Source organism: Triplophysa rosa, linkage group LG4, assembly GCF_024868665.1.
Source record: "Triplophysa rosa linkage group LG4, Trosa_1v2, whole genome shotgun sequence".
NCBI lineage: Eukaryota > Metazoa > Chordata > Actinopteri > Cypriniformes > Nemacheilidae > Triplophysa > Triplophysa rosa.
The window spans coordinates 14,324,801-14,396,889 of record NC_079893.1 but is presented as its reverse complement, the minus strand read 5'-3'; the positions used below and the strand labels follow the sequence as shown (position 1 = coordinate 14,396,889).

Genomic DNA, 72,089 nt, shown 5'->3' with positions numbered 1-72,089 from the left:
TTTTCCGCTTGTTTGTATGAAGTGCGTTTGTCGTTGTGCTTGTTCGTGTGTGAGGTTAACTACAGTAATGGCGCACCACTATTTATTTTCCGCTTGTTTGTATGAAGTGCGTTTGTCGTTGTGCTTGTTCGTATGTGAGGTTAACTACAGTAATGGCGCACCACTATTTATTTTCCGCTTGTTTGTATGAAGTGCGTTTGTCGTTGTGCTTGTTCGTGTGTGAGGTTAACTACAGTAATGGCGCACCACTATTTATTTTCCGCTTGTTTGTATGAAGTGCGTTTGTCGTTGTGCTTGTTCGTATGTGAGGTTAACTACAGTAATGGCGCACCACTATTTATTTTCCGCTTGTTTGTATGAAGTGCGTTTGTCGTTGTGCTTGTTCGTGTGTGAGGTTAACTACAGTAATGGCGCACCACTATTTATTTTCCGCTTGTTTGTATGAAGTGCGTTTGTCGTTGTGCTTGTTCGTATGTGAGGTTAACTACAGTAATGGCGCACCACTATTTATTTTCCGCTTGTTTGTATGAAGTGCGTTTGTCGTTGTGCTTGTTCGTGTGTGAGGTTAACTACAGTAATGGCGCACCACTATTTATTTTCCGCTTGTTTGTATGAAGTGCGTTTGTCGTTGTGCTTGTTCGTATGTGAGGTTAACTACAGTAATGGCGCACCACTATTTATTTTCCGCTTGTTTGTATGAAGTGCGTTTGTCGTTGTGCTTGTTCGTGTGTGAGGTTAACTACAGTAATGGCGCACCACTATTTATTTTCCGCTTGTTTGTATGAAGTGCGTTTGTCGTTGTGCTTGTTCGTATGTGAGGTTAACTACAGTAATGGCGCACCACTATTTATTTTCCGCTTGTTTGTATGAAGTGCGTTTGTCGTTGTGCTTGTTCGTGTGTGAGGTTAACTACAGTAATGGCGCACCACTATTTATTTTCCGCTTGTTTGTATGAAGTGCGTTTGTCGTTGTGCTTGTTCGTATGTGAGGTTAACTACAGTAATGGCGCACCACTATTTATTTTCTGCTTGTTTGTATGAAGTGCGTTTGTCGTTGTGCTTGTTCGTGTGTGAGGTTAACTACAGTAATGGCGCACCACTATTTATTTTCCGCTTGTTTGTATGAAGTGCGTTTGTCATTGTGCTTGTTCGTATGTGAGGTTAACTACAGTAATGGCGCACCACTATTTATTTTCTGCTTGTTTGTATGAAGTGCGTTTGTCGTTGTGCTTGTTCGTGTGTGAGGTTAACTACAGTAATGGCGCACCACTATTTATTTTCCGCTTGTTTGTATGAAGTGCGTTTGTCATTGTGCTTGTTCGTATGTGAGGTTAACTACAGTAATGGCGCACCACTATTTATTTTCTGCTTGTTTGTATGAAGTGCGTTTGTCGTTGTGCTTGTTCGTGTGTGAGGTTAACTACAGTAATGGCGCACCACTATTTTTATTTCCTTTTTGCAATTAAATCTTGTTTTCCTGCTGCATCGAGTCCATTGATCTATAGCCCTATGATCTGCGCGATGTGGGAAAACATGGAAGGAATCACGAAAACGGAATTCTACTCTGCTTGTTCTGCGTGTCTATGAGTGAATGAGTTGCACACTTTAACATGTTACAAGCGTGACACTCTTGGATTTGTCTGCATCTTACTATACAAGGACATGAACACATGAACTTCATCCACAGAGTTTTTCTAAGTTTACTTACGAGCATTTCACTGTTTTAGTGAAGCTACTGTCAAACACACTAGCTGCATCTGAAACCGCTCCCTAGCTTCTATCTTCTCGTCTATAGTGCACTATATTGGGTGTCCGCCATTTTGTAATGGTGTCCGAAACCTGAGTGAACTACTTCATTCCCTACATTCGTTCACTCTTTTTTACCCACAATGCACTCTGATTTTGAGTGTACATCCGAAGTACACTCGCGCATTCACTATTACCCATGATACAACACGAGACGTGTTCGTTAATGCCACGAATATAGGATTATACACGCATACTGTATGTTTGTATGTTGACAGTTATTTTATACTTTTAAAGAATATGCAGATTAAATGAATTAGATAAACAGTGGTGTTTTATTTTAAATATATAAAATTATTTTATTAAACGTCATAAATAAGCATGCCTGCAAATACATGTGATGGTTATTTTGTTCTTTTTATTTTAAAATAATGCAATAAACGTGACAAAAAATTATTTTAGTATTTTGTAAAACAATCCACAAAGCCACACAGGTGTAATATAAGCTAATCGTTATGTTTATGACGTACGTCTGCGACAGTACTGTCAGACGCAGGCTATATATGTCAGTGTTCGAAATCACGCACTCATTTTCATTCAATTCTTCCCCATATAGTGGACTCAAATGTCATTCGCTATATAGGGAATAGTGAACGAGTGAACGAGGGAGTGGTTACAGACACAGCAACTGAAGCTCAAACGTCTTCGCGACCACCCGCCAAAATAAAAGTCAGCTTAATTTGAACCAGATGATAAAATAATTAACTTGCAGTAAATTTGTAAACTGTAGTAAACACTATACTATAGTACACTTTAATATTTACTATACTAATATTCAAATATACTATAGTACACAAGAATTTTACTGCCGTGTACTGTAGTAAATACTATAGTATACAGTATTTTATGGAGAAATGTATTTTCTAATGTATAGAAGAACTATAAGAAATTTTAAAAAGGTAAATAAAATAATTTAAAAATAATTTGGTAAAAAATAAAAATTATATGGCCCTAATTTATCCATTTGTATAACGTTAATGTCCTTTTCAGTTACCTGTCTATTTATGTGATGAGATGACCTGCACTTGTGTTTTTTTAAAGCTGACAACTGTTTTGCCTGTGCTACAAAACTCTGTAGAACCGGTGCTATGTGCAAAAAAGGTTAACGTACAGCCCTGATAGAGGGCATGTAGTTCTTCCCTATACCTTGATTCTGTGCCAAGTTCTTTTATGAACAATGCAATGCCTACTGTAAACTACAGCCTATACCAGCCAAACAGCAAGGGACATTTAACTTGCATTGAAGATTATCAATTAATCTTTAAAACATTATCATTGTCTTATATTATGTAACTACATAATATTCAATACACTGCCAGACAAGGGGGGCTAAAATGCAATGAGTCTTGGGTTCCAGTTGGGTTTTCTTGCCCTTCATTTAAATGTATGAACTCTGGTCCTTTTGTAAAGCCACACTGTGGGATAATGTAGTGTGTCTGGTCAAAAACACTCTGTGAACTCGCAGGTTTTAAAACTAGTGCCTCAATTACAGTCTCCAAAAATGATTTACAACATTTAATCATGGCTATCTCCTGTAGAACTACGTTCAGCGGTATGTATTGTGTCCACAACTCTCTTGGTTTCGCACCAAATCATTTGGCGCTCGAAAGCTGAATTAAACAATGCAGATGTGCGCTTGGAACAAAATGCTTATGGTGTGCCCCTGCAGAGGAGGCCAAGAAGACCCTGTCCACAGTCAAATGGAGCCCCCACTGACCCTCAAATTACATTTCTCCATTGTTATTACTGCTATAAATATCACTGCACACTTTTATGGCTCTTGTTATCATCGGTGTTATTCATTGTTCAGGACTTTTGAAATATCTTATGGTGTAAGTGCTTGTGAATGCATGGTTACAGCCCTCATATTTATTTACCCGTGTATGGTTTGTTCGAGGGCTTGTTTAATTTTACTTTTTTAATGTGCAACAAAGTGCTGGCACTGGAGTATATGTGACTCCATCCAATAAAGCTGACTGATTAAAAGCACATGTCTGTCTGCAATTACAGCTTTATTCATAAAATCTGCAGAGACAGCCAATCAGCTTGGTGCCAAACAGGCCTTTGATATCACCTGTGCTGGAACGAATGACAGCAGAATCTGGGAGGGCATATGGAGCCCAGAGGACAGCACAGAAAAGACATGAAAGACAGATTACGAGACACGAAGGGTATGTCAAAACCTGCAACTTTCGAAAGATGCTCCTGCTTGAGCCTCCGCCTATCACAAGATGTCTGAGCTTGTAAGATGGTGTGACTAAAGCTAGGAGGGAACAACAGGAACAGACACACACCTTTAAATGTGGCTGTGCTGAGTGCAGGATGAGCCAGTTCAATCAAAGACATCATGTCCTTCCAAGCAAATGGCATAAAAGAGCACTCGAGACAGAAAGACGGGGAGGTGTTACTCAAACGTGTAAAAAAAAGTGAGCAAAATGCCATGCGGAAAAACGTTTGCAAATTATGCATATTTTACTCTGACATTCAATGCTTTCAGATGATGGGCATCAAAGCTGGCCGGTGCCGCTAGTCAAGGTAACCGTCTCTCTCTCTGGGCTGTGGGCATATGAGGCTCTAATAACGGGCTTGCATGGTTAACGCATCCTTTTAGCGCATTGCGACTCAAGTGGGTGGAAGTGAGTTAAGAGCAGGAGCAGATGTGTAATTGAGTTGTAAACCTGACATATGCGTTTGAGTGACTGGTAGTGCCATGCTAACACTACGGTGACGCCAAGCTCTGGCCTTTCAGAGCATCAATAGGGCCCCGATGAACACGTTAGGAGAAAATGAGCACTCGGCATACAACACAAGAGGGCGTTGTGGGAAGGTAATATTGAAAGATATGGACAAGGGCCGATTTGTGACACTTATGTCACCTTATGTGTAAAAAAAATTCTTCAATAGACAAAGCACGATACAAAAGACGGATAGAGATTTGGAATAACAGTAATGCTCAAACTGAGCTGTTTCCACAGACATTTTAGTTGTCTGAAAAACAATTTTTGAAAAAAAGATTGTACAAACAAGACAACTGAATCTGGCCCAAGAGACCAAAGTCTTGCTTTATAACAGCATATTGTAGATTTCGGAAGATTTTGATCATTTTCAAATGTACAAAGTAATTCATGTGACAATGGGTGAATAGCCTACACTGTGTTCCCCTCAGGTTGTTGGGTACTTTCCCTATAATGCAGAACAGACAAACAATCTGACAGTGATGGTGTCCTATGTGTGTTTTTGAATGCTACAGTGAGTATGAACCTCTCCCTCCAGTGGTGTCTTTAAGAGGGGGCTGGTGCATTCCTGGTTCCTGGACCCGCTCAGGGTCACTAATCCCCTGCAGCTGTGTGTCTATGAGCAGCACAGCCCTGTGGAATAGATTTCGCACTGCCTACACACTAGTGACACTTGTAAACCAGTCCCGGATTTCTCTTCCACTAGATTCTGCAAGCTGTAAAACTTTCTCGTCATCTCTCTTCGTCCCTTAGCCTTTAAACACAGTGACTTTATAAATGATTGCATTTCTCTAGTATTACCTACGAGCTCTGAGAAGAAAAAAATCATTGATCTTTTTTCCACCAACACCACTAAGCATTCTTACTCAAGGCATGAGACTGGGAAAGGGGCAATATTTTAACTGGTAAGAACAGCAGGTTAGTGGGGGTTTCTCAGAGAAGTCTCCTGTGAAGACACAATGTGGTGAATAATGGCAGACTAGATGGAGAGCACAATTCACATTAATAAAGTGACCCGCGGCAGGAGCCCTCTGTTTTCCCTGCGCACGGGCTCAGAGCTGTATCGCAGCAGCTGGAATGTGGAAGGGCGGTGAGAACACTAACCAAAACAAACCCCACACAGGCAGCCTTTCCACTGAGGGAGCACTACAAGATCCCAAAAATACTCCACAACCTTTTGTCTTTGGCAAATTTTCGCTCCAAAGAATAGTGTTTTCGGTGCAGAGAAATTCTCTTAGTTTTGGCTGAGGTATATTACCACCTTGGCTCTGAGCAAATCGCGTTTTCCAGCAGTAAAAAAAGTTTAAAAAAGCCTACTTACTAACACCCGTTTTCAAGAACGATATATAAATCTCCCTTAGCAGACCTATCTTTCTTTCTCTCTGTTAATTTGTTAAACTTCCACACAAGAAATCACACTGGAGTTCTGAGGAATGCAAATGGAGCATTTCCTGATCTCTTCATCATGTCCTCTCCCTTTCCAGACCTTTGAAAAGGTCCCAAAGACGCTGCCTCATGCTCAATCCATGGGACTTCCCCCGCTAGACCTGCCAAGAGTTTCCAAAGTCGCGCATCCAAAGCGAGTCAGAGATATCCATCCGTGTGGACAGGTATGTCGCCCCCACACACATGTGGATCAGATGGTGCAGGACTAAGATGACTCACAGTGACTTGCTCTCTCTTTGTCTTCCAGTCTCTCTCTCTCTCTCTCTCTCTCTCTCTCTCTCTCTCTCTCTCTCTCTCATTAAGAACCGCTGAGCTTTACTGCTGATTGGTAAACATGCAGTTCTTTGCACTTCTGTCACGTAACTAATTCCCCAGAGGAACCAAAAAGCTCTCAGTGCCGGAACTGCTGGGAATGATACTGTACCATTAGCGTCTTTTAATTGACAGTACGTTGAGTTTTACTGCAGGGGATTCACAGATTTCATGGGGACATCTCTTTGATCACACAAGCTTGTACCAGAATTGAGTAGAGGAGGAAAATGCTTTCTTTTATTTTACTATGTTTTCCTCGCATAGCCTCTCACCGGCGGCCTTTAAAATCTAAGATCTATCCCATCATCCCGCCGAGCATCACAGAGGAGGCTGGGAGGGAGAATGGCGCATATAAGGTTGGCCAGTCTAACTCTGAGCTAAACCTTTGTCACACCCTGATTGTGAGAGCCCCGTGGTTTTTCCTCTAGTGTCAGCAGCTGAGGACTGTGAGACGAGCTCTCACAGTCAGCACTGACAAGGCAAAATGAAAATTCTAAGGGGTTTTGATGTTATTTGTTTTGAGACAAAGAAGAGAGGGCAAGGGCCACTATGGTATCAACGCTTGGCCCCTTCGTGAGTACATTCATGTTTCATTCGCTCCTGAAGTCGCTTCCAACGAAAGAAACACTGATCATCGTGAGAGGGAACGGTATCTTGTGTTGTGTCCAACATCTGAAACTACAAGAGTCCCTCTTAGATAAATATCGCATGTACACCCGCTCCAACACACACATTCCAGTACAGTCTTTCATATGTGTTGCAACACAACAGCTTCTATACTCGGCGGCTTTTTGCCTCCTAATAGCTTAGCACACCCGCACTAAGGGTTCACAGCGTAACACTTTTTTGGCTTTTCCTTACCATTTGAGGCCCCTGTTGCATTCTCCCACCACAGACAATCATCTTTCCTTTGGCAGTGGCCTACAAAGCCTCTTCCAACTGGGACACCACTGTTATTCCTCACTTCTTAACATATGGGGCCAGGACAGAAGAAAAAGTGTGACTAAACAGGCTCATGTCTCACTCCGACCCCCACACCACCTACGCTAGCACTACCACCGCTCCCCACGTCCAGATGTATCAGAGCTACGCAGGCCTCTTATCAGCGCAATGTGTTTCTACTTTTCTAATCTACATAATTTATTAAGGTCAAAAAGAAAGACTGGGGAACAAAGCCATGTACAATATTATGTCTTGGCTTTATGAGTGTTGTTGAAATGAACACCATTGCCCCGAACATATCACACGCAGCTCTCCCCGACCACGAAACTGTACAGTGGTACAGAAGGAAAACAGGGGGGAGTGATGGATTGGTGGAAAGGCACAGAGGTGGGGAGTGGGGGGTGGGGGGTGGGGGGGTGGCTCATAGACTCTGTGTTAGTAGCTTTTAAGCCTGACTGCAGAAGTGCACTATGGGACAGTGGAACCGCATGAGACTTAAAGGCCATTTACAAAACAATGTTTTTAAAACAAATGGAACACTTTTATGGGTTTTGGCTGCACTTGAAAATGCAAACTTTTGAAAATGATACCGTTATCATTTTTGTGTAAACAACAAAAAAGCATATCTGGGAAAACAGATGTGCAATACGCATGCTCTTGTCTGCATGTTCAGTCTATAGACATGCGCAAGTACATGCAAAACAACAATGGTGTAATACAGGATTGTTTGTACTGCTCAAATTACATTTCTCCAGCAAAGTGTGGATCGACTGCACCACTACAACCAGCAGAGACATGTGATTTACATTCAACAAATTCTAAATGGTCATACACCAACATAGGGGTATGAAAATAGAGGAGACCTGGAAGGAATTCGTCCAGTGTCACGGTCCTGCCTTCTTGTTCATTATTTTCTAGTCGTGTGGCAGGATCGTGACAGTTCCCTTATGTTTTGTGTGGGAAGCCATGGGGTATTTATCTTTTGATATTCCATGTGCCTTCTCGTGTCTTGTCATTGGCCCCGCCCCTCTCTTTTCCTGTATTGTTTCCCGGCCCTGTTTCATTACCCTCACCTGCCCTGTGTGATCATCCCTCGTTTGTCTTTCCTATTTAATGCCCTCATGTTTCATTGTTCTGTGCTCTTTCGTTGTGTTTGTAATGTTCCAGTGTTTCTGTCCCGTGCCTTGTCCATGGACAAGTTTATGGTTTACCCTGCCGTGTTTTGTTGTAACACGTTTAGTTTAGTTTAGTTTAGTTTAGTTTAGTTTAGTTTAGTTTAGTTTAGTTTAGTTTAGTTTTTCTTGTTTTTGTTTTGTCCCATCGAGGGAAGTATTTATTTTCTGCTTTTGTTTAGTTTCTATTGTCGGTTTTGCCCCATCGTGGGTTTTTTTTGTTTATTTTCTGTTTATTATAAAGTTGTGTTAACCCCTTCACTGCCTGCCTGCATCTGGGTTCTTCCCCGCGAGACTCCTGACAGTCCAGTTCAACTAGTCGAATGTGGTTTGAGTTATAGGATGCTTGAAAAAAGTAAACTTGTACTTGGTGCCTAACCTTCTTGACTATTAAATCAGTTCATTTAGCTGTTCATCAGTTTGTTCCATCAGTGTCTGCATACTTAAAGAATTCAGAGGAAGCAGTAGAGCAGTAGGATGAAGACATAAATGATACTTTTGCATAGTTGATGTTTGCTATCAAAGAGCCCTTAAAGGCATGACACAAACGTATATATTTTTCCTTTTCACACATGCTAGTAAAGGCTTGGAACTGTGTGCATGCTTCTGGTGCCATCAGCCTTTCACTGTTGGCCAGGGTAATTAGTCACATGCCATTTATACCTCAGGTGATTGGTTAAAAACAACCTGGCTTGGACATCCCTGGCAGCCGAGCAGGAGGCCATTAAGATGAAATGGAATGCTAATGTATTGCTTTCTCCAGGTATAGACCTCATTAGGCCTACACAGGCAACAACAAAAGCACCACATAACACATAGCAGTTGATTTTGGGGTCGTTAACTTTTTATGTGTTTTGGCTGTTCGTTTACAATAAAACTGCATTTTGGGGGACTGAAAATGCAAATGTTTGAAAACGGGTTACAGAGTGCAAGTTTTTGTAAACGACACGGTTGTGATATCTGTATAAAATCTGAAAAAAAAGGTGAAAATGCTGATGTCATGCATATAACGTTTTCAGTCTGTAGGCATACACGAGTATTGTCAATACAATGGCAGCCTCCAGTACCGTGTGCTTGTACTGTGCTACATATTAACCTTTATTTACATACATCAAACTCTAAACACAAATATACGACGACAAAGGGTTTTAAAAAGTGTTTTTAGCTTTTTCATCATGTAATCATGGCTTTAGACTACATCTACACTAATCCTGATACATTTAAAATGGACATTTCATTTAAAAACACTTTTTTTGTCAGCTTTTTCTAGAAGTTGCTCATCCACACTAAAACATCTGAAAATCCTTACACACCTCTACTGTGCATTAGTAAAAAATAAGATGCTTAAACATTCGTGATTTCTGTCAGACGTTTATTTACTTACTTTATTTACTTTGAAAAGTCATGGCAATGTATAGGAAAGGCTCCAGATTATTTGAAATAGAATGAGATGGAGTTGTTGCTGCGGCTAACACAAAACTAACACCCTATCTTCACCGGACACGACGTGACGTGATATGACAAAAGACAAAAGAAGCCATTAGAATCCATTATAATTTTAAATTTGTCCTCATGGGATGCAGCGCGACGTGACACGACAAACCAACACGACAAGAACAAGGCATTTGTTGTGTCGTGCCTGGTGTAGACAGGGAGTAAGTTGCTAAAGTTGTTCCGCCACAGAACAACAAATGCAAGTAGAGTAAACAGCAAGTTTCATCTCGTTTTAAGAAACACTGTCTCAGTGTAAAAAGAACACTGTCTCTGTGTGGACGGAAGGCAAAAACAGATGCGTTTTTAAACTAAAACGTATAACTGTGAACAGGGCCTTAGCCAACTACACCTGGCCATGACAACATAGAGCGGACTTCACCAAAGACTTTAAAGCCATGCTTAGACCTACTGGCAGTCACCCAGCTACTTCATGTTACAAAAACAATCATTTTGGTTAAATATCGTAGGTATCAGTTGTTTTTTACAGTAACAGCGTACCTGTTTATGAACAATAAGGATCTCCAAGTAAAAAAAATCGCTATAGCAGGATTTATTTTAACATTCTGAGTGTATAATTCAAGACAGATGATGAGCTGTGCGGTTGCTTGTGTAGAAACCATAACACATGCTTCTGTGATTTCAATTGTGTTGAATTTCCCGTGAACATTTCCTGTATTCCTAAACTGAGATTCACCACATTGTCACTGTGGAGACACATCACTCCCAATGCTTCATCACTGCATTAGTAGTTCACTCAGTTGTTAGGACACGATCACACTTAACTGTTTCTAATTTTCAAATACTATTCTGCCTCAGTACAAATGCTGTGATTCATAGGAGCTACGCAGTTTGTTTGATTCAGAGTTTAAAATTCTTTATTGATTGATGTTTTTGAATGCCTATGGAGTAAATGAATGGGGAGAATACTTCCGGAAACCAAGGCAGCTGGAAAAAGGTGGGCGGATGCTGTTGCACTCTTCCAAGAGCAGAAAATCTTGATTCATGGTCATGGTTGCATGTAGCCAGTTAGGAATTCCCCACATCATTGAAACAAATCTTCTCCTTTCTAATATTAATGCATACATCAACATTACATGGAGCTATAATGAAAATTGCTGTTATCCCTTATATACCCTAAATTATCCCGTTTAAAATGTATTATTATAAGTTTAAGTTAGAAACATACTTTAGCCATTATCCACACCCATAAATGTAGATTTACATCACAGAAGTAAGAAAAACACATGTTGCTCTAAATGTAATGTAAATGTTAAGATTTTATATAGCGCACATACCATTTCTATCAGAGCAGAACAAACGTTATTGTTATGTTAAAAGGAAAAAAAAGCTTTTTTACTGAACAGCAGAGGAAAACATTTTCTTCTACACATTCGCGTGGAGTTGTGTGTCCTGCAAATGGCAAAATAAATGTTCCCTTGCACTGGTAAAAGCAATCCAAGATAAAATAACTCGCGCACTCTCGTGCTCAAAAACAAGCCACTGAATATCTGAAAATTACTCTGCTTGTTGTGGACTCCAGCCAATCAAAGGTATGCACTGAATGGACAACATCTGCAGGAACACATTTTCAGAAGGCGAGCGTTTCGGGGGAGGAGGGCTGGGAGGGGGGTTTCATCCAAGAGCACGGTGGACGAGGTGGGAGAGCTGGACATTCCTGCCTGATGACAGCCATCACAGTCACACACACAGGCACAAGAATGTTCAGGGGGAGAGGCCGGGACCTGAAATGTGCAGATGGATAAGAAAAAAGAGACAACAAAGAGAAAAAGAGGGAGAAAGCGATAAGAAGAGCGAGAAATAAAGACGAAAATGTCACTGCCGCGCTTCGTTATGGCTCAGGGAACGGGACAGGACATACAGTGATTTACGTTGTACCCTGTAGCCTGATCCGCGAACCCTCTTGAAGCAATTTCTGTCACACAACTGGTGGGAGAAGATCGCCATAACAACCTCTGAAATGATCTCATGGAATGTGTCTAGTGGCACTGGAATAACCTGAATATGCGCTCCAGATGTGTTGGCTGTCACGGCAAAAGTAAACACATCTGATGGACAACGAATGACTGGATGGCCTCTCGGTCCACCCTGAGGATTAGACACAGGAGGGCTGTTATGAAGGAGAAATACTGCGAGCGTGAAGAAGAAAGAGAAAACGAGATGGGGCATTACATAGGGCTGAGGGCGGAAAAAAGGCACCGGGCACCCTGAGGACCCGAGCAGCCTTACAGGCTGCAGGAGAGGCAGGAGCACTGGGCTTGATTGTTCCCGGCCTGTCCCTCCTCTGTGTGGCCTCCGAGGGGCTCCTGCAGCCTCAGCGAATTTCCGTCTGGCACAGACCTGCGAGCTCCTGGGAGCAAACTGAAATATGAACTGCAGGAAGGAAAGAGTGAAAAAGAGAGAAGAGGGGTCTGGGATGTGTTCAGGGGCGTCCAGATGGTGGTGGCAACCTTAAACATGCTTTTATAACACAGCCATTAACTAGCGAAAACACTGATTTTAAGTGTGCCCACTAAAAAAGTATAAAAGCATATTGCTGCATTCAAATTCATAATTATGAGAAAACATCAGTTTAATTCATTCACGACTTGGACTTGGTGGCCAATCCTGGCATAGGCGATATAGGCATTCGGGTGTCGCGTTAATCCGCCTCTCTATACATTGGGATGTCCACTTAAACTCCTCTCGCTCAACTGGAGCATTTTCCCTTCTTGTGTATAATCTCGCTGGGTTCCTTTCTGAAAATGAATTTTGACTTCCAGGTCAATGCCATAAAACGGTTCCTAAAATGTATACAGTCGAGATTTTAGTTGAGAACTTTATCGCTGATTACTGTCATTCTCATGTACCACATTGTGTATGATGTCTTTGACAATTTTATAGCTTGAAGTTAACCATTTTAAAGGGGTGCCTCATGTCTGATCTCTTCTACAGCACCGTGTGATCCAGGAACGCTACTACTTGGACCCTGGGTATGTGCTTTAACTCTCTGTCTGTTGGTTTAGTAGCAGAAGTGTTGTAACTTCTGCTAATGTCTATGGCAGATGATTGGTCTATATACTTGCTATGTGATACTTCCTCGTAACCTTATAGGACAGCGTTGTAAGTGTGCAGAGGATAAAAGAACCACACACACAGAAAAAGGGAGAAGGGGGCTACTCAAGCAGACTGGTTCAGCTCTGGCGCTGCGGTAGATCTGCCTTATGTTAAAGCAAACGACAGCTACTTAAGACATGAACAACTTAATCCCTGTACAATATGAAAATATGGGGTTAAATGGGCGGTTTTAGAACTCTGATCCACGTAGGTGTTATTCAGTGTTAATGTGAAGGAGCTTGAAAAAAGGTGGAGGGGACATAATTATAGATTCCAGATGTTACCACTGTACCCACCATTTCCTACGCTGCACTAAGGCGCGTTTTTCAATACATTTTTTTACCATGGTTTATTTAACTTTTTTAAATAAGACTAAATGTAAAAATACATTTGTAAGCAGACACTCCATATTTCATTAAAATGCTCAGCATCATTTTGTGGAACACTGACACCATAATGGGAAAAACGGGGAGTTTTTCTTTTGTTTTACAAAACTCTGCTTCCACACTAAGGCTAGCGGGAGGTGTAATAATATGATTTTGCCTGGAGAGTGGAGCGGTTAAAAGTCTGAGCACTGGTGCTATCACTTTGTCCATTATCGCTTCATGACAAGAGTAAAACATTTCTTCTTGTGCAAGGCATTTATGATATAGCGTAGTTACAGGTAAGGTGCCTCCAGTCTGACAGTGATCGTCCACACCCAACAAACTGATATTGTCATAATTAAAGGCTATATACAGAAATTACAAAAATTAAGAGACCATTCCAAATTTTGATTTAATCAGCATTTCTAGATGTATTGTGGCCATTCCAGTTCAGTATCTGTTGACACTGGCATGACAAGACAAATTAAAACTGTAATAAAAATTTAGTTTATCACTTTTTTTTACTTTTCCTAAATACATGTACAAATATTACTGTTGTATTCCTAAAAAGTGAATATTAACTTTTTGCAGTATTTGAGGTCTGAACAAAAAACAGATCATCATTTCTATTATTTTGACCTCTTTCTTCAGTTTTCAATTTCTGCAAATAAATGCAATAGAAACAACCTGAAAATAATTTTGAAATGCTCTCTTCATTTTTTCTGTGGCTGTCAATTGTGTAAAGCATCAGAATAAATGCTGCATGATTCTACAGTATGTTGTGCGATCAACCTTATTATATTTTAGCATCTTCAAAGTAGTCACCTATTCCGGCTTTGTAAAAATTTACTTTTAGCAACATCCAGCATCTTCTTAAAGTCTCACCCTAAGGTGCTTTGAATTGAATGAACAGTACTGAATGAGTACCCATTTAACCTCGGCTCTTACTGGCTGTTATGTTTCAAAGCAGTATTACAAAACATAATGTTTTAATGTCTTAAAGCCTCCAGCTGGGGGAAGTTTAACGTCGCCTAAGGCATTATAAAAGATGTGCATATGCCAGCTACTATGTGTAATACGAATCATGTGTTCATAGAATAATTTAAAAGATGCAACATTAAATTGAATCTGGCCAAGGTAAATTTAGGCCTACCTTGTTTTTTTTATCTGTGTACACTGATGTGGCCTTTGCATCACATCTTGAGACCCTTGCATTCTGTTCCATCCTGTTTGCGTTGGTGCTGGCTGCGTTTGTTGTTTGAACAGGAGCCTTGAAGTAATTTGTTTTAATAAAAAAAAGATCACGCTCTATATATAATAATCACAGTAAATTAATGCATTCAGTTGACATCCCTATTATGCATATTGTGATGTTCAACAAAATGTGATGTTTTCGATTGATTGCGGTGACCAATGAGATCATTAAAAGTATCTGTCAGCACAAACATATAGCAAAAACGTGGTAAATTTACAGCACTTGAAAACAAAGGGTTTACACTTCACTTCATGCAGCAAATTATTCTTACATTATTTTTTAAATGCGGTTAAAAAAAATTAATTACAGAAATAAAATGTACATTTACAAGTTAGATGTAAAATAACATGAAACCATGTAATTTTACTAAGCCCCAGTTGCCGGAATCTTACAGTTTTTACGGGATTTTTTCAGTTTTTTCACACTTAGCCAAAAGCACACAATGATAAACATGTTAAATAAAATTAATAAACAAAACATTTGGCCTATAAATAAAAAATGTTGGTCTCTGTCCAACAAACTGAACAAAAAGTTTTTACTGAAGTCTTTGCAATGCATTGTGTGTCCTGTGTAAACAGGCATATACCCATATGCCACATTCTTACTTATTTTTCTAAGGATTTTTATATATGGCCGCCTAAAAATAAGTAAGGGTATGTAACCAAGGCTTCCGAAACAATGTGGGTGAGTTGGCATTTAACCCAACACTTTTTAAAAGTGCTGCAATTGATCATTTCGTCATCCTACCAGGGGGATTTTCTATGTGCAAGCTCATGTTCACTTTAAAGAGTTCTCCCACAACTTGCCGCAGTGCCAGATGCATGCCTGAACAGTCCAGTGTACACATTTAGTCAAAATGCCTTCCTTGGCAAGATATTAATGTAAAGAGTATTGGTTTATATAAAAAATATATTTTTGTCTAAACATTGGGTCTGTACAAAGCAGTGTAAATGCATCATAAACAACTACTGTTGGTTTTTGCTACCTGTATGACTATTTTCTTCTGTGGAAGACAAAAGAAGAGATTTTGAGAAATGTTATGTTGTGTTATTGGATTGTTATTGTTTTGTAAAATAGCCTAAATATGGGTCAATGCTATTTGGTTACCAACAGTCTTTCTAATATCTATTAAATACTATATTCATATTAACTGGTTGGTTGCTAACTTCAACATACCATTTAATATGTTAGTGTATTAGTTTGTTTATTGCTTTATAATTTATTATTATTATTACTAGTAATTACTAGTAATAGAAAAAACAGACAGTAATTAATTATTGATATTTGTTTTAATTTGTTCCTATGTTCCATTTTAGTCTAGTAGTAGACAATGCCAGCAAGAAATTGTGATTTCTCTATGATCTGTTTTTCTGATTTCTTCAGGCCAGTTTAGGCTTTTATACAGTATGCAAAACTACCATGTATGTACAACATATTAGATTTTTTTGCCACATATATGTATATATGGGTGAGTGGTGTTTCACAGTTAGCACTTCCCTACAGTCACCAGTACACCACTAGTGAGACGTGCGGTGACTGTTAACAAAGTGTCTGTCTATTAGGAGTGTTTCAATCAATCACTTATAAGGGCTCCGTTTTAACTGGTGTCTATAAGCAGTGAGCAAAGGCAAAATCAGTTTGTACTTCCCGAATCCTCCAGAAACACTCAAAAGTTGGAGGCCCACTATCTTGCTGTCAAGACCGGGATTGGGTTCACCCTCAATGCACCAGTGCACATCCCGCAAGGTTTAATGAACTAAGTGACCAAACTGCTGACACGCTGTCAAGCCATGGCACATGAGTGAACCTTCTGATTGTCAAGGTGATTCAGGGTAAACTCAAGCACAAACCTGGTCCACAAGCTTGACAGCATCGCTGCAAACTGACAAAAAGGTATGGTTTTTAGACAAAAAAAGCACTTTGAACTGTTGCAGGTTTTGAGCATATAAAGAGAGAGAGAGAGAGCGCATGAGAGAGAGACAGAAACCGAGAGAGCATGTGTACACTTTGTTAAATTGCATTTTATAACTAAGCAATAAGCATTAAGCATTTATATTTCAGTGTGACCTTTAAACTCTTTTTTTGGATATATTTACTGTATATATGCTTTGTTAAATACTTTGGTAATAGAGAACCGCAGGGATTATGTATTTTTGTATGCTTGTTTTGTTTGTTAGCAATTTAGCTCTTCCGGTTCCATCACCCAAAAATCAATGGATTCATTAAATGGGTTTTTGATTAAATGCCTATCAAAAGCTCAAAATATTTTCATGTTTTAATGTATGACAAAAAACACACCAGTTGAAACATGCTCGTGTTTTTTTAAGCGTTATCGTCTCTTAAAAATGGCGGTTGCTAACAAGTTGTTAAAGGCTACATTGTCGTGAACGTTAGATGTCATCACAAATATAAATTTCATAAATAATGCAACATGGGCACAAATCTCTAAAAACGTGGATAAGGGTTAATTCATTCATTCAAGTAATAACTTACCAGGGAACACATTTTTTGAAAGAGTCGGATGCTTGGTGGTGGTGACGTTGATATCAAGCAACAGTGGTGTAGTCTGTTTATAGCATCATGTAAGCTTTTACTACTGGCGATTTGATTAAGGCTTAAAAATAACAAATGTTGTGTTTATTTGTGAAAATTATCTTCATAGACAATACGTGTAAGTGTAAAAACGTGTTTTTGCAGTTCTCTATGAAAAAAATCCATAGGTGTTGGTTAAGGGGAACCAGTGTGATGCAAACTTCTGGGTTGGTCTGCAAAAATACATCATCCCTGCAGCACTCTATATCATAAATATGCTAAAAATCATGTTAGGAATTCCAACTTTAAGAGAGAGAGAGAGCAATGTTCGCAATATTGTGAAGATGCCACTGCATTATCATGTAACACACATTTTTTGCCATGCTGTTTTAGCCCACTTAAAGATGTGTTGTTATCTGGCCAATAAAATGTAATTGGAGCTAATTATACCACTGATTAGCCTAATTAAAGCTTAGCTTATTCACTTAAGGATTAGGCGCTAAAGTAAGCCTCACGCTGATTATAATGTGAGTGTGTTCAGAAATCATAACTGTACAATTCCCTGGCTTGCCCATGAGACAGAGTGCACACTAAGTCACATGACTGCAAAGCTGTTAGAGGCTGGAAAGGAAATCTGGAGGTGACGGGAAAATTAAATAGACTCATCCTATGCAACCTATTCACAGAGTCAAACTGAGTCAGCTCTACCCCAGGGAATCATAAACACATTTACATAGCAGCCTTTGTGGTGCCAAATCACAGACAGCGGTCATACGCTCATTTTAGCCTGGTACATTTGTGAAACCATCGTATATTGATGGATACTGCATGTTTCACATGAAATGTCATCTCTCAGGTGTCCACTTAGTTTGAAATTACCTCTCCCTGGACTGTAAGGAAGCTGTGTACTGTATCAAGTTTTATAGGCTGGGTCTGCAGTTCTCTTGTCGTGTATGCATTCACAAAGGAGGTCATTAGCTGGGACACGAAGACAAATATTGGCTTGAATTCTGTGAAGCACTGAATCTGAATTATTGCTTTTAACAGTCAATTACCTTTGCTTCAATAAGCTTTATAATATTGTAAGCCTGTTTCTGGTGTCCCGGACATCTAAGTGACATTATATAATTACGACTAATACCTTGTGTTTTGCCACCCGAATGAAGTCTGCAAGCCCTGCCCGAAAAAAAGCTAACAATGTTCTGTGCCTCTGTGGATATAAGATTATTGTGACATTTTTGTTTCTGAGGCTTCATGTAGGGATGAAATACTGTTCATTTGTGTCATCCCATTTTGTGGGCTGTGGAATTTGTATTTTTGTACCGTGTGCCCGGTTGCATCACTGCTTGAGGGCACAATGACCTGTGTGCAAAGGAGCAGGACGACCAGCACTGATTTAATGTTCTCTCCAGAGCTGATGGCCCCTGAGCTACAAAGTTGCATCTATAGTGAAATGAAAGAGAACATGGAAAGTCTTAGTGCCTAGTGAAGAACTCTGGCCTAGTCAAGCTTCCTCTGGGAGAACAGACTAGACCAGCAAAACAATTCAAAAGCCAAGCTGAAGCACCTCTCATGAATTTAGATATTCTACGATACACAAAGATTTCCTTCTCACACTGTGCAGTTTGTAGTCCATTGACTTTTAGCCAAAGCCATGGCCTAATGTTGTCTTCCTATAGTAGGTACTACAGTGCTTGGACTAACTTGTTGTTATTGGGTGACTTTAAAAAATGTCCTTATAGGCTACCTCAACTATGGATGGAAGGATGGTGAGGGAAGCTTTGATGTGAGAGATGGGGGAACTCCTGAACTACTTCAGCTAAAACCTCAGTAAAAACGTTGCGGATGGAAGGAACAACATTGACATACCAATATGTCCTTAAATCAACAATTCAATCAAAAATAACATTTCTGTCACGCAAGTCGTTCAAATCCTGTATGACTTACTCGCTTCTGTGGAACGCAAAAGAAATGTTCCAGTGATTTTGTATCCATATGGTCCATGTTGTTCTTTGAAATATCTTCTATTGTCACTTTTTAGTGAACTATGCCTTTTACATATAATGAAACCTTTGTTAACGTTCTGAGAGGTTGATCTAAAGTGATAGTTCACCCAAAAATGAAAAAATTCTGTCAACATTTACTCACCATCTTGTAATTTCAAAAATTTTCAAAAGAAGATATTTTGAAGTTTGTCGTTAACTGGCACCCATTCACTTGCATTGGTTGTGTGTTCTTGGTCCATTGAAAGTAAATGGATGCCGGCGCTGTTCGGTTGCCAACTTTCTTCAAAATATCTTCTTTTGTGAAAGAAAGTCGTACAAAAATGACAAGAGGGTGAGTAAATGATGACAGAATTTTCATTTTTGGGTGAACTGTCTACAAATTAAGCCTATGTTGGTTTAAAGGACACGGTGTAAGGCTGAATGCTATTTGAGATCCCTTGGGCAGCGCTTCCTTGTGTTTTCTTTGTGTCAAGAAAAGCAGTTAAAAATTCAAAAAGACCAAAAGCGCTAGAGTGGTAGACAGTGGCATTTACATGTGAAAACATGAACACGGGACTTGCTCAGACGACAACACTGAATAGGGAAATCATAAAGGGTGTCACCGGTCGAGCTACTGTACTAACCAACCCTTCCATTAGAGGGTTATAGAAACAGAGACTGCTGGCTCACATTGGCAGTAAATAAAGCTCATGCTCGGGCTGAGGAAAGTGACTCTGCCACTCAAGTTACTTTGTGTTACATGGTAAAATTATAAGGTCTCTGGAAGTATCTAATTATGAGTATTTATGAGAGGGTGCACTAGTCTGTAATAACAGCTTGGTTTGCGAGTGGCACTCTTTCTGTCTCACTTTCCCTTCCATTTTTATCTCACCAAGCTGTTATAGGAGGGATTTTGAGCATATTTACGTATCCATTTAAAGGGAGAATACAAATAAAAAAACAACATATTACAATGCAAATAGTCAAATACGTTTTGTGCGTAAACATTTATAAATACATATCTATTGTTAGGTCTTTACAATAGGTGATGTTTAAATACTCTATAAATGTTACCAAAGCGTAGTTGAGTGTCCTAATCTTTAAGCTCCGAGATACCAAATAGAATGGCTCCTTTCATAACCGTCCCCAGACATCAGCCACACAGAATCGGCCACAGGCAATCTGACTAAACCAAGGACAAACACACAGGCAGGAGAGCATTTCTGCAGGCCTCCTTCATCTCTATTTGACATGTGCTGACTCTTTGCTCCATTAGGACTTGAATAAAGCCTTCCATACAGAGATAGAGAGCGCTTCAGATTTGAGCTGTACTGTATGTTCACAGGAAGGGTACACTGACTAATCCATACTCATCCCTGCTTCTGCCCCTGAGACACAACATGCTTTATTAGTCTGCTGCCCCTCACCTGAGGCACAACCAAGAGAGATATTTGACCAAAACCACAAACCCAATAACAGACTATCGATTAGCAGCCAACACTTCACTATAGCACAAAGTTATATATCTATAAAGAAATTAAAAAAGTGCCTCATACCGAGAAACATTTTGAGGGTCTTCACTAGGGCCAGAGCTGTGCGTTTGTTTCTGGTGATGTTGAGATGCTGGAGAAAGAGAGAGTCGGGAGAAAATACCTAATAAAGGAACGCCTCTTTATTGCATTTATCCCAGAGGCTTTCTCGGTAAGACGTTAGATTTGACTGTAGTTTGAAATGCAAGAAATTATTTTGAAACCAAGACCTCCTTATTGAAACATTAAAAATGTTTGCATGCAGTCTTAAATCTTAAGCTAGCTGTTTAATAACACAATGACATTTAAGATCATGTAAACACCTTTCATGTCAATTTCTGTATGTTACCCTGATTTTCTTCTGCACTTAAATGCACTTTTTTCGACATTAGGTTGTACGACTTATCATTTTGACATAAAACTGACGGAAAAGAGATGACTTTAGAAAAACGAAAATTCTGTCATGATTTACTCCCCTGAAGTTGTTCCAAACCTGTATAAATGTCTTTGTTCTATTGAACACAAAGAAAGATAATTGGAAGAATGCTAGCAACAGAGATTCTGGGACATCATTGACTACCATAGTAGGAATAATAATTGTTTGTATATATAAAGCAAAAATTCTGGGGCACCGTTGACTACCATTTAATTTTTTTCTTCTATGGTATTTAATGATGCCGCAAAAAAGTCAGTTGCTAACATTCTTCCAAATATCTTTCTTTGTGTTCAACTGAACAAATAAATGTATACAAGTTTGAAACAACTAGAGAATGAGTAATTCATGAAATTCTGAATTTTTATTTTTGGGTGAACTATCCCTTTAAACAGTTTGGGATGTCTGTGTAGGAACATAAAGGAACATATTTCCCCTAATTCCTAGTTTTTATTCAGATCTTCATCTCTGCAACCACAAGCTTTACAGTGTACTGTTGAAAGATCCAGAATTGTTCTCCTCATATTCCTTTAGAAGGAATGTAATTACGACTGCTTTAATGAGCTGTTAGAGGGTTATATCATCAGTTACTGATGTCTGCTGTGACTCTGCTCTAGTATTAAGGCTATAAAGCTGATGTAAAAGAGAACAGACCCCCATAAAAAAATTGTCGTCACAACAATTTTGCTAGTAAGAAATATGAGAAAGAGAAACTCAAATCCAAGGCATATTTTTCTAAGAATACAGTATATATATACAGTATCTAACAGAAGTGAGTACACCCCTCACATTTTTGTAAATACATTTTTATATCTTTTCATGTGACAACACTGAAGAAATGAAACTTTGCTACAATGTAAAGCAGTGAGTGTACAGTTTGTATAACAATGTAAATTTGCTGTCCTCTCAAAATAACTCAACACACAGCCATTTTATATACAATATATACTGTTATACAAGCTGTACACTCACTACTTTACATTGTAGCAAAGTTTCATTTCTTCTGTGTTGTCACATGAAAAGATATAATAAAATATTTACAAAAATGTGAGGGGTGTACTCACTTCTGTGAGATACTGTATACTTTAAAGCTTGAAATGTACTCTTATTCAACGGTTGAGGTTAGAAGACTACTGCTATATTTTATGAACAGGGTACAGAACAGGGCCTGAATCCATTGTTACCATTGTTTGAGTTTTAGGTATTTTTATGCAACTTAACAGGCTGGATGGTTAAATGCATGTAACATTATGATTTGTGTAAAACAATTAAAGCAGAATGAGATCGATTTAAAGGGGTCATATGGCGCGAATACATGTTTTTCTGTGTCTTTGGTGTGTTTAATTAAAGTGTCGGAACAAAAGATGCGTTCTATCTAAAAGCAAATGCTCACCCAGTCCTGCCTGAAATGCCTCCGTGTAACTGTAACAGTTGTCTTCATCTTGGTTTTGTCTCTGTGTTCATTATTAGTTAATTAGTCCCTCACCTGATTCTATTCTCCCTGATTATGTTCCCTTGTTATTTAAGCCCTGTGTTTTGCCCCATTCCTGTGTCCGGTATTGATTGTGTTCCGTGTGCTTGTGTGGATTCTCTTTGGTTCTTAAAAGTTACCCTTTTTGGATTACATCTCTCATCGTGCGTATTTAGTCACACAGCGTACCGTTACAGAATACCGGACCATAACCGGACCATAGCGTTTTTTTCCCCCTTTTTTGTTTTTGTTGTACCCTTAATATGGATTTACCCGCCGTCCAGCTTCTCTGCCTGGAGCAGGGAGACCATCCGCTGGAAAGTCATGCTCTGGACTTTTTAGATCTGGCGCGCCTCACCGACTTCCCAGATCGCTCGCTCTGTGTTTTTAACCTCACCAGCCTGAGTGAGCGATCGAAGGCACGCCTTCCAGCAGATGGTCCCAAGGAAAACTTTGCCGCTTTTGTGGAGTGGGTGCTGGAGAGAAATGGACTGTTTTTCTTCGTCAATCCTGCGAGCCCACCGCAGATGGAGAGCCCGAGCCTGCTGCAATCGAGGAGCCATCGCTTAAACTAAGGAGCGACAGAGCGGATCATCGCCCCGGAGTTCATCAGCCCTGGGTCTGCTGGCACCTGGAGATGCCTCGGCTCACCCTCTGTACGTCAGCGCCGTTGGGTTGGTTGTGCTTCGGGATCTCCAGCCACCAGCTACCTCAGGGGTAGAGTTTCCCATGTCTTCACCACCAGCCCCCGAGACCCGGACTCCACCTAGGCTCCTTACTGCCTCGACTTCACCATGTCCCGTCAGCCCACCAGCTTCACCAGGCTCCCTCGTCCCTCTGGCTCCACCTTGGTCAGTTGTCGACCATCCGTCGCCTCGGGGCTCCGATCCTCCGGCTACACCTAGTCACTCTGCCCCTTCTGCTCAGTCAGGCTCCTCCTTTCCCCCGGCTTCACCTCCATCCTCGGTCACTCTGGCTCCACAGTGGTCTTCCGGATCCCCGCCTCTGCCTCGGTCGCTGGAGCCGTCTGCTTCGCCTTGGCCCTCTGGACCCTCGGTGTCACCCGGGCTCTCTGTCTGCTCATCTCCACCATGGGCTCCTCCTCCATCAGCTCTGTCAGTCGGCCCCCTGGTGTCATCAGTCCTTCCTCCACCAGGGCTCCGTCCTCCGGAGTCTCCACTGTGGACTACCACCCTGGCTGGTCTCTGGACCACCACCTACCTCCTCCTGCTGTGTTTTGCCCCATTCCTGTGTCCAGTATTGATTGTGTTCCGTGTGCTTGTGTGGATTCTCCCGTGTGCTTGTGTTTTATTAAAAGTTACCCTTTTTGGATTACCTCTCTCGTCGTGCATATTTACTCACGCAGCGTACAGTTACAGTAACCACACCCCCACAAATCTACGTCAGTTCGTGGTATGATTTGACTAAAGGCCAATTTATGGTTCTGCGTAGGACCTACGCAGAGCCGCGTACCCTGTGCGTACCCTACGCCGTAGCCTGACACGCACCTCTCCAAAAATGTAACAACGCGTCAACTCACCGCAAGCGCTGTGATTGGTCGTTTGGCAGCATTGTACTTCCTTCTACGCATTTCTGGCGTCTTCTTCCGGCAAGTTCAGAGTCCACAAAAGAACAACATGGCGAGCATCGACATCGACCAAGTACTGAGCGTCTGATTGAAGAGGTTCGGAAATACACGCATCTGTATGACTTCTCTTCGGCGGACTATAAAGACTGTCAGATTGCGGCGAATTCTTGGAGAGAGATTTCTTCTAACGTCGGTTTGGAAGAGTTTCAGCAAAAGACATGAAGAACTTCACACTTTATAAACACTGTGCATGATCTTTTGCACTTTATTGGCTTTATAGTTTTATTTTTTGTTTTACCTTTTATTGTTACTAGTTTTTTGAAAGTTTTATATTTGTGTTAATATTGCATTGTTTGCACTTTTAATCTATACATAGTTTGCACTTTTACATATTCTGTTCTTTGACTCTTTTGCAAATAAAGAACAAAATTGTGACACTTCCAGATCTTGGTTGCATTTCATTTCATTTTTAAACTAAACAATTAATAGGGTGAGTTGTCCATGACAAAATATGATATTCTATCAGGGTATCATTTCAATACACAGTTTTGACATCTATGTATATACAGTGCTCTGCGTAAATGAGTACACCCCTTTGAAAAGTATACTTTTTTTTCAACAATATCTAAATGAACACACATAAAAATCCAAAATGTGGACAAAACTAAGTTTAATATAACATCTGTTTAACTTCTAACATGAAAGTAAGGTTAATAATATAACAGATTACGCATTTTTCTGTTTCGATCAGCTCCAACTCCATTAAGATGCGATCAGCTTCCATTGTCGTTTGCAAACACTAGCATACACACAAAACATCGGCGAAGAAGAGCAAACCCGTGAAAACACAAAGAGCCAACTAGCGTTTCGGCGGTGTAATTGCAGTACGACGCATACTCTCAACGCAGAACCATAAATGTTCACGACGGCGTCGTCTACGTACATAGGCTACGCCGTAACGCAGAAGTAAAAATCGCGCTTAAGACCGCTCAAATGTATATGCAAGTAAGGTGGGCGTACCTGTCAGTACAATTGCTTTGGAACCTGATGTTACAATTATCTGAATATGACTTTGTAGACTTTTAGTAGTAGAATATTCGAAAAAATACCGCAAATACACAAATTTTTAGATAGAAGGTAAACTATAAATAACCTTCACGAAGAACCTTAACAGAAACTGTAGATTAAACAAGGCATTACATGTAAATGTAATGTAAAATAATGTCAAGTCATTGGTTTTTGAAAGTAAAAGGTTTTAACAGTAAAATGGTATTATAAAGGTTAAGGTATTACAGTAAACAATTGTCATAATTCTTCATGTTTCATGATATTTAATTTAAATCATAGTTTTTTACCTATTATGTACATTACAGTGTTTGTGCCACATTTAATATCATTATTATTTTAGCGTCATATGTGTTACTATGAGGGTGTTTGTGTGTACTGCCCAGCATCCCTGTAAAACTATTGCCATCTGTCAAAAGAAAGGCTTTTTAAGGGACTTAACCACCTGTAAAATGGTGTTAATTGTAAATTATAAGGTACAAAGCAGATTGATGTAGTTATATTATATAATACAATAAATGCATAATAATATGATAATGTCCTAATTTCAGTAAGCACTGGTTTTAGCATTTTTGACCATATAAAACAAGGCACTTCCATGAAACTAAGATGTAGCTCTTCAGGCACCTATTTAGTACAGAATTCCTACATTAACTGTTTGTGTTAGCAGTAAACTTCTCCAGTGGAATTGTCATCTGGCCAGACAACTCTTCTCCCTCCCTGTGTCGCTCTCACACTGAGTCTTGGGCGCTATCAACATGTGGCGCATGTCCTTGACACACTCAGCAAACTCAATCACGCCTCATTCCCCTCACCTCTCCCTCTCTTTTAATATGAGGTTGCCGGGTAAAGAAACAGGAATCTAATAATGGTGACAGTGGGGATGTTTTGTTACTGTTCCCTCAATCTTGGAAAGAGGTGCTGCACAGACATTAATGAAATGAATCAAAGTGACATTAGCTAGAAATCATGAAATATAATAAGTACGCAAAACCTACTTTTATAAATGATACAAAGGACATGATGTGCTGAAACAAGAGTTTAATTAGTGGGACGTATGCTTGCTCATGCAGGTTGGCTTTTATTCCTCAAAAGCCTGTGTGTGTATGTGTGAAGGTTTGCCCATATTTGAAAACAAAGTGTAAACATGTTAAACTTCATTATTAAAACTTATAAATAAGACCAATCATCTTTAACTGTGAATCTGATAATGTCAATAGGATTATATGAGGGTCAAGAGTTAAATACAGGGGTAGGATCAAATATTCGCCAGACAGCAATGAGATGTCCTCACAAATATAGTCAAATAAACCCAGGTTTGTGCGAGAGACTTTGAGCATGTTGTCTGGCTCTGTCCAGTTTACAGATGCTGAAAAGAATTTTGCACATGGTTCTTTGATAAATGTTAAGGTCACGGTAAGGGAAAGAGAGCCAGAAAAGTGACGGCAGAGGGTGGATGGGACGCATGTCTCGTCTTGTGCATGCTGCTGTGACTGCATTAGTGGAATGCTACAGTCACATGAAAGAGCTCTCTGAGAAGCAGCATTTCTGTCTGCTCAAAAGCCACACTGTCCTCCTCTCTGCACACACACCTAAAGGCACACATGTAGACATAAACATGCCTAAAGCCACGCACACTGAAACACAAATCCTAGAATACATTATTTAGTTACATGTTAACTATTCAAGATATATTAGCTCAAAGCAAGAATAAATAATAACGCTTTTTCACAAACATACATGTTACGAAATGTTTTCTTTACTCTGTTAAAAATGGCTTATATAATCAAGGCAGCAAACTAATAGTAATAATCAAACGGGAACTAACCCCAGATTTCAGGAAATGTGCATGTCACAAGGTGAATAAAATAAAATCAGATTTTTTTATGTCAGACGTCTGACATTTTTGGGCTAAATTTCTTTTTATTCTTTACTCTTTTTTTTCATCTTTTATTTGTCTGACACCTTAGTATCCACGTGTACAGATCAATATTTGGAGACCCAGCAAAATGGAATAAAAAGGCCACGAGAACATTAATTAAAAAATCTAAATCCTAATCGAGAAATAAACTCATAAAGTCATACTCTTCTATCATTTCAAACCCTAAATCAGAAGTCACACATTTGAATTAAACCTTTTCAGAGATCTTAGCAGTGGACAAAAGACAATGTGTTCTCTATTCACAATCAAATAGTCCATAAACAGGTCTATCCCTGTCCTTTTTTATTAAGAAACAAATGCATTGCTGAAAATCCCATTGTAATCTCTGTATCCAGCACACTCTGTATGGCACAATATGGTGTAACAGCTTACTATATACTACCTCCATATAAACTATAAAATATAAATCACACACAATCACCGTACACCTCCCCACTGGGTACTTTAGTTACTGCAAGGCTTCTGTTTTGAGCTTGCCTGCAAATCTACAACGTCCCCAGCCCAACTCGGTTCACTCTACCAAATAAAGTGAATTATTGTCTTAGTTCTTTAGAGGAGCAGAGGTTACCCTTAAACTATTATTTCCTTAAGTCATCAATCTAGCCACAGCAGCTGACATACTTAAGCATTTCTGTTTAACAGCATCATATACTGCTATCCAGCAACAAATTAATACCAATAAAACAGCTATACAATAAAGTCTGACATGGCGTAAGAACATAAATAATAAATGTACTTTTATTGTAGAAATTTTCACATTTTTAATTTTAAAAGTGTATGCGTCAAACAATCATGGTACGCATTTACACTATTCTGCTACAAACCACCACAAAACCAATTATCTAAAAATAATTGCAACAGCAGAAACAACATTTATTTCATTTTCCATGCAGTATTATGTTAACTGCATAATTTGTAAATGACTGGGATCTTATTTTGAGACTTAGATAAGAAATAAGCAGCAAAGTCCAATTATTTGAATGCCATAACTGCCATAATCTGTACATGTCTGTGTGTGTTTTCAATTTGTCTATTATATTCTTGGGAAACGTGATTAACATCTTCTGTTGTTTTCGATATGATTCTGATTTGCTTGAAGAAAAATATCAGTGTCACAATTTTCCTTATTTCTCTAACAGTACAAATGCACTTAACAAACTGTCTCTCCACTAAAGTAGGAAGACTGTTTTGTGCTGTGCTCTCTGTTTTGCAGGTGTTATGACCTACCTGTTGTAACAACCCACCCCAGTCATTCCCAACCCATGATGATGGCTACTGATGTGGATATGTTTCTTTTTTTATAGATTACACCAGCCTTTTTATTTACTGATGACGACTAATAATAATAATTTTTAAAAAATTGCAAGCACTTTTTATAAGTACTCAAAAGTTCTGACAGTTTTGCAACTGCCACCAACTCACTCAGGAGAGGAATCAGGAGAGCTGTGAGATCAAATGAGCAGTGTGTGTGCGTGTGTGTGTGTGGAGGCAGAGGGTCAGAGAACACAGGGCTAAGTGGACCTGCTCTTCATTAAGACAATGTCTCCAGGGGATGTCACTAGGTCTACCTGTCCGTGCGCTTATTGAACCGTCTAACCATCATCCACCCTCTTACTCTGCCAGGGCCCCTGGAGAAACACACCAGCACCGCTGACAAGTACAGCCTTAGACTGTGTCTGCAACATGAAAGCACCTCTTCATTTTACCTCCCTCTCTCTTACACACACACCCTCTCATTTCTCTAACACTCCTGCCCTCTCACTTTCCCCTGACTGAACCTCTGGTCTTTTTTTTCTAAGCAGCAAGAAGATGAGAGTGTGAAAGACAAAGAGAAAGACGGAGAGAGAGAAAAAGATAGAGATAGAGAAGGAGGACATAACTGCGTTTGACTCTTGACATGGAGCAGATGAAATGTTAAGTGTCCAGACAAGTCCAGCGAACCGTGCAGATAAAAGTCATCAAATGACACTCTTGGAATGCAAATTGGCATTCTTGACTGCAGCACATGAAAAACTGTGCCCCATCACAGACAGCGGCTGAGATTAGGACAAAATGTGATGTAAAGCACCAAACCTTACAAAAGCTTAAGCAGAGAAGCAAAGGAAGACGTTTTTCAACTGTTAAACGGTACTGTACATTCAGTGATATCTCCACATTGTCTCTGCATTCTCTGCAAATAAAAATCCTTAAAGTTCACCTGCCCTTGTAAATCTCTTTTTCTGTCTGCTGCAGAATTAAACACACATTAAAAGGAATAGAAGTATAATAGAAAATGTGAACAAGTGATGATTTTCTTAATTATTCAGTACTATAAAGTGTTGTAAAATATACATTTAAAAAGTCATTTTTTTACCATTTAAAACCAGACAGCTACAAATCAAGGTTTTTGTAAAAAATGTTGAGGACTCATTCGATAATCAAGAATTTAAACTTATAACACTTGGTTGAAATTATTTTATCTAACAGGTAACTGTTATGTTTACTGAAAAAACTGTAATGCTATTTTAAAAGAACATGGTTGTTCTTTGACCATTATGGACCCTAATTACTGTATTTATCCATGTGTCTCCTATAAAGAAAATATAGAAGTATAGAAATTTCTATAAATATATAAATTTCTATACTTCTTTTTTTTTGTTTATGTTTCTGAAATATTCCTACTTTTCTTTATATGCACCTTAAAGTGTCTTTTGTCAAAGAAAATACATTTTTTTGTGAACAAACATGTTGTCACACTGGAGGGGGTAAGTTGTCACAAAGGAACATTAAACAGTTTAGCAAAACTAAAAAAACATCATGAATCACAATTCATGAAACAAAATACAAAATAAGAAAATATATACAATATGAAATATACAAAATATCTAAACTACCCAAATATCTAAACACATTGTTTACATTTATAAAATTTAATTTACAGGTGATAACTTGCCCAGTAAAATGTGACATGGGTAGTTTGGAAATTTCAGCTTTCCAAAGCTGAAATTTATTTTAAAAAAACACCCATCCTCTGAAAACACCCTACATTTTTGGTTAAAACACTTATATTGTGCAGCTGACCTTAACCTAATGTAAATCAGTGTGGTTCAATTGTGTTCACGATGAAACAGCAAAAACATGATGATAATGGAATTTTAGCTGGGAGGATAGAATTCATAAAAATATTCTAACCTTACAGGGTTTTGTCAGGTTTTTTTTCACTCGAAAAATGCACATTTGACAAATATATATATATTTATATAAAAAGAAGATAAACTGGAAATAACATAGAGGATGTTGAGAGAATTTTCCGTTTTTACAACAGCATTATTAATATACAGTATGCATACGTTTGCTTTATTTCAGTGTCTATATATTATTACCTTTTTGCTAAAGTTACTTTAACAGTGCACACATTAAGGGGGTACTGTACTAGGGTCAGATGATAGCAATCCTCAGGTAAAGCGATATCTTTAACGTAAGTTTGCCAACATGCTCAGAATGTCAGGATTTTTCTAATCCTAACGCATTCGAATAACTTTCATAAGTCATCAACAAACATGAGTATAACGAATAACAGACAAGTAGTTTAGGGAAATGCACATACATCTAAATCAACACTATCAAAGTTCCATGACATGTTTGGCGAATTTAATTTAAGTGATTTAATGATATGTTAAGCGTTATCCAATGCACTAATGATTGCTAATGTTATTATTAACAGTTATCGTAAAGTTGATGTGTTGGTGGGTCATATACTCACCATTTCTTCATATTGTGTGAATGGCAGAATGAAGTTCAGTCAGATTTCGCCCTCATGTGGGGGGACTCTCTCCTCTTTTCTCTCTTCTTCTTTACGCAAATCTCTCTTAACTCACTCAAAACTTAGTGTTTTGCCTTCTCAGATCGTAATCGATAATGATAACAGTCCGTTATCTTTAAGACGATAAAGAAACCGTGATAAAACCGGAGTCAGTTCTATGCTCTCGTCATTCGCATGTACCAAGGCTCTGTAGGCGAAAGAAGCCCGTTGGCTGAAATATAAGCAGTTTCGGTGGATCCAGAAGCCAAGCGCTGGTTCTGCGGCTTCAGATCCGCTCGTTTAAGCTACTCCAGCGGGACTGAAACGGGACTGAAGTGGGTGGGTAGTTTGAAGCACCGGGGTTAATCTCTGGCTGTCCGGGAAGAGAAAACTCACTGTCTTACTCAATCCCGGCTATTTCTTCTGCATAGTCAGCTCTCCCTGACTGCTGCATTACATTGAAAGGAACATGGTAGGCTAATATATTATAGTTTAGTGTAGTGGTTCTGTAGATGAAAGCATATTATCGTCTTGTGAATCTTCTAATATAGCTGTTAATGTATTGTCTTCTAATAAATTTGCTAGTATCTTTTCCTCAAGTATATGGTAGTATAGATGGTAGTATAGGCTACTCTCTTAGTTAGTGCACTTGAGTGTGTAGCTTTAATGTGTATGAAAACCTAAAACTCTAAACAGTACAAAACTACAGTTTTAAAAGGGAAAAAAGGAAAATAATGATTTGTTTTAAAACAGAAAAACTGGAAGCTAGAGTGTAATTCACAGTTTACCTTACCAATTCAGCAGTTGAAGCCAATTTAAGTAACTGAACTGACTTATGCTATGCTACATTTAGGCTAAGCTACTTAATTGTCACTGGACAGACCATCATTTTTTAATGCTGATTAAACCAGTAAGTAAGTTTCTATAGGTTGTTCATGATATGCATTATCATCTTTAAAATTCACCTATTTTTTACCAAGCCAATTTCATTTCCCCTTAAAGGCGCACACATACAAATCTGCTTCAAGTTTCTGTGAATTAGTTTGAGAACGCTTATTTTTTTAGATTTCCGAAACTCGTGTCCCTTGACTGTCTGAACAGAGCCATCATAAATTAATTATGGAGTTGTTTTCCCCCCTCTACAGTACACGCAGCACTTGATTCTCAAGAGTGAAGACTGGGGGAAAGCAAATGACAGGCTTCTCCTTTGGACCAAGAGAATCCTCTAAATCCCAAGGCAGTCATTTTGATCAAGCTGAGTGCCTACAAGCCCCACTCACATGTTTGGTCAAGAGGTAAATAATAGATCAGGGATTAAACTTGTGTAGAATTCGTTCTGGGGTAACAAGCTACACACTCCCTGGATATGCATATTCATCTAATGTGCAAGGCCATGGCAGAGTAAATACCATATGCCCGGTAGTAAGAGAGCTTAAATCACTAATTAAATGAGATATTACTGTACATTTCACCCTGAAATTAAGCAACAGAACAGAAAAAAGACATTTTAAGAGTTTTGAAGATAAGGATACGTTAGTATAGTCACGTGGTTCAGTTCCTCAACATGAGGTGAGAAAAACAAGTAATTCTGTGTTTGATGTCATCTTCTAGCTTGTAGATGTGCCTCTGCTCTCTGCGTTAAATTGTTTTTCAATTGATCTTTTTAAATCATATTATACTACTCTTTTGATGCTAATCTTTTGATTAGAGAGCATGAAATGAGAATAATTTAGTCAATTAAACTTCATCAAGTGGCATGCCGTGCTCTAAGAGTTGACTTCCAAGAGTCATGAATTCAGTATAGCTTGGCTCCTTTATTTGCTTGAGAAAAACATGACATTAAAGCAGCTTCCTCTTTGAGAGCTCCCGAAATCAACTGCAAAGCCACCTGTGGTAGCTGTGTATAAGTATTGGTTTATGTCAGATAGTGAAAGGGCCCCTTACAATTGTCTAATTACTCAAAGGGCAGTTGATGATGAGCTATTGAACCTTCTACAGGTCGAGGTCCTTCGGGATAGCCATAAGCTGTCATAGACTGTGTGTCTGTTCAATAAATGTCACACGTATTTCCTGTTTGCGGGCATAGCGGAAAATGTCAAGCTGATGATGTCTGCTGACTTGAGGGAGAGGATCGCACTGACTTTGCTCTATCGTCACCATTCCATTCACAAATACAGAAGAGATCTTCTCTTGTGTAAACTTTACGCACCTTAGCCGGAATATTGATTCACGGTTAAGTAGAATGTAATATGTATTTATTAGGTAGCATTGATGTCATACTTTCAACTGGAAAAAGCCACCGTCACCTCGTGCGAAGCCGTTTTGAAGCATAAACAACAACAAAGAAGTGAAACGATTCTTCGTGTTTGCCAGGGGCTTACTTTATTTGAGCAGTAGGATCCTCTCAGGGGAAATCTGATACAGCCTGTTGGGGAATCACTTCACTCCTCTTTCCCACAGTTCAACACAGACATATGGGGTAAGCATCGCTCCCTCCACCCCGCTGGCTCCCCCTTTCCCCCCATCGCCTACAGGAAGAGGGCCCTCTTATCAATCCCCTCATTATCCAAACCCACTGCCTGCTAAGGATAGTTAGAAGGTCATCAGATGGAGCCAGAGACTCGGGCACGGGGGACAAATCCTGAACAGTCGAGCCTGTCCCGGGATGTGGAGGATTCTGTGGGAGCTCCGGGTGTATTGCACGCAAACGGATGGGCGCGTGATGATATGTTTGCCGATGGGGAAGTCTAGAGATACTTGCCCTGACATGGATGCAACTTTGTAGGTTGAAAGTCATGGAAGAAAATGAATGTTTCACTCTCACAGCATGTTATAAAAGGTCCGTATGGGCATGAATTTTGCAACTTGCCTTAAACAATAGATTTATATACAAGGAATACTTATAATTAAGTATATACTAAAATATATATACACTAAAGTGTATACAGTATATACAGTATAAATAAGGTGGATAGTATTCATTTTAAGAAGCTCCATTTTGTTTTAATGTTATTCTCCCGAGAGACATACATTTTTAGAAGCATCTCCAGGGATTTACATGTTGTACTCCTCTTTAAAATGACTCTCATTTCCATTCCAAAGTGACAACACCTAGTTCTCAGTCATAGCATGTCTAGTAAGCGGGTGTCATGTACATATTTTGTATATTATAAAGCATGGCAGTTTTTTCCCCCCTCTTTATCAAAGGAATCTCTAAACACTCACCAGATGACAGTCCTCCTACCTCAGATTGCAGGCGGAGAACCGGTGCTTTCCCAATCCTCTGTGGTGAGATACTTTCCTTGCTCTACCTACTCAGTCAACCAAGGTATTCCTGATTTTTTTAGCACGGAATGCTACTGTGAATTGCTGTGAATACATCTCTGTTTTTGGGGGGCACCGAAAGGGGATTAACAATTAGGTTGAATGGAATAATTTTAGATGAAAAATTCTCATATATATAAATCATCTAGCATACAAAGGCCCTTCCAACTATTAATGGCACCTTTAAGGAAAAGATTCCTATTTTTGATTTTCTAAATACAATTAATAAGTAAATCCTTTCGCCCAGTTTGAAATGTATAACTTTGGAACTTACAGTAAAATTGTTATAGACCCAACTAAAAGAATTGCCAGTTAAACATTTAAATGGTACAGTATGATTTTATATGATTGTTGAATGAAGTTATTAAATAAAAGATACATGTACACGTATGACAAGAAATTGTGCATTGTGAATCAAAGTGGAATGTGCTGTAAGTAAAATGAATTGTCTGAAAAAGTTAAAAATTAAACGTAGGCTGTAAATATGTTGTCAATTGTCTAAAAATTCTGTTTCTGTTATTTCTTATTCCCAGTTTTTAGGGTTATGTCCAGAATTAAATTAAATAGATAACCAGGGGGAAAACTGCATTTATTTCCTATAATTTAACAACCTCTGCTTGGTTGTCTGTTGATCTGAACTTTTAACAGGCCTTAGGGGTTGTAAATGGTGCGTGTTACATTTGTGACGTTTGGCCGCTGTTAAACGGAAACTGATATCAGTGCCAGAGAGTGCATGTAAAATCACATTCGGAATGGATGACTGGTAACTATCAGCAGTAAACAAAGGGCTTTGTTGAGCAAGACAGAAGAAAAAGTTGATGCAAAAATGCCATGTGTCTGCGCTCCTAAAAGGGGCAGATGTTGCAAATTACCAGCCAGTCTACTGCCTCCGAAATCGCAGCTCAAATGAGCATCCTAATGAGAGGCACTGCTTGCGGGTCAAAGAACAGCCTAATCACGCTAAGTCAATTGACTTCTTCTGGAGCAAGAGAGCATACAAGCTCTAAAGCAGATGACCTGCTGTCTGTTGCACCCCTGAAACCTCCTTTATATCTGTCTAATCTTGTTTCTGTGGTTTTAATCATCTACCCTTTTGAGTATGATATGAATTTAGCCAACCAGGACAGGCACACTTGTTTATTTACCATTATGCAACCATTTCACCCTTAATGCCTTTAAAGAATGACCATCAGTATGGAAAACATATGATATTAAATTTGATTTAAGAACACAAAATACAGTACAAGGGTTGTACAAATATGTGTGAATTAATCAATGCCACCAGTGTTTTGCTATTACATGTATGGTGTAACCAACACTGTCGTTGTCAAAAAAGGTTTCTTTGCAAAATGAACACACCTACTGTATAATAATTTATTATGACTGCATTGTGGTAATAATGGTGTTAAAAACTATGATTGCCATGGTAACTTTATAAATCAACTGGATATATTTGTATAGCACCTTTCAAAATATCTTCTTAATGCAGTTTTATAAAGAATTATGGTCTTCAAATCCCCAGTAAGCAAGCCAAAGGTGACAGTAACCAAACTCCCTAAGATGTCAGAGTATGTAGATGAGGGGGAAACCTTTGGAGCCACTAAGACAGGCTAGGAAGGCCCTCCTCGGGCTGACATACATATTTATTAAAATACACATATGCAAATATATTTGAACACATGTGATTCAGCCACGTCATATTAATGCTGATTTTGAATTACCAATAGAATTATATAAAATGATGCCCTGCATAAATTAAATATGATATGCAAAGCGATGGTTCAGGTGGGGATGCAGGTGCATGATAATAAGTAATTTTGTATGAATGCGTCAGAAAATGCCAATACGTTTATATGCATTATATCAAAGAGATTTAAAGATCAGTAACATTGTTATTTATACATTTTCTAGTAACTGTAAAGAATGGAAAGTCCATAGAGACACACGAGTCGTAAAGTGATTTTTGCTGTCGTGAAGTGCTGCAAACAGCTGTTTGTCAAACGCGGAACTGGCGCGATCATTTGAAAGAGTTCATGAGCTGATGTGTTGTCTTTTAACTTTAATGAGCTCTGTTTGTATGCCTTTAACTTTACTTAGCTTTTCTCTGATAAAGGCATGCTGATAGATGTCGGACTGGTTTTTAAAGAGATCGCAGATCATCAGATCAACTTTAAACTGAGTGGTATCTAAGGACGCGCAGCAGGTCAGACACAACACATTTGAGTGAGTAGTTTTTGTGTGTCATTGCTAAGCACTTTATCATCAAACAGCTGTATTATTCTCTTATTATTGTTATTAAAAGTTTAACAGGCAAATTATGTGTGGCGTGTAGGTTGCACTTGTAAATATGGTTTAAGAAGAGGACTTAAATGTGCATAATGACATGTGTATAACAACGTAAACATGTATCTTCATACACCACACTTCCTGTGTCCTCATAAACAAAATCGCATAAAAGCATAAATGCCAAAAGTTTTCTGTGATTGTTGGGTTTAGCGGTGGGGTTAGGGGAAGGGGATAGAATATACAGTATGTAACGTTACAGTACAAAAGTCATTACGTCTAAGGAGTGTCCTCGATAACCACACATGCGCGCTGGTGTGTTTGTGTGTTTTAGCTTTTTTTTAAACTTCTTAACGTGATTTTTTTGTCTGTTAACACAGTCATAATATAGTTGTCATCGAGAACTTTTTATCTCAGTGTTTAATATGTCTGTATTATGTTTTCAGTCAGTAGCCTAATGGACTCCAAGGACAATGAACGTGTTTTACTCCTTGAAGAAGAGGTGAAGAGTTTATCTGAGGAGCTTGCTCAATGCCAGGTATATTCTTTAGGGTACTGTGTCTTTAGTCTATTTTGGGGTCTTTGGAACACTAGGCTTATAACTGTCAGACCTTAGTAGCAGTTTTAAACTTTAGTTTTTCCACTAACAGAACAACCTTTTTTCTCTTATGTAAGCATATCAGAAGCTCAAAGATAATTTCCTGTCTGCATTTTTATGACAATCATACTGCCATCTGATATGTGCTTGCATTGCAAAACTAACTCCTATAACTCTTAGGCATCATGCATATTGTTAAAGCCCCACCAGGTGGTGCCTTACAACAAATGCCTGCCTTTTCAGTAGTATCTCCAACATATAATCAGTATCATACAAGTGACATTCTCAGCATTGATTTTGGTGACTGCATGGAGAAGAGCCATAAATGACCATTTTCATTTTACAAGATAAGTACACAGTTACTCTCATCAACAAATGTCTACCGTCCATGGATAATGACAGCCTGTCTAGCATTTGTGTTTATGGTGAGGTTTTACTTGCCTGCAGATCCCCATTGATTTTCTTTAACCCATTTTACCTTTAATGAGGAGAACGTATGTATAAGAATCACATAGAATTTATGTTAAAGGCATAGCACCCTCATCCATCTGCAACTATTATCTACAAAATGTGTCTAGTGGACTTGAGAATTACCAGGGAGTCAGTTTTACTTTATTAATATTTGTATAAATAGCAACATTCAGTTCACACACTCATACAGTACACCATGAATGCCAACTGGATAAGTAAATAATTCATCAATAAGACTGCCCAATAAGACATATCAAATACTTGCCTTTCAATGCTATAATCCCTGTAATTTACGTGAGTTGCTCAATCTTTTTATGCAGTGAATTTAAGCACTAGCGAGGAGACCACCTATTTGATGGATGACTCTTCTTAATTTGTCATTAAATACAATGAAGTCTAAGGATAGTGAGAACTCTATTTCTGTTCGTTTGCACACAAACTCTCTCCTACTTGCTACTTTGTATGTTTAGCCTATGGTCTTTCAAGGTCTGCCTGCACCATTTAGTAAATAATTAATTAGACACTTTTGAATAGGGTTTAAAATTCATGTACTAATTGGTCACCAGCAGATTCTGCTGGGATTTATGACTTTAATCTTATAATGATGTGGACATAATTTAACAGATAATTTTATATTAAGTTGATCTGTTATAATTCAGTTTTTTTATGTCAGAAAATGTCGTTTTTAGATGTTTCTCATTAAATGTAATTTAGTCTAAAAATCTTTGAAAGCCATTTTAAAAGACACTTGAAATTGTAAGCGTCTCAGGCATGCCTCAATGCCATCACATTTACGCTGTCCTTTTCACGAGTTTGCCTCGCAGATAATAAGTACGCATAATAAGGGACGGATGGTATGCGTATTTGGCATTCTGCCCCGGGGAAAGAGCTCCGAGCTTGGTAGTTCCTCCGAACTCGGAGCACCCGCCCCTCGTCCGGTGAGAGGGCCCCGGGCCCGTTATGTGCCTGGACTCTGGTCGTTTCCCCTGTTGCGGTAAAAACAGGCTGATGATGGTGAGGAGTTGGGGTGGAGGAGGGATGCTGCAAAAATGTAGAAAGAGTGAGGGTAAGGCGTCTTGTCTATTTGTAGGGGTTGGAGGATGATTGGTGAGATTGGTTATAGGAAACCAGCCGGGTTAGTTATCTGATTTGTGAGATTGGTCATGGAAAGCCAGCCGGGTTAGTTATCTGATTGGTGAGATTGGACATAGCAAGCCAGCCGGGTTTGTTATCTGCACGTGCTCCTCCTGAACTTTGTTAATAAAACATCATTTTGGCTACTACTAAGCACATATTCACTCTCGTTCTTTATTTCTTCTTCTTTAAAGTCAATGTATATGATTCAATTATTTCGTTAGAGTTTCGTTTTCATTTTCTTTTGTTAGCAGGAATGGTTTATGCATACTGATAGAGAAATCCTAACTTCTGTTTGGGTTTTTGTTTTTGTTTAGGTTCCCACTCCCAATAGTAATACTGAAAGGTACTAAATTAGAAATTAGCTAATTTATGTGATCAACTAGTGTGTGAAAAAATAAGGGATTTATATGACACAGAAACTATTTTCAGGTAATTTTACCTCTAAAATTACTTTATGGTTTGATTTCTGATCGTGTTAATAAATGTTAAATTCAAAGCTAGTATAATTTTCTTCAGCAGGTTTATTTGATATTTATAAAATGGATAGTTCTGTTTCTTGATTCTGATTGTTTACAGTATGACTTCTTCACTGAGCTACTATTTGTATCACTGCGTAGCAGTCTTGTATCTGATCTTTGTTTGTGTGGCTTAGCAACTCTTGTTGGTTATGTGTCATGAACTATATTTTTTGAAGGCAGGATGAAATTGAATGGCTTTACCTACAAAAATGTTAATAGGCAAAAATTAATTTCTTAATATATTCATTATGTGATGACCCTTTTATAAAAGCAAAAAGGCGCTCAAGGCTGTGCCATATTATGAATGTATTTAACACTTAGCTGAAGGGTGTTGTTAGGCATAACATGAATCGCTAACACTTTACAATAAGGCTTTATTTGTTAACATTAGGAAATGCATTAGCCAACATCAACTAACAATGAGGAATATAGTTTTTCAACATTTATTAATCTTTGTTAATGTCAATACAATTGTTTATGTTCATTTGTTGCTTATTAATAGTTAGTAAGGTAGTTGTTAGGTTAAGGTATTGGGTAGGATTAGGGATGTAGAGTATGGTCTTGCAGAATATGTGCTTTATAAGTACTAATAAACAGCCAATATGCCAATAACAGGCATGCTAATAACAACTAGTTAATAGTGAGAATTGCCCCTATACTGAAGTGTTACCAAGTTTTACTTTTTGTACCATTAATAATCATAATATCAAGAAGAATCACTGCAGCATATGTGCTCCTCATGTATAGTAAATAAAAATAATAAATACAGAGTGAAATAAATGGTACAGAAATAAGCACACAATTTCAGCAACAATTTAATTTGTTTGTTGTTGCATTTGTTTCTATCAGGCAGACAAGGAGTTTGTGTGGTCACTTTGGAAGCGGCTTCAAGTGGCTAATCCAGACCTCACTCAAGCAGTGAGTCTTGTAGTGGAAAGGTGGGTCACTACGTAACATCACTCAGTTTAAAATGACAAACCATAGTAAACTACATTACAGAAACTCTTCTGTTCTATTGTTTTATTTTCTGTTAAAGTCGTTATGCTTTTAGTCTGAGTCTCGGGCTTGAAATAAATACCGTTTCTGCTGTGTGAAATCCCTGATTTGCGAGCACGCATCACAGTAGTTCTGCAGAGATGTGTGTTTGGTGACTGCGCCCTTGAACACTGTTATGAGAGAACCGGGCACAGATGATGATCTAAACCCTCTTATCCTCCGCACAGACTCCCTACCTCCATTTCCCATCTAAACACTGACAAAAAAATCTCCTCTTTGAGGGATAAACACTAGATTTAAGATGACTTATGACCCTCAAAGAGCGTGTGGGGAGCTACAAAAGTGGCATGGGAACCTGTTGGAAAAAAGAGGTCAAATTCAAAGTGCTGAACAGTTGCCATAGACTCATATCTACTTTTAAAAGTTAACATTACGATGACAAGATGATGAAAAAGAATGTTTTTTTAATGGGAAGAAATGACTGAAAAGGTTTAGTAACGGTAATATATTAAATTGGGTATATATATTAAAGGACTTAATTGGGCTGAAATGAGTATTTTCACCCGTATAAAAGGTCAGAGATATGGAGAGCTTACCAGAAGCCCGTGTATATCTTTATCTCTTTTCGCGACCAAAAGCCGCAAGCTTAGAAAATGTCTTCCCTGACTCCAGAACAGGTGGAAAATAAAAGAGCCAGGCTGCGTACTCCTGTATCCCTCACGAGCTCACTCCGCAGGCACAGCCAACAAAATGTGCTTCTCCTCAAAGAACTGGGAACATGCACCTGAGGGCATGTGCATATGTATAGTGCCACACGGGAGATTGACATGATAATTGTGCTGACTCTGTGAAGCACACAGGCTTATGGGAATTCTGGTCTGGTAGCGAGTGAACGCTTGGCTTGGGATATGGTTAACATCGGCAAGGTTCAAGGCAGTGGTGTACTCTGAGGAGACCCCGTATCATGTCAGATGTCCTCAGGGAGAGATGGAATGAGAGAGGGTGGAAGAGATTGAAAAAGTGAACCAGGGAAAGAGAGATCCCAGGTGAGTGGCGGCTGTTCAAACAAACTTGCCCCAATTGTGATTCTTTTGTCTTTTCCCCCCAAACACCCACTAAAGAGGGCTAGATGCTGAAAGGAAAGGAGTGTTTGCGTTCCCCTGTGATTCTGTTTCTGTTTTGATATCCCGATAATTACTGATACCTGGAGACTCGAGTTATATCCCATCATTCCCCGTTGACCTTCCGTGGTATAAGCCGAGGGAACGCGCTTAGTGGTTGAAAGGCAATTTCGCCCGTTTCTTCTCCCACAGCTTCTAGTCTGTTTTATCTCCTAACAGAGTACTGCAGTTGCTTCATACCAAATAGATTTTATATTTGAAATGTGAATGGTTAACCGAGGCCAGTGGATTGCTTTGCCCTCTTCTGTATTCCTTTACTGCGACCCGTGCCGCTAACGTTGTTCTTTCCTTGAATATGTGTTGTACTAGAGAGAAGCAGAAAGCTGAGAACAAGGACAGGAAAGTTCTGGAGATTCTTCAAGCAAAAGACTACAGAATCCAAGAGCTGGAGCAGGTACCGGGCGAGCTTTACACGGCTCTGGAAACTAGAGCCTAGCAGGCGTGTAGAGATGCATGTGGTCTGCTAAACCGCCGTTTCTCCTTTTTAATGAGCATCTCTGACTGCTTGATAGATCTACTTGGATGACAGCTAATGATGAAGCCGTGTTGTTAATTCACCTTTAATCATGCCCCTTAATGAAACATCTGTCCGTTGGCTTCATTAGCTGCTCTGTCTCTTCACCAGCAGAGTCCGTCAAACATGTCCGCATGTTCTACTCATTTGTGTAAATAAGATTAGCCAGGACTCGAAGACCCATCCTTTTACCCAATCTACAGATGTAACTAGGTTATTTTTGTCGCTTTATTGGATATGCAGAGTAGAGCTGTAATCGGGCCTTAAAAGTTAGGCCGACAGAATTCGGCCAAAGCTTTTTTAAAGCCAGAACCCGTTTACAGCCCGACATTAGGCTATTCAAATATGCGCACGCACACAGCTTTTGTCAAGAATGAGTAATTTATACATGTTTTAACATAATTTATTAATGACTAACGTAGGCTATAGTCCACTTGTAAGTTGGAACAAAGAAATAAAATAAGTCCTCTGTAACATCGTAACATCTCACATATCCCACTGGCTCATTATTCTCATTATGCACATGGTCAAAACTTTTCCACACCTCAGACTTTGCTTCAGTTGCTGGTGCAACCAAAACGTAATCGCCAGAGGCAAGCATCCGTTTCACCTCCTCAGCATCCATTTTCGCATCTTTCTCGTGCTTATCGGAACGCATCACATGACCGCTCATTTACCGCGCAAGCCTGAGCCCGGACCGAGCCCTTGTAAAATGATAGAAATTATGCCCGGGCCGAACCCGACCGAACCCGTCGGGTTCGGGCAAAGATCTTCAGCTCTAATGCAGAGAGGACATGGAAAGAGGAGGAATGGTGTCAGGCAGCATCATACTAACATTTGTTTACTAATGCTCATGCATGCATGCATGCACTGTAAAAAATTGTTCTGTAAAATAACGGTAAAATGCTGGCAGAAGAGACGCCAGTAATTTACCGTAATTTTACGCTATTCATGCTGTTAAATTATTTTACAGTATATTGCTGTAAAAACGAAATACAGTGCATTGCTGTTTTTCCCATATTTAACGGTGAAATGCTGGCAGCAGAGACGCCAGTAATTTTACGCTATTCATGCTGTTAAATTATTTTACAGTATATTGCTGTAAAAACGAAATACAGTGCATTGCTGTTTTTCCCGTATTTAACGGTAAAATGCTGGCAGCAGAGACGCCAGTAATTTACCGTAATTTTACGTTATTCATGCTGTGAAATTATTTTACGGTATATTGCTGTAAAAACGAAATACAGTGCATTGCTGTTTTTCCCGTATTTAACGGTAAAATGCTGGCAGCAGAGACGCCAGTAATTTACCGTAATTTTACGTTATTCATGCTGTGAAATTATTTTACGGTATATTGCTGTAAAAACGAAATACAGTGCATTGCTGTTTTTCCCGTATTTAACGGTAAAATGCTGGCAGCAGAGATGCCAGTAATTTACCGTAATTTTACGTTATTCATGCTGTGGAATTATTTTACGGTATATTGCTGTAAGAATTAACGACAGTACATAGCTGTTTTTTAACTTCATCTTTATTGCACAATATTGTCCTTTGGGCTACACATGTCTGCTTAACATAAAATATCTATAATAAAAAAATATTAATAAAATTATAAGCAAATGTTTTAGAAAGGACATAAACAACTTTTTTTATTTAAGAGCAGCAACACAAAAAAAGAATGACTCAAGTACCAAGCAACCAAGTCAAGTTTTTCAGTAGCAAAACAAATAATTGAAACTTACAAATAAAAACAATGGCAATAAAACAGGTTAAATAACAGAGGCTACCCCCTTTAAACTTGACATATTTAAAACATGAGAGTACATTTATTAAGAGTCTTATGAGATACTGAAGGTGCTGGCATTCAAAAATGTAATTAGGAACTATCCATCAACCATCTGTTGCAGATGACCATAACGTTGGTTGCTTGTTTTTCTCCCTGATGTACTCCATGGAACACTGTAAAACAGCAGAAAACAAAAAAATTATCAAATTAAATTTAATCAACATTTAGATAAGCATTGACACTAAACACTAAATATGCAGCGATATAAGGCTCAAATATGTCGGAAATGAGACGAGAATAAATGGCTAATTTTCCATGTGACCAATATCAGTATTATACGGAGCCCTTTTAGGGACATGGTGGTGGAAAAAAATGAGAGGGAAGAGAAAAATATTTTTTAAAGCTTTTGCGTTATCTCGCAAAACTTTTGCGTTCACGCGAGAAACATTACGTTCTCTCGCAAAGATATTTGCGTTACCTCGCAAACATATTTGCGTTATCTCGCAAACACTTCATGTTTAATGTCCCGCTGGCAGAATTTAAGACTAGCTCCGTAGGCTACATAAACATTGGTCTATAGTCGCAGATTCCCAGACCAATAACTCGTGAGCTAAACGTTCTTATAACACAAATTACACCTCATTCTATGTAACGTAAACAATGAACTTTAACTTAATTTTCCACAAATCGAGCCTTTTATTGATCTCAGGCGGGAGCTGGCTGAGACAATACCGAAGGGATCGTCTGCAAAGTGCAAAACACGAATATCATTAGGCTACTAATAATAGTCATTAACTTCAGTGTTACATACTGTAGTATAACTAAAACCAGTTTAAATTCAGCAGGAGAGCATTAATGTGTAAACTGAATTTGGTGAGACTTCAGTGTGTAACATTTAAGTTATTAATTACTATTTTTGTAGTAACGCTTTTCGGATTTACAGTCACTTTGCCGACGGTTCCTTTGGACTTGTCCATGTCGCCTGCTCAGATGATATCAATTTATATTCTCGTTTTGAGGAAGACTGGGATGTAGATCCTAATCTAAGGAATTGTGTGTTATTTGTGTTATAACAACGTTTAGCTCACGAGTTATTGGGAATCTACTATAAACCGCTCCATTGTTAATGTACGGAGCGGGACAACAGGACGTTTGAATGTTTTGGAAGATAACGCAAATATCTTTGCGAGAGAACGCAATGTTTCTCGCGTGAACGCAAAAGTTTTGCAAGATAACGCAAAAGCATTAAAAATATGTTTCTCTTCCCTCTCATTTTTTTCCACCATGTCTAATCATTACGCAAGTGATGCTAAATCAATCTGTATTTGCTAAACACTCAAACTATCAGTTTGATTTCTTTTCAAACATAAGCCACAATTAAACGGAAAATCATCGCAATTTCAAACATTACGTTTAGTGGTGATTTGCAGCTACTGTTATTAGCATTAGCAACAGACTGTTTAAGATTACTAATGTTAGCCAGTTTGCAATAACCACAGTTTTGAAAGTTCAGAGATGACAAAACAAGCCGACAAAACTTGGGGTCTGTAAAATGCAAGTAAATATGAACATTTGGGTTATATATCGGAGATGACGAGCCCTTTTTAAATCGCGTAAGTTACTTACTAACTACAGCTTGTTAGGCAGCAATTTCAAACATTACTTGACAATACTTACTTTCTGAACCACATACTCTCGATAAAAGTAAAAAATGCTTTATTTACCGTGTAATTTGAACGTGCAAATGCAGGTTGGTGCAGATAAAGCGCTACGGATGGTCCATCCTCGCGTGGGTCCTCTTCGGGCAGAAAAGTCTGACATTTGTGGGAAAACTCCACCTGGCCAAAAGTACCTGACTGAACATTTTTGAAAATGATCGCTAAAGAATTGTGAACTTACTGAACTGACGAAACAAACACGAACCTTCACAAAACTAATTCTCATGCTCCAGAAAAATACTGCATTGTACTGTTATTTACCCTCTGATATTTTCCTATGCTAAAAGGATATGCAAAAATATTCAGTTGACATTAACTGTTCTTTAATTTAGAAACAAATGTAAAAAATAGGATTTGTGGTAACTTTCACGATTTTGTATGTTTTTTTTTTTCAAGTCCACAACACTGTAAACCCCAACTGAAGCAACATAAAATTGCATGTTTAACCATGTGAATTATAATTTAAACCTAAACAGTGTGATAGAAGTCAAAGTTTAAAAAAATGCTAACAAAATACATATTTATTGTAGGACTGAGTAATACAATAAGTAAATAGAAAAAACATATTTTTTTGCAGTATTTCAGTCTGTGTACCACATGTGTAGCCTATATATAGGCCCTATATGTCTGATTGTGCCTGTTGGGTTATGCTTGTGCTTGGTAATCAAGAGATCAATGTTTGTGAAATGCCAATTGTGTGTAATGAGCTGGAGTGCAAAAAAGTCTGCCATTTTATAATTTTTAAGACCGCATGTCCACTGGGATGGACATTAAATATATAAAATCCTGTGTTGTACAACATCTTTAGATTTTTTTGAAAAACATAACATAATCAAATAAAATATAACAGGGGCAAGACAATGAGGTTACCATTAAATTGGTAAACAATCTGTGAGGTATTATTAAAATGATAGAAACATGCAGTTTTATTGGTCTAAACCAAAAAACCATAATGTCCATTCTTATTGAAGCAGGGTCTGAAGGGGTTAACACAGCCCACAATGCATTGCATACAGTACAACAGTAGATTACTGTTGACAGATGGTTTTAAATTAACAGTAGTTTCTTAAACTGCAAAATAATGCCCAGAATGCATTGTTTTCTACAGTATATTACTGTTTAAACAAAAAACGGTATGTTACTGTCAGAATTTGGCTGTTTTTTAACAGCAAGCCCAGGATGCATTGTTTTCTAAAGTATATTACTGTTTTAACAAAAAACAGTATGTTACTGTCAGAATTTGGCTGTTTTTAACAGCAATTTTTTACAGTGTGGCTTGTTAAGAGCGCAAAAGATGATATTTCAAAGAATGCCTTTTTCCATACATTTAATAGACTTTTATTGTAAAACTTATCGCATAACAAAGAAAGGCGTATGAGTTTGTAACAGTATGAGGGCGAGGAAATTCATTTAATACAATAATTTTGTAATTGTTTGAGGTTGAAGACAGCGTTCATAGAACTTGAAAAATATATAGCTTTAAAGTTTAAATGTAAGTTTTAGTGTCCTTGTAGTGGAATATCACCGTTGTGTTTTAGAATCTCATTGATAGTCAGGATTCTCGGTACCACTCAAGACCACTGGCATTCGCCTTATCCAAATTTTGCGCCAAAGGAACGAAATGGTGATTAATTGCTTTTCCTTCCTTGGCCGTGTGATGGTCTGTTGAATCCTCGTCTCATCTCCGCGTTTCCACACCAACTTTAACCGGCTTCCCCCCCATTACCCCTCTTCTTCCATTTTTGTAACATAATTAGCTTTCATATTTGAACTGCACTGGGGATTTCTAATGCTAATCTCTCTGTCCTAGACCTCTTAACTTTTTTCAAACCTTTTTTCCTACCAATTGAGAACTACTGGGGTTAAAACAGTGCTTGCCTACCTCATTATCAGCATTTTGACTTGAGCTATGCTTGTGTATAAATCTCTATTAAAACCTGCATTTGCATGGTGCACAGACTGAACGTAAGTCCTCTATCTGGAAAGATTCAAGTGATTTCCTCCAACATGGCAATTAATTGCCTCCCACAGCTCAGTGTTATTTTGTGAGATATCTGTAGCCAGCGTTGAGTTCACTCGACCCAGCTGGCTGAAGTGTGTAGTGACAGGAGCACATTTTGAAAGATGCAAGTGAGATAACTTTGCTGCAGAACATCAGATCTCAACTTTTTTGGACTCAGGGGTCACAACAATATCGAAAGCCCCCCACTCACAAAATATTCTAGAGCTTGGCATAACTAGAAAGACGTATATTGAACAGAACACAAAAGAAGATATTTTGAAGAACCACGATGGTACGGTGGAAATTGGTTTTGTGTCCATACAATAGAAGTCAATGGAGAACCACTCTAGTTCGATTACCTGCGTTCTTCAAAATATCTTCTTTTGTGTTCTCTGGAAGAAAAGAAAGTCACACAGGTTTGAAATAAGAACAGGGTGAGTAAATGATGACAGAATCTTCATTTTTGGTCGAACTATCCAAAACATTTAAGTCTGAGCAGTGTTGCACTGAACATATAGTAATTATCATGTACTGTATGTTTTATTGTATCTTGCCATGTCTTGATTTCAAACTACAGCTAATTCATTGGACGTGTTACGCTATTTGCATTTAGCAATACAACTAAACTCAACTACTCAGCTAAATACAACCGCCACATGACATACGTTCCCGTGACTGCATCATAGCTGACCCAATAATGAAAGTATTAAGTGTAACATCACGCCTAGGCCAGTAAACACACTTACACCCAGATTGCTTGTGACTAACGGCTGTCTCGCTTAACCGCTCATGTGGCTCTTTAAACAGAAAGTGACGGCACAAGAGCAGGTGATAAACAACCAAGTCCAGCGGTTGCGTGGCAGCGAGGAGGAGTGTGGTCTAATGAAGAAGGAGCTGGCAGCTCTGCAACACAGACTGGGGAATAAGAGTCGACAACTTAAGGTTTGGACAAATTTCCACTGGCACCGCTTTTAAAGTGCTGCCTCTGTGCCTGTGACAACGGAAAGAGGGAAAGGGAAAAAACTGACAATCCCCTGGAGGCAATAGCCTAAGGCCTCAAATCCCGGGTCGGGCGGGGGTTGCGGGGTGGCATCGGTAACAACAGCAGAAGCTGCTCGGAAAAGCAGCTAACTTTCTCGATAAATACTTAATGATGTCCGAGCAGAGGAAAGTGTGTGTATGTGACGTGGCTTCTCCTTAATTACCTTCTGATGGGACTGGCATGATTAATTGATAAAGTGAAGATCTGGGGAGGAAGTGTCTTCGCAGGGTCTCTCTTAGTAAAGGGAGGGAAGGATAGCAAGGGGGAAAAAAGGAGCGAGAGATCGGCATCAAAGGCAGGCGGGCAGGACTAAGAGCGGAGCTGTTCTCATTAGAGCTGTCATTAGAGCTGAAGAAGCCCCCTGCGCTGGGCTACCTGCGTGGGTTTGGGCTTGCCCTGGCAGCACAGGTGAGCTCCGAACCTCCAGCCGCCTCTCTGCGATCCTGCCTGACCTGCCATTCTTTCATCTCGATACTGTGACCATCTTTCTTTTCCCCGGCAGGAAGCGAGGAAGCAGGCCGAGGAGAGCAAGAAGGAGGACAGATGTGCCCTACAGGAAGCAAGGCACCAATTAGACGCCCAGCGCTCGGCCTCACAGGCAGAGCTGGAGAGGTTGCGGGACCAAGAGACCGTCAGCTGTGCCAGAGTCAAGGTCCTTCTCACTACATTTTTTCCCTTCTAAGAGGATGCATGTAAATGAACTTGTCTCACAATGCACACATGTTAAATATTGATGGAAGTGTTAGGGGGGGGCGAAATAATGACTTTTACACGGAGGGTTCCTCGCGCAACCCTCGCCAGAGCTGTTTTACATGTGCGTGTGGCTCTGAATCAGTCCTCAGGTGTTCCGGTGCTTAGCGACTCCGGTTATAATGAACCACTACGGTAGGAGCTGAAACCGTTGTTATTGTGTTCTGTAGGGCCTCCTTCGCATATGTTTAATGGGCCACGCGGGTTGAGTGACACTGAAGCACCTGTGTGATAACCCACCTCTTCCTGTACATACAAATTTGTGTTCGACACTCTCTATGCGGAAGGGCAGAGACAGACCTGCGTGCACCTTAAACTCTTATCTAGTTTAATTAAATTGGACTGTAGTGGTGCTCAGACTGTGTCCCCTTTCCTCCTGTGTTTTCTCTCTCTCTCCGCGCCTCTGTCTGTGCCGGCTAGTTTTTAATGAGGGCTGCCCCATGCTCTCTCTGGCCTGAGTGTTTGATGCTTGGCATCTGTTTGCTTCTCATTATCTCCATCAGCTCCTGTGATATGCTGCTGATAGGCTTCCTGTCGGAGCTCACTCTTTGTCCTTTAGTTGCTCGTCTCCCCTTCTGTTGTCTTTCCTTTGTTTCTTATTAGGTCATGGCTCTGCTTTCTTTGAGATGCTATGATTTTCTTTGTCTCTTTCAGAAATTGGAAGAGGAAGTGTTCAAGTGCAGACAGGAAGTGCTGGAGGCCCAGAGTCGCTCGGCTGCGTTGTCCCTACAGCTTTCCTCTGTAGAACAGAAAGTCACTGACAAAGAACAACAGCTCTGTCAACTGAAGTAAGCTGCGCGGGTCTGACTGAGCTTTGAACATAATCCCCGATCGTATGAGTTGATTGTGATGTATGTGTCCAGGCAGGAGCTGCAGGATCTGCAGTGTTTGTACAGGCAGAGCGTCGAACATGCAGGGGAACAGGCACAACTTATTCAGCAGCTGGAGGGGCTTAACCTGGACACGCAATGAGTTCTGCGCAGCCAAGAAGTGGCCCACGCGGCAGATGCCGTCTCGTACCAGAAGGTACAGGTCACTTTTCCAGATGATCTTGGCGTATGTCCTCACAAGTCACAGTGGAACCCCAGGAGGCGTGAACCTGTGTTCTAGCAAGGACTTAACTACATTAGTTGAGCTTGTCCTTCTCTGTCTTTCTCTGCTGTGACAGCTCTACAGCGAGCTGAGCATGTCATATCAGGCCCTCCGGCACAGCAAAGAGCAGCTCTGCCAGCGGGAAGCAGCCCTCTGCACGCAGCTCAGCCAAAGAGATCAGCATGTCCAAGAACTCCAGGCACAGCTGCAGAGTTTCACAGCGGCTGTAGGGCACCGTGAGGTGAGTTCATGCGGGGAGCACCATAACAGATTTACATCACGCTCAGTGCCCTTTGTATGCAAAGCAAGCCGAATAAGGACTGAGGCAAAACCACACACCGTTTTTTTTTTCACTCCTTCCCTTTTCCCCTCTTAGCCAAACCACATCCACAATAAATGTAAGACATGAATGAGTAGATATGGTGAGGAGTTTTCTTCATTTTTGAGTGGCTCATGCTGTCTGACAGCTCCAAAACATTTGACATTAACCTTGCCAGAGATTCCCTCAGAATGCAATCGCTATACATTTCCTGCTCTTCACCATAGATTTCGCACTTTCACCAAAAATAGCTTCCCTCCAAAAATAGCCTGTCTCCTCACTGAATGACTGTTGAAGTTCATAAACTCTCTCCTGTTGTTGTGGGCTGAAGCCATTCTCTAGACATACACCCATACAGATGCAGGATATCATTGTTTCCATTGCCGAGCGCCAGGTTTTACACTCCTGGTGTCGTGTCTAAGTACATTATCCTTGGATACAAGCAGCGAAGCCCAAGACACCCCAGACAGGGCTCCAGATGGCAGCTAACTGGTCGCATTTTACGACCATTTTTCTTGCCCGCGCGACTAAATTTTGTTAGAGGTTGCAGTGGTGTGACTACCAAATTGGCCAAAAATTTGATTATGCGCTGCTGTTTTCAGGTTTAAATGAGAAACACCAAAAGCTAAATACTCAAATTGGGACTACACAGTGCTACCCTGTAACCATATTAAACTGCCCCAGCATTCTAAACGTCATTGAGGGAAAACAGAAGACAGTGTGGCATGCTTATTTTAGGAGGTTTTGCAGTCTACACACCACAACTCTTACAAACAATTACATTGTGTTTACTGTAGAAACATTAACTACCGGCAGAAATGTTGTGTGTTTCTACTAAATATTGTCATATTTAGGTCAATATGAAATCCATTCAAGATGAGCCTAATGTGTGTATCAGATTTTAATGTAAATAATTAATGTAAAAGACAAAGCACAATCAGTTTTTTTTTAAAATTTACATAACTTCCAATGGAATTTATTTTCTTCTCTGATGATGTATTGCAGACATATTTTTTCTTTTTTATTTAGTTGTAAAATATTAGCTTTGTTTACCTTTAGAATTAATGACTTCATTTACGAATTTGCTAAAGAAAGCAATTGTTTATGTAAGGAATAATTGACGACGGGCCGTTCAATTATCGAAAGTTAATGCACACCCCGAGGTGGTAATGCGGCCACGACGCGAAGCGGTCAATTATTCCGCTTATACCACGGTCACAACACCACAAGACGTTGTTCCGATACCACAAGACGTTGTTACGATGTTTTATCTCAAGACATTTGTATGGTATTTGTCCCGGAATGCTCTTGCTGGTAGGACTAATTTCTTACGCATCTCATCTGAAGGCGTTGCTTGAGCTGCATATGCAGTTTTCCGAGAGCGAGAGGAAGACAGACAGTGCACGTGCACACGCGTTTGCTTCACTGAGAGTGAAAAGACAAGTATCTATATTTGATTTGTTTTCGTCGTATTTAACACCCCTGTCGTATAAGAAAAGTATTAAGAGAAAAAAGTGACACGGAGGTTTCTGCGCCAGCTGCGGTTCTCGCAGTGGCATAGAAAGCTTCCTGCTGTGTGTTTTAAGTCCCGTTTACCCATTCCACAGACGAATTTAACATGTTGTTGTTGTTATTTTTGTGCTTCGTGTTTTATCTTTAACCCGCTGATTGTGTCATGTAGTTTGCCGTTACCTTTGATATATGCTTTAGTTTTTCATCTGCAACAGTCCTGTACAGTGCTCTCGCCATTGTTGTTCAAATGTTCATGCTGTCCATAAATATTAATAGTTATTTCTTCTCAGACAATGGAATTTGCCAGTCACTTTGTCTGTTGTTAGATACATATTCACTGGCGGACAGTAGGCTAAACTTGGCGAAGTGATATGGAACTGTAATGCGGTCAGCAGACCTGGAACACCTTCATAGGTGTGCGTTTAACTGAAAAATAATGCACACCCGTCGAACGTTCGTCAGCCAATCAGAATGAAGCATTCAACAGCCCCGTGGTATAAAAACATGTTAATATAAGATATTTGCAGTTATAATGTATACATTTTTTAGAATAAATAATATAATAATTAGAATAACATAAATGTTTGCATTTATACAATTTAGAATAATGTACATTTCTAAAAATAGAATAATATATAATTCATGTTCGAATGATTCTCAGAGATCTCATTTTTGCATTTTTTCAATCCACACATTACTTGGCAATGGAAAATTACTAGATGATGAACAGCACTAGCAGTCAGTGATTATTGGTTTGTTTGTGGTTTTCTTTGGGTCATTGCTGGAAGGGTTGGCTGAGGAGTATTAAATGGTTCAGTTACTAAGTGCTTCTAGACTTTCCCTAACGTCCGTGGTGTTGTAGCTGTAGTCAGACGTTGTGTCTGTTTGCATGTGAATGTATGTAACGCTATAAGGAAGCACATCACATCTTTTGAGCAGACGCGATAATCCGAGCGTATTTTATGCAGACATCCAATCTATTGCTTAGAATATGAAATTCTGTTTACCAAACACATGTAGCGTCTGCTTCACTGTTTTGTTTTTTAACTGTTTTACCTACAGACATCAAAGTGATCTGATCAGTTATCCCAAGGTGTAACACAGTCAAGAGGGCTTTCTATTCCCAGCTATAATTGCACTGACTGGGATGTGTATTCTAGCGTAATCTGAAATTCTGTATCAATTTTTTCCTGAACACCTGTTAAATTCTAATGCACAGGTTGTTAGAGCTTTATTTTAATTTTAAATGTTAGGAATGATCAAAGTGCTGATCAGCAGAGGGAGCTGAGCACGACCAGACTCTCATTTGAATAAGGGAGGAATGATGGAGCAGCAAAAGTCCAGCAGGATGCAAAAATAAATCCCATTGTGTGGATAGTCTGCGTAAATAACAGCTCAAAGGCCACCACATGCAGGATTTACTGTCTCTGCTGTGGTTAATGAGGGAAATGTGACCTGTCCTATGTAAATAATCTAAAAAGATTCAGTAATATTATTATCTTTCGGGGGTTAGGCAAAGGGGGTAGGATCTGAGTGTTATTACACCTGAATTTGCATGCATTTTTCTTAGAAGTAAAATATAAATCATGTGCACTACCCTTCAAAGTTTAGGGCCACTTACTCACTTAGATTTAATCATATTTTCCACATATTAGAGTGACAGTAATCTTATCAAAATTATGGAATAATTTAAATCCAACTATGGGAATTATGTTGTGATGACAAATTACAAAAATAAATTAAAATTTGCTGTATATCATCTTTTTTAAGTTTCACAGTTCCAAAAATCTGTAGTTTTGTAATGAAGGAAACTGTTATGTTTAAACTTTGAACAATAATATTTTTGTTTAAAAAATGAGTTTTATACATTTAAGAACCTTTACATTAAAAATGTGGGGTATCTTTTATCTAATGTAGTAACATTGTACTCTGACCCTGACTCTAAACATTTGAATTTGTGTTTGTAGACACAAATTCAGTTTTACAAAGTGACACAAAGTGAGTTTTATACATTTAAGAACCTTTACATTAAAAATGTGGGGTATCTTTTATCTAATGTAGTAACATTGGACTCTGACCCTGACTCTAAACATTTGAATTTGTGTTTGTAGACAATACATATGTTGTAATAATTACTTTTTCACAACGGTAAGCTTAAAACAACGATTTTGTGACCATGCCTATGCAAAACCTGCTAAAGTAATTTTTGTGGTTTACTCTACATAAAAATGTTAAAAACATTCTGTAAAAAATATAACCTTGATATCTTTAAAGGGGTCATATGGCGCAAATACGTGTTTTTCTGTGTCTTTGGTGTGTTATAAGTTGCCCATGCATGTGTTAGACACGTAAAATTGCAAAAATTTAAGTGTCGGAACAAAATATGCAAGCGAATGCTCACCCAGACATGCCTGAAATGCCTGGTGTTACTACACCCCCACAAATCTACATCAGTTCGTGGTATGAGTTGTCTAAGACCGCCCAAATGTATACGCAAGTAAGGTGGACGTACCTGTCAGTACAATTGCTTTAGAACCTGATGTTCCAAATATGGTAAGAGGCATTACATTTACGTCGCACGCTTGCAGTATTCGACCAATCACTACGCACTGGTTAACTGGCCAATCATAGCACACCTCACTTTTCAGAGCGATGAGATTTGTTAAGAATCTGCGCGTTTCAGAGAGGCGGGGCAAAGAGGAGATACAAACATGCACGCTATGTGGAAATACAGCATTTTTTAACCTTAAATAGTGTATACACATTGCATTACATCTAAAACAAACGATAATATTCGTTTTAGCCCTGTCATATGACCCCTTTAATATTGACTAAGGCCATGCCAAAGATTGCAATCATTGTGAAATTAATGATTGAAGTCAAACTTTGATACTTGTTACCTCAAAATTAGATTTAGAGACTTTAGCTTGGTCTTCACAGGCAGGGTAACATACAATTTGAGCTTTTGGCTTGGATTTAGTTGGACATTTCTGTTTGATGTAATTTGGCTTAAGAAAACATGCATAAAAAAACCTGGAATTAGTGATAGAGAGACAAAAGTTTGCAGCTTTAAAGACACCAAGTAGAAATTAAGCCCATTATTATTATTACCACTATTATTGTAATATAAAATAATAAAGTATAATGTTGAGTGTTCATTTTAAAATAAATAATATATTGGTTTGAAATTCTCTTATCATGTGAGAAGAATTAGGCTACACAATGAAGTGATACGAGATGATACTATAGCACAGCGATCTAGAAAATTAGTCAATTATACAGTTTAATTGTAATTACGCAAACCAGTTAAAACCAAGTATTCCAGAGAGCCATGTAATAATTGTACTGTAATGTAATGATGCATTCAGGTAACCCTACATTGCACAACACTGTAAGTATTTACCCTCTCCAGAATTAATACAAAATCAATCATAGCTGTTGTTGATTAAAAGTCACAGGTTTACTCATCATTTGTTAGGAAGAAATATTTTAAGTGCTTTGCTGTATCTAGATTTCTTTTTCCAGTTACTGTTGCAGTCTGGCTGTTTCGTGATCCAAGTTGTCAGTGCCATCTGTGTCATGTTCTGGTCTGAATCACAATTAACGCAAACTGTAGACCCAGGCCTTTTGGGCTTTCCCTAATTCTTGTCGTCATGCATAGAAAACCAAATCTAAAATTTGCCTCTTGAGGATTAAACTGAAGTGGTGTTGGCTTGCAGTCTTTTAGCGATGCATTTATCACTGCAGTAAATGCACAACTTTGGTAAAAATCTTTTGCTAAATTCTATGCCACATACCAGTGGCGTGCACAAAAGAAGATATTTTTAAAGATGTTGGTAACAGAAAACTATTTGTCCTCGTTGATTTGCATTGGTTTTGTGTCCATACAATATAAGTCAATGGGGACAGTTTTTGGTTACCAACATTTTTTTTAAATATCTTCTTTTGTGTTTTGCAGAAGAAAGCAAATCATACAGGTTTAAAATGACAACAGGGAGAGTAAATGATGACGGAATTTTAATTTTGAAGGTGAACTATTCCTTTACATGCTTAACTTTGCAGTGATGTGGCTTGTGGCCTAAGAACTGTACATCTGCACGGCTTCTCACCTCTCTTTTCGAATGTTTGTCACCCTTCTAAATCTACTTTGGCCTAATTGAATTGTATCTGTCTTTATTCTAAATTCATTAATTCTCAAGTCATTAATCCCTGAATTACTAATAGTTCAAAGGTGAATATTCTTGCAAGAGCTCTATTGACATTCAGGGGTCACTTTACCGGGTTTATCACCTATAGAAGTATTTATTTAAAAGGAGGAATTTTATGAATTTAATTAAACTTTGAGGTGGCTAGAAACCTCCCAGGTGATGAAATTTCAATGTCCGTCTCCCCGTTTCTCCCTATTCGAGAGCCCAGACGCTCCTCTCAACATCTGCCTCTGCATGTTATTAGTGTTCGTGAAAGCTGAGCTTTCAGATGTATAATTGAAGTGTCCGCTCCCTGCACACACGGCTTGTTATGTGGGGTCATGTTTAGATGAGTAGATGTGTTTCTTTTGATCACTATCTGACGCTCAAACCCTGAGCTTCCAGCATACTGAGAAGCTGCCGATGTGTTAGGCTTTAAATCTTTAGAAGGCAGTGCTTCCATTACTGTGGGCTGCCTCTTCAGTTTGTTTCACTCAAATTGTTTAGAGAACATTAGCGGGATGATGTCTCATCAGACCTATTGTTCTACAGCTGTGTTTCTACATTTTTCAAACATACCATCTTTTGTCCAGAACCACCATCCAGCCTAAGGGCAAAATCATGATAACACGGTTTTTTTATACTTACTGGCAGGGATCAAAATTTATCCTAATTCTTTAAATGACCACAGACTATTTGCAACTGTTAAGGGTTAACTGACAAAACTGGCATCGTATTTTCTTACTAAAAATAAAGAGTTAATTTGCAAAAACTTATTTAAGGCTGTCAAACGATTAATCACATCCAGAATATAAGTTTGTGTATATGTCTGTGCACTGTGCATAGTAATTTTGTATTTTTAAAACACATACACATACATGCTTATATTTCAGAAAAATATAAAAATTAATAAACATTTATATTTAATTTAAATTATTGGCAAATATAAATAAATACTGTACATGTAAATACATGTAAAGTTTGTGTATGTTAATAAAGACAAAATTAATATGCACAGTACACAGACATATATCATGTAAACACAAACTTTTATTCTGGATACAATCGTGATTAATCATTTGACAGCCCTGTTTTTATTGTACTGTCCAAGTAATATCAATCAAACTGCAGTTGGGTTGTTTTGACTAAGTAATAATAACTCAATGAATACAGCTAACTGACCTAATAAAACACAATACAAACACGATAACATAATTAAAAACATGATTTTTTAGTTATCTGTTTTTGGAAATAAACTCTCAAAAATAGGTGAAGTGCCAGCTTTTAGGCTATATTATTAGTTCTTGTTGATGTTTTTCTTAATATTATATTGGACTGTACTCATACCGAACGTTAATGTTAAATTGGACAGTTTGCATTGTTTATGCTTTTTTTATTCGCTGTATTACTGTATCCTAAAAGAAGATGATAGCAATGGTTTGCATGTTATAGTGCCCAAACTCATATATATCGTTGCTGCACTGTACTTTTTAAATTAATAAATACTGTGTTGTCAAAGTTGACATCCAATTTTTAATATTTGTTTAGATATTTTCCAAACCCAGTGACAAACATAAAGAGTGACTATGATTTATGGCAAAAAAATAAAAATGACGAAATATGGAGATATCAGGTTTCAGAAGGACAACAGGGATGTGCAACTTGCCATATGTGATAAAACCATTAATTTATTTATGTTTATTTATTTAAACTTAGCATTTACGGCTGTCATGGAGATGTATTTTTATGTTTTAATTTTAGCAAATAAAAAAACTAGTAAATTTAGGTATACAGAAGCCTAGTAATAAAAGACAAAACATTTACTGAAGCAAATCCAGAAAAGAAAAAATTAACTGGCACATATAAGAATTGTTGGCAGGGCAAGTAAAAATTCGAGCTAATGGCCCAAATGGGCCAGCAGAAAAAAACATCTTTATTGTTGAGCCCTGGTGATGGATGAGCCTGCACGTTTAAACAAAGAATCAAAACTGGGTGTAATGTTGTACAATTTCACTCTTAAATCATCTTTAACCAAATGACTGTTGTGAGTACTGGCAACTGTAGGCTAATTATTGCAGGTTCATGCCAGTTATAAAATTAAGGGCGAGTTGTTTGACGTCAGAGGGGTCTTTAATGGTGGGATAAAATCAACCATTAATTGTCTGAATGGATAATATCAGTAATGCTTATGTAAACATTTTTTTTGTTAATAAAACCTTTTAATAAATGGCACGTGACATAAGGTATTCATCACAAAATACCAACTGGTCGCAAGATCCACCCTTTTTCCGCTATTAGAACTATTCGTTGTTGTTGGGAACGCAGCTTTGTGGAGTCTTTCCATAGTTTCTACCTTTATTAAGACCATATTTTTCTTGGCAGTTAAAACTATCAGGCGATTCATAGATTTTTTTCTCTTTTTAATACATACGCTGTGACCTCGCTGTGCTTCTAAACCGTATGAAGAAGAGAAATGATACATCCAAAGGTTCATGAAATCTTGTCATGTTTCGACATATTTGAGATTAGCTCGATCAAGACGCTGCTTGCTTTCAAAAGGCAATGATGCTTCTGGTTGTCATAAAACGCTTTGTCGGATGATGTTTTGAATGTTTTCGACTGTAATGATATGAACTCTTGTACTCAAGTGCTTTCATAAGATCAGCAGTGTGTGTACTGAGACTCATTAATAAACCCCAGCCATGTGTTAAAGGCCCAACCGGTCACTTATTCACTCCCGTAAAGTCCCTGTCCATCTGCGGGGGGCTCTGATCAGCAGTTAGAAGTGCAGTCCTGCTCGGATACGACCCTGACCCGCATCACCGCTCGCGTCTGCGCGCCGGCATGCAACCAGGTCGAGGTGTTTCAGGGGAGAAGCGTGCTGGGAACGCTTTTACTGGCAACTCACAATGGCTCTCATTTACGGGCTTCATACGGTTGAGGGCCTGATTATAGCCGCTTCATAATTAACAGTGATCGGATTTGTTGTTGTGGCGGAAATAGTACATGTGTAGAGCAGTCTAATTCAGATGCAGCACGTAGCTCTGCCAGCAGACGGGTCATGGGCCTCGGGGAGAGCCCCTCCATATGTTCCCCCTGCTTCTACACTGAGACCACCAGTGCCAGCAAACCTCCCAGAAGAACCTAATCGTGTTCTGTAATTACAGCACGCTGTTCTCTATCTCTCTCTCTCCATCTCTTTCCCGCTCTCTCTTTCTCTCACCCTTTTTCTCCTTCCCCCTTCATTTTCCCTGCTGGCTAGAAATGAGGGGGGAAAGGCTCAAACACTCCCTCATCAGATCATTTGTAAATTGCTTTATGCGGCTGATGCCGAACTGTGTTGGTTTTCAACTGTTTGAAATTATAAATAATTGTAACAGATGCGCCAATGTGGCCGGCCTCCAACAAATGAGGCCCCAGATAATTTGGCCGACCCTTTTGGCAGACCAATTTAATAAAATGTGAACAAAATCTACCTGCTAATAATTTATCATCCCCTCTCCCAATTGGTTAAACTTAATTACCCTGGCAGTTAACAAGGTCACGCCCAGATGCCAAACCCGGCTGTAGTTTTGATAATGCAATCAGGAACCCAAAGGTGATGACAGAGCTGTTGTTTTTTCATTATCTAGCTTTTAGAGACAAACACAGGTGCCAAGGCCTACTTGTCTGTTGGCAGTAATTACCCGTCGTCACAGGCTTGAACTTATTGTTGCAAACATGTGAGAAACATGGATGAACGTTTTCCGATCAAGTTTTCAATTCACAAAGGATGGAAAGAGGTTTTGCTCATTAATCTACTAATAAAGGAATGCAAACTGATGCGCGCCACAGATCCCCATCTCTCCATCTGAGCAGCTCAGATAGAGAGATGGGTGATTTCTTTTTAAAAACGGATTCGGGTGACATTAGAGCTCATCCGCGCATCACTAGCACAGGGTTTAAGACATGCTTTTTTGGGCATTAAATAATGCCGAAAATACCAGTATGACAAACATAAACCTTATAGTATATCGCCTTGTGTGATTCATTTAAATACTCTCCTCCTATATAGTTTGCGTCTGAAGAGGAAACTCCTACAATGCATATGCAATAAGGTCAGTTGCAAAAACATCCATGTCCACGCCTCTTCAGCGCTAATTTTCACTGCGTGTCTTTAGTAAATGCCGACAGTAGTTTTTTTAAGCCAAAAAAGGCATTTGCGCTGCAGCTAGCTGTTAGTAAATCTGGCTCTTAATGCGTCCTATGGTGTGACAGCAAAAATGTAGAAAAAACAACTAAGATAAAGCTATTTTATGTTATAAATAAAAATAATAAACATTATATTAAACTGATAATTGACTCTTGCTTAGTTTGGAGGACCTCTTTTTTTAAAGTATAGTTTTGCATTGTCAGGTAAGTGAATTGTCAAATCCAAAACAGTCAATACTCCTCATGAATGGGCGCATGAAAGTTAAAATATAATAACTATTTATATCACTACTATACTGTTCTATAAAGAGCCATCCCTTCTCTATTGGTTGTGTGTCATTGCTTCTGGTTTACACATTCTAATTCACAGAAATCCTGTTGTATGCTGTCTCTCAAAAACGTGCATTCTTTTTTGTCACGTCCATAATAAGCATGCATTTGTCCCTCTTTTAAAATAGAAAACTTGTGCATACTGATGTTTTTTGAAGTCTGGACTCTTATCATCAGGGGATGAGTCAATATATTGGTAGTAAATACATTCTCTGAGAATTTATATTTTAAGTTTTGACTGAAAATGACTGTCACATCCATAATGCTGGAATTGCCCCTTCCTTTCTCACTGGAGAAATTACTTTTTTCAACTACGAGTCTGTCTGTGTCCATTTGTTCTCCATATGGCCACACTTGGACGTTTCCTCTTTAAGAATAAGTTAGTGACCATATCGTTTTTTTACTGCATGTTACATGTGACACAGTGATGCGCAGCGCTAAAGGAACAATCACTGCCACCTCATTCACTAGACATCTTAAGATTGATATCAACTGATTAAATAAAACTAGAGCATGAGAAACATGATACATAACTTTTAGAGAGTGTCTGGAATAGGTGTATGACAAAATGTAGTGTTATCAGCAATGCCTAAAACCTCTGAGCACGCAGACAAAACCATCCCCAGAGAAATCCAGTACAGGAAGTACAGGAAGCATGTCAGCTCCTGGCCCATTACAGATCTCTTTATTTTATTATCTCTCAGCAGATCTGTTTTATTACCACTGACAGCTACAAATGACCACTCGCTGTCATCACTCGCAGTTGTTACAGGCAGGATCTGGAGGAATTAGTGGAGATCATTTTAATGTTCGCAAATGGAAAAACTAATTGTTTTTTTAATGATTACATGTGCAGTAATGTCACATTTTACAACGGGTAGTTAATTTTTAATGCATTTAGCCTATTCGTTTTGTGAATTGCAAATGTTAAGTAGAGGCGTATTATATTGGTATTAGGGTTGGGCGATGTCTACCAAATTGGCATCGGACGATGCCTACAGTGAAACATCGCGATGGACGATGACATCGGGGGGCGGGGCGATGCGGGGACGGGGAATATCAGTTTGCTAGATGGCCATCTGCCAAAACATTAAAAACAATTATATCAGTGCTCCAGACTGCGACCAAAACCCATTTTGTGACCAGTTTTCAAGACAGCATGATTGTTTTTCACAAGTACTCACACATGTACGACCTGCAAATTTGGAATTTCTTCCGGTTGTTATTTCATGTGGAAAGACGAGTAGATCGTGAGCCCACCAGTGTAGGCTGTGTGTGTGTGATAAGTTAACTGCGCGGGTCACGCGGCACTGATGTTTCCCGCTGCCATTGCGGACGCGCACAGTTCAGGTCATCATTGACAAGTTTACACACCCACAACGTGAGCGCATTACTATTCATGATTGTACACTTAAAGGTACAGTGCGGGATGTTTTGTATGATCTATTAACAGAAATGCAATATAACATACAAAACTGTGTCTTTAGATGTGTATAAAAACTTTACGTAATGAAAAGTTATGTTTTTATTACCTTAGAATAAACCAGTTGTATCTACATAGGGAGCGGGCCTATCTACATTGAATTTGTTATGTTGCGCAGCCATGTTTTGTACAGTAAGCTCTAACGGACAAACAGCTCTACAGAGCGCGTATGTTGGTCTTTGTGTGCGTTTTTAGATGCAGCTTGCGTCATCACTGAGTTGAAGACGCACAAAGTAGTAAGTCGTAGTACGGAGAGGAGGAGGAGTAGTCGTCGTCTAGCTGAAGCAACTGATTGTTCTGTCTTAGAAGTTTTGATAAAATGGAGGACCATGTGTATTGCGCACAAGAGCCGACAGAGCGTGAATCTCCGTCGTCAAAGAAGCGCAAACGTGATGCTGCCAGACAAATTAGAGACAAACGGCGGCAGAAATCCAGGATACACATCAGTGTATCTATTACCAGATGGAAGGCACTGTTGAAAGACAAATGTTTTCAAGGCGATGCCGAAGTTACCTGTTTTCTGCTAGACTGGTAAGATAATTCAACATTTTCAATGTTTCCACTTTTTCAATGTTTACCAAACAACTGTTTTGTTGAAACGGTAACATTAGCATTTTATACAAATGGCCATATAACCTCTGAATAATAATGTTTTTCCGTCCCTGCGGTACGTACTCCGGTTGTTCCTGACTTTACAAAGGGGTAGACAAACGTCTACTAACTTACACCTAACTGCCTATGTTGCTGTTAGATCAAACGCTTTGTACAGCGTTGCTATTTACGATTAGCTAACTTTAGTTACTTCACTACTCTCAGCGTGTACTAGATAGCACGCAAGAAATATATCTAATTATAGAATTGTAACAGTAACTTTCGCAATAGAATACATGTTAAATGATTAATTATGTTAATATATTGCCTTACCTTTGCAAAGAAACATCGTTGCTTGTATCACTGCTATCCGCTGTCTCAGTAGACGACATCTTTTTTTTACTGTTGCGGCCACCGTCGTAATTCGAAAGGGAGGGGTGGGCAAATGACTCAGAGATTCGTTGCAAAACTATAATACAACACTAGTGGCCGCTGATTTTCAAGAACTGTGCCTTTAATGTAAAAACTCATTGTTACATGTTGTATTTGCTAATATGTCTTCCTTTGAGAATTGTAAATTGTTAATATTGTTTATTCAATGCCTTTTTGTATGTAAACTTGTTTATTTATATGCTATTAATAAAAAAAATTAAAAAACGTGAGCGCATTACTACGATTCACTGTTTGCGTTCACTTTCTACATCCGTCTCTGTCTCGCGTACTATACACCGTGGATAAGCATGAATGGACGAGCTCGACACATGCGCAGAATGTCATACTGTGGACTCGGCTGTCAACATTTGTCTTGGGAATGTGCTGTACGCATACGCGGATGGGATGTGTGGATGACCGCGGACCCTCCTGATGACAAAAATTGCATCATGCAGGTGAATCACTATGCTGGTGTTCTGCCAATTTATGCTACCCTGTCAAATTTTACTACCTCCATTCAAAACAGGACTAACCCCTCCCCCAACCCAACCCTTATACCTAAGTTACCCCTCCCCCAACCCAATCACAACACGAGGGTAGCAAAATTCTGAGGGTAGCAAAATTCTATGGGTAGCATAAATTGACAGAGCACTGGCTGGCAGCCATCGGCCATGGACGATGTCATCGTCCATGTTATCAGAACGGAGACAAATTACATATCTTTGTTGTAAATACATAAACACATACATTTTTTAACACACTCCTCTCAAAACCCCAACTCTTCTCCACCACACCCCCCTAAATTCTGTGGACTCCTGCTACAGCCCATGTAAGCCCGTACATTATAGTGCCCCTGGGCTTCTGCAGTATGTTTTGGGTCTTTGCCTTGATGGAAGATTAATTGTCCCAGCGCTCCTGGAGATTGCAGCTTAATTAACTCCTGAATTTTTCTGCAGTTAGCTCTGTCTATTTTTTTAAATATATCTTTATGGTCATTGCTACAGAACAGCATCCCCAAAGCCTAATATTGTCACCACCCCTATTCCCTTTAGAAATGTTGTTCTCCGTGTGGTGTAATGTGATGTTAGATTTGCCTGACATATAGTGTAGCTCATTGCCAATGGTGCCCAAGGTTTTTTTATCTTGTGTTCCTGTGATGTTTTTTTCTTGACGTTTAATTAATGGCCTGTTATCTGCGGAACTTAATCTTTCATACTGTACTTGACATGCCATCTTGGAGGCCAGTCCATGTTTTTCTGATTCCTTCTGACTGGTATTTTCTTAAGAACTGTTGGTCTTATTGGTGTTTATTGGTGTTTTTGGTTTTATTGGAGTACTGTGAATGCATGCTTCTGTAGTCCAAACTCAAAGGGGAACTCTGCCGAAAAATGAATATTCTGCCATAATTTACTCACCCTCAAGTCGTTTGACAAGCCTAGGACATCCGTTTATCTTCGCAATGCAAATGAAGATAGTTTCGATGTGGTTCGGGAGTTTTCTGACTCCCGCCCATAGACAGCAACGCAACTGACTTTCAAAGCACAGAATGTCAGTCGTAATCTTAATTTGTGTTGCAAAGATGAACGGATGTCCTAGTCTTTTAATTTCCGGTACACATCCGCAAAGAATAGAGTACCTGCAGATTATTACTGATAACAAGCAAAAGAAATAACCAGTAAATTTAATTAGATAGCAAGTTAAAAGTATGTCTAGCCAGTATTATTTTGGTTACCAGTAGAAGAAGCGTTGCTTGGCTAAACTTAATGCAACAAAAGTTACACGACCCATTCAACAAATTGTTTATTTAATAAAATTAATATACAATCAAATTCAAGAAATTGTTTATTTAATATAATTTTTATACAATCAAATATTTATATAAACTAATGTTAATATAAATAAAATAAAATATACAGTAGTTACTGTATATTATTAGCCACTTGTCAGGCCGATCAACAAACAGACCGGAAGGTAACTTCGGGCCAGGACTGTGCATCTGATGAAACGTATTTTATAACGGCTTAGAACTCGGCTCAACCAATCAGAATCAAGGACCAGAACTGACCGTTTTATAACTTGGGTTATTACACAGCTCTCTGGAATACTTGATTCTGATTGGTCAACTGCTACATTCCAAGGTCTGTTATCCCCGGTAACAACTGCTAAAGCTAATAACAGACCGTTCAACCAGAGAATTTTGAAGGGTACTACACCTATATTTAAAGTTGCAATCCGTACCTTTTGCCTCTCTGTTGCCATCTCTGTTCGAAACTTAAAATTGCAGTTTCTTTATTTACTTTTCTTTGCATGTGTTGAAAAACAAATGATAATTTAATTTTTGTTTTTTTAAAGCAAAGTATTCCAGCTTTAGTGTATTACTCCGATGTCTCTTTTTTCATGCCAGGGTTGAAGTTGTTACAAATGAGCTACTTAAATATTTCAAATTATTATGTGTCCAATTATTTACTTAGTGGCAAGTAGCCCTGTAATAAGTGGGATATTATTTTCTACTTGTCAATATCTGAGCATTTTATGATAAAAGATCTTGTTTTTATGCCCTCAGAGTAAAAAAGCACATAAGAACAACATTATCCTGTCTGGGGTTGTCATAATGGTTAATTCATAAGTGTAAAAATATCCTAAAAATAATGTTTTTTTTTTTTTGAGCCACAGTTTGAATTTTTTATCTGGAAATAATTTCGGAATAATATTTTGGACATTACAAAATTTGAATATGTCCATAACACACTGCTGCCCTGGTCACGTTGAGACTTGCGGTGATTGTCGGTTCCAGTGATACAGGGAGACAGACAGATGAACTGTTGTCATGTACTTCAGCGTCAGATATCCACTCCTCCACTAATTATCCTGGTCCTTCTTCATTTTTAATAGCAAGCCAAGTGTGCGCATTTGCAATGTGGATGTGACATGACATGCGGCGTTCCAGCTGCACTGCAGACTCATTCACCTGCAAATGAACATACAGTCAGACATTTGTTTGGGCATTGATTATTCATGGACATATCTAGTATTAAGTAGGGTGAACACTTCTATATTGAATGTCTTAGGTTTTAATTAGCAAAATGTCTTCTCATTGGATGTTGAGGAGCTGTCCCTTGTCTCCTAAATGTGAAATGTGTTTTCAGGAGGCTGGCCACAAGCAGGGTAATCCATCTTTACCCCACTTGCATGCACACGAAGAGCAGCTGTCGGTGGACACTAGAACCACCAGAGACCTAAAGACACAGCAGGTACATCCAAAAATACAGTTTCACAAATACGCTTATATTGTAAATGTGAGACTTCATACTTAAATTAAATTAATTTTCTACAAAAGATGATTGTTTAGAAGAATGATTGGCCACAATTGGTAATTGGTCAATACCTTTATACAATGAAAATGTCCAAACAATACAATAAAGGTGATAAAAACTACAGCTGTGTCTAAAATATACAATGTTAAATTAAATATGGCTGCTGTCCTTCTGAAACCTCATATCTCCATATTTTGTGATTTTTATTTTTTGCCATAAATCATTGTTATTAGTCACTCTTTATGTTTGTTTTAATAGAAAGTTTGTGTCAGCTCTGTACTTTTTCAAACGTTTATATACATGTGTTGTCAGTGTTTTTCCATTTCCTGAAAAACAGTCAATTTGGACATCCAAGGTTTTTGAAGGACAGCGACAATGTTTTTTTTGTATTAACATCTTAACTGACCTCGTTGCAGTGCATTTTGTAATGCCTTTGACCTGGGTGCCCACTTATTAAAGGGAGACCTGTCACCCCCCCCAAGTTGTTCCACACCTATATACATTTCTTTGTTCTGATGAACACAGAGAAAGATATTTGGAAACATGTTATCAACTGACATTTCTGGGACATCATTGATTTCCATAGTAAATGATGCCTCAGAAATGTCAGTTGCTAACATTTTTCCAAATATCTTTTTTGTGTTCATCAGAACAAAGAAATGTATACAGATTTGGAACAACTTGAAGGTAAGAAAATGATGACAGATTTTTCATTTTTGGGTGGAGTACTCCTTTAAGTAAACAAGGTTTCAATTTTACATTTATAAGGCGCTAATGTTGTTACCTGTTACATTTTGCCAGGCTCCACACCCTCTTTAGTCAAAGTGTGAGCATATCAAAGTAGTCCTCCCATACAACTTTTTCTTTAAAGATAATATAATTTGACTTCCAAAGCCCTCACTACAGGATTCATGCTTGACTAAAACCTAGACGCACAGAAATTTCCCATCAGCCTGATCCTAATGTTTTTTTATACATTTTTTTAATATCACACCATAGAATGTTTTTAGAAGATCAAGTGGTGCAATGTATTACTTGTGAGGACTTAAACTCAAGCCTACGTGTACAGACATATTTTAGCTGGCGGCAGAGATTTTTTTTAAATAAGTTTGGTCATGTCTAGCTGACAGTGACCTACGTAATAAAAAAGCTCTTTTCTCAAACTGACATACTTGGCCTCCTCGTATCAAACATCACATTAATGCTGATAGTTTACTCTCCCTTTAACACACTTACAGTCATGACAGGGCCTGTAATCTGGAAAAGCACTTAACCATGTCACTCATGTGAGTCTATGCAGTACGAGAAGACTAATGCTATGCCACTAGTTTCCTGACTGTTGGGCCGTTTCTTTGTTCTCCATATTCAGCCATTATTGATTTCTTTTCCTTTAAGCTTCCATTTCACTCTTTTGCTAATCCTTGCTGACTTGAGGTCTTTGATATGTAGGACACTGTTGTTCCTGTGAATGCTGGGAATGTTAAGACTGGTTTTGGGACATGTGTCAGAGGAAGGTTCAGCTACAGTATGTCGGTAATGACATGATTGAACACTTCAATAGCCTGATCCATCTGGACTAAGAGCTCCAAGACAAGTGACTCGAGTTAGTTATATACGTCAGCAGCCTAGTGAAAAGCTAATCAGCTTTTAAAGGATCTTTTCGAGTCTCCGAAGAATGATTTTTCTGCAGTTTTTGATCTGCCCCCCGAAGATCTTGATTCCTCAACTGTAATGGTACGTCTGCCATTTCGTAGTTTTACTCTTTCACAGTTGATCCACCATCTGGCCTTTCTTCGCCAAGCAGACCGAGATTTTCTGGTTTAAGTACTTCAGAAAGAGCCCACTTCTTTCTATCTCTTTCTTCCTACTCTCTCTTTTCTTTCTCCCCAAAGTCTGCTTCTGTTGTCCTATCAAGTGTAACTCCGGGCCCTGATAGAGCAATTAAAGGCGCCTCCCTCCCCACCTTTGGTAATGAGGCCTGGCACGTTTCTCACTCTATAACCCTTTAGTCTCCCCTAATGGGACATCATTATTGTCAAAGAAACAATGTAAATGGAAATGAACATGCTCATTAGGTCCCTGCACAGAGAACCCTTTCGGCTGCATGCCGTGAGCACTCTTCCTCGCGATTCAGCCCGTGGCCCCAGTTAAGTTTCGGAGAGCGTGCGTGCCGCGGTTCGCGGGTTTGTGTGTGGGCCTGTCGCTCACTCCCTTTTTAAGAATTGCAAAATTGCCTGTAATATTGTTTAAAAGATGCCAGTTTATTTCTGTTGATTATCTCGATTTCCTTCTGTGTTTATCAGGGATCCACATCTTCGTCTCCAAGTGGCAGGAGCAGCGCTGACGGAACAGCCAGACAAGAGCAAAAGATTCAGCGACTGCAGGATTTGCTCGCGCTTAAGGTGAAGACTAAACACTGCCTTTTTTCTGCCTTTGCCATTCTCTTTGAAGACCTCTTAGGAGATTGATGTCCTTGCGTGAACATTTTAGCGACATTCCTCGCCTCCCCCCTGAGAGAGAGGTCTTTCCACCCTTGTGCCTGATGGCTCTATTATTACCAAACACAATTACAGCAGAGCTGAGTTAATGTCCTGTAGAAACAGTGCATGCAGGGTCTCATACACTGGCAGCCTTTCAGCTCATGGGTGAATGATAGTGTGTGTATTTGCATACGTGTGTACGGGTGTGTGTCTCAGCTGTAGCCTGGCAAAGTTTAGACATGAAGAAGCTCATGCCAGGTGGAGACTGCTGTTGTCCTCTGACCACTGCCCTCTACCTGACCTCAGTACTTCATCATCAGCGCGCGCACACACATCGACTGTCTGCAGAGGCAATGAGGCAGCAGGAGGGGAGACTGCTGAAGAACCCGTGCTCTTCGCTAACCAATCATCCATGTCTCTTTTTTGACTTTTCATGCCTCTTTCTTTCTCTTCTGCTCACGGATGCTCTCTCCCTCATTTTTCTTTAAGTCTCAGGTAAACTAATGTAGTCTATCCTTTTGTCTGTCAAAACTTTGTAAGTTTGTAACGCTCAGTGGCAGTCGGCGGTTCCAGCTGTGCAAAAGTCCTCACCCTCTGCACACGGAAGGAGGTTGTGCTGGCTCGTATCGATTTTGATGCCCAGGTGAATGTATGTGCGGGCGCTATAAACAGCCCCCGTATTCCACGGTGTCACTCAGACGTGAAATGTCGAGCACTCAATCTAAGCAGCCCTTCATTAGCGCTCTGCTTTGTTTTGCTTTGCCGTCTCATATTCGGTGTCTTTCTCTTTCAGTTTGGGTTTGAAGGCTGAATGTCCTCTTGTGAATTTCTGAGCAGTAAATCCATACTTGTCACATTGGCAGGCAGACTGGGGCTGGCTTGTTCTCTTTGTCCTTGTTAATAATAACAGGGTTCAGGGCCCTGCATTTCCCTCCCAGCAGGGCTGCCGTGTCATAGCAGCGGTAAACAAGCTTTCCTCCCTTTCAGAAAGCCTTTCGTCAAGTCTCCTGGCCCTGGCCACTCAAGCTGAAAGGTGCGCTTGCTGTCTCTGGCAGAGTTCGCCTCGGCTAAGGTCAGAATAATAGAGGGCCGTCTTGTCAGGAAAATCTATATGTTCACCCCTGAAAAGTCCCATGTAATCTTTGGTAAACCCCCGCCACCCCCCAATTTTTTTCTTCAAATAGCTATGAGGCAGAGACCAATATTTACGGACATTTGGGGAACGACCCAGCTCACTGAGGCATTTCTCCTGCTGGGGGGTTTAAGTGGTTAGAGAAGCCGGCCTTTTCCTATTGGCTGAAGGGGCGAAATGTCAGGCCACAGTAATGCTACAGGTGCCAGGTTGGCGTAGAAATGCTTATCAGTGCCTTTTTCCCAGAAGAAGCAATGACAAAACAGCTCTTGAAGTATATGAAGAGTTCCAGAGGGTTGTTTAACAAATCATGTAAATTTGACTTTTTCAACTTTTTTTGAATATTTTAAATGATTCATCAGTATAATCAACGCAAGAAAGACACAGGTGTAATAAAATGAAACATGATAATGTATAATTTATAATGCATGGCTTGAAAAGACCCGGGACGTGTATTATGTGCTTTTCTAGTGCGCAGCTGAATCCCGACTTTCTGTGTACTGCAGATACAACAATGGATAAGACGTTTGATTAACTTAATTGCTTTTTTAAATGCCAGCGGTTTTACAATTAATGAAGGAAGAATGAAGCAGTGATGGAAATTTATTGGTATGAATGTTTATTCATTCTGAAAGTTACAATCAGAATCATAAGTACTGTAATACAATGAAACCGTTGTAATGTAAAATATAAATACCAGCATTAAACATTACTTCTGAAAGCCCTATGAATAGTATTAGGTTTAAAAATAAAATGTTTATTTCAAAACACTGTAGTTACGACAGTATTGTAAGGTGCATTGAAAAGCCTTCTAATTTATGTTTGTGCAAAAATGTTTTCTCCTTTTTTGTCTTCATTGCTGTTTAGAATGTCGGGGATGTTTATATGATTTGAGCTAGCTTATTCTCTGAACCTCTATGGGAATCCCACATGACTCCATATGTGGGATTCCCACAGAGGTTTGTAAGGGAATATTCTGTGTCTAATTCAAATGAGCTGCACCACGCTTCCTTACTGGTTTACACAATGCCTTTCTAATTGGTCTGCATTGCCCAGATGAGTACGGTCCGCAAGTACACTCCGTCTGTACTGTCTAGGTGGGCACATTGCGTTGTCCATTTGGTTGTGCAGATAATTTACTTTTGCCATGCTGTTTAATCAGCTACTGCTATTTTGTCCCACTTTCAAAGCGTTTGGATTTTGGTGTTTCCCATATGCAATAGAAAATGGCAGCACATAATCAAAAAGAGTGGGCAATTTTGCAGTCGCACCGGTGCGACTTCTAACGAAATTTCGTTTCATTGGCATGAAAATCTAGAGCCCTGAGGAGTCATGAGAGTCAGGCCCAGTGCAGAAGGTCCTTAACAATCTGGAACATGCCACTGAGGGTACCTTAATGGGCAGGTTTGCTCATGGGAGCTGATGATTGTTGTGGGGGGGTTTTACTTGCGTCTTCTCATGGCTGTAAATCTAGAACCAGGATGTTGTTGGGTGTGTCTCAATCAGATCCTAGCTCCCTACGTTGTGAATCAGTATAGTGTGTACACGGGTTCGGGCACTGGTAAGGACCCTGGCTAGCGATGTGTGTTTATATTATATAAAATATAATAAACCTTTGTCTTTTCTAAAGTTCTTTTGCGTCTTATGATTTTTATTGAGTTGGCTCATGCAATTTCAGTTAGATGGCTTTATTAAAAAAACGCCATGTGATTTCCGGTTAGAGAACATAACGATCATCAT

General features: G+C 39.1%; 2 protein-coding genes across 3 annotated transcripts in view; one reads left to right on the top strand and one right to left on the bottom strand.

Annotated features, from left to right (window-relative positions):
- The window catches only part of bnc2 (basonuclin 2), a 183,774-nt gene extending 152,377 nt beyond the window's left edge, over positions 1-31,397 (bottom strand). The window contains exon 1 of one of the 2 annotated variants that reach the window (XM_057331242.1): positions 30,928-31,397. In XM_057331242.1, the coding sequence (XP_057187225.1) occupies positions 30,928-30,930 (3 nt within the window). In that variant the 5' untranslated portion in view covers positions 30,931-31,397. The remainder of the gene's footprint in view (positions 1-30,927) is intronic. The other variant, XM_057331238.1, reaches the window with a different exon arrangement.
- A 2,773-nt stretch (positions 31,398-34,170) lies between these two features.
- On the top strand, positions 34,171-69,205 carry cntln (centlein, centrosomal protein). Its single transcript, XM_057330920.1, is given in 12 exon segments — positions 34,171-34,254; positions 36,404-36,513; positions 37,020-37,111; positions 40,147-40,235; positions 41,784-41,868; positions 48,302-48,436; positions 49,039-49,188; positions 49,941-50,074; positions 50,150-50,312; positions 50,455-50,619; positions 66,570-66,674; positions 69,041-69,205. Coding segments are annotated over 10 exon segments (1,272 nt in total). The 5' UTR covers positions 34,171-34,254; positions 36,404-36,513; positions 37,020-37,030.
- The last annotated feature ends 2,884 nt before the right edge of the window (positions 69,206-72,089 follow it).